General features: G+C 54.7%; 3 protein-coding genes across 4 annotated transcripts; all 3 read left to right on the top strand.

Annotated features, from left to right (window-relative positions):
- Window positions 1-26437: 26437 nt before the first annotated feature.
- Window positions 26438-28344, top strand: JUND (JunD proto-oncogene, AP-1 transcription factor subunit). The gene has a single exon (XM_030935855.1). It carries the CDS (start codon window positions 26605-26607, stop codon window positions 27652-27654), a length of 1050 nt encoding a protein of 349 aa, XP_030791715.1. The 5' UTR covers window positions 26438-26604; the 3' UTR covers window positions 27655-28344.
- Window positions 28345-38690: 10346 nt separating this feature from the next.
- Window positions 38691-52382, top strand: IQCN (IQ motif containing N). Its single transcript, XM_030935854.1, is given in 5 exon segments — window positions 38691-38703; window positions 42084-42190; window positions 42192-45034; window positions 45036-45213; window positions 51456-52382. Coding segments are annotated over 5 exon segments (4068 nt in total).
- Window positions 52383-54234: 1852 nt separating this feature from the next.
- LOC104680614 (leucine-rich repeat extensin-like protein 5) lies at window positions 54235-60231 on the top strand. 2 transcript variants are annotated; one of them, XM_010386636.2, is made up of 4 exons: window positions 54235-54364; window positions 57723-58133; window positions 59717-59877; window positions 60013-60231. In XM_010386636.2, the coding sequence occupies exons 1-4, from the start codon at window positions 54271-54273 to the stop codon at window positions 60058-60060; spliced, it is 714 nt and encodes a 237-aa protein (XP_010384938.2). In that variant the 5' UTR covers window positions 54235-54270; the 3' UTR covers window positions 60061-60231. The 2 variants fall into 2 exon arrangements, with proteins under 2 accessions (XP_010384938.2, XP_010384939.2); XM_010386637.2 differs by having other exon boundaries at window positions 60055-60138.
- The last annotated feature ends 8979 nt before the right edge of the window (window positions 60232-69210 follow it).

Here is a 69210-nt window from a genome sequence, read left to right as displayed (position 1 = left end):
TGGGTGTCGGACCAGCTCTGTGTTTCATTCTTCCTGGCTGGTTTCACGAAGCCTCATCCTCAGCCCCCTCAAGAAACAGAAACCAAAAGCACCAGTCTAGTTCCTAAATCCAAGGCTTCCAGGTCTTTCTGTCCCTCCGATGGTCTGTTGGGCCCAGGGTCCGTGCCCTCCTCACCCAGCTAGGGCTGCCTTTACCGTAGATGGTCCCCACCCACCCCCAGACCTTCTCGCCTGGAGTTTGCTTTCTGTCAGGGAGGCCCATGCCTGACACTGTGCTGTGACTCAGCCCGGGGCTGAGCTCTGCAGGGCCAGCTCACAGTCCCACGCCAGAGTGCGACAGGCCCGGGTCGGCTGCTGACGCCACCTCATCCCGGAGCCAAGCACCCGCTTCAGGGACAAAAGTGCAGAGGCTGGCCTTGGGCAGTGGCCCCTGAGAGGCAGCTGTGGGAAGTCATCCCTCTCTCTTCCTCCATACCCCTCCTCTCGCTCCCCATCTTCCTCCCCATCCTCCCCCATCCCCCCCATCCCCCTCTCCCATCCCCCTCCTCCCTCTCCCCCTCCTCATCCTCTCCCTCCTCCTTCTCTGGGCTTCACCTGCTGTTCCCAAAGCTACTCTGACGGCCACCCACAGATGGCCTGTGTCCCTGTGTCCCTGTCACCTCCCTCCCCACCTTCTCCTGTTGGAGCCCAGGGCCTGGCACAAGCCTGGCACTAGGGCCACTTGCCTTGTCCCAGGTGCTGGTGACACAGCCCCTGCAGTCCTTCCTTTCCGCAGAAGTGAGCCGGCCACAAGCATATGCGTGTCAAATGCATAAATGCTGTAAAAAGTAACCAGGCCAAGCACAGTGGCTCATGCCTGTAATCCGAGCACTTTGGGAGGCCAAAGTGGGAGGACAAACTGAGATCAGGAGTTCAAGACCAGCCTGGCCATCATGGTGAAACCCCATCTACTAAAAATACAAAAATTAGCTGTGTGTGATGGCACGAGACTGTAGTCCCAGCTACTTGGGAGGCTGAGGCAGGAGAATCGCTTGAACCTGGGAGGCAGAGGTTGCAGTGAGCCGCGAGATCGCACCACTGCACTCCAGCCTGGGTGACAGATCAAGACTCTGTCTCAAAAAAAAAAAAAAAGGCCGGGCGCGGTGGCTCATGCCTGTAATCCCAGCACTTTGGGAGGCCAAGGCGGGCGGATCACAAGGTGAAACCCCGTCTCTACTAAAAATATAAAAAATTAGCCGGGCGCGGTGGCAGGCGCCTGTAGTCCCAGCTACTTGGGAGGCTGAGGCAGGAGAGTGGTGTGAACCCGGGAGGCAGAGCTTGCAGTGAGCCAAGATCGCGCCACTGCACTCCAGCCAGGGGGACAGAGCGAGACTCCGTCTCAAAAAAAAAAGAAAAAAAAAAGAAAAACCACAAACAGGGCGGGCTCATGAGGAGGTGAATGAAGAGGTGGTCAGGGAAACTGAGAGAAGGACGTTGGAGATTCAGGAAGGGCTTGAGAGACCAGGGAGCCAGCCACCTTGGGAAAGACCATTGTGGACCGCAGGGGTCAAGAGGACAGTCCCGTGCAAAGGCCCTGTGCCCAGGGGACACAGGAGCAAAGAAAGGGGCAGGAAATGGGGAGGGTGCAGGCTCTGAGTGGCACGAAAAGAAGCCACAGAGTGTACTGGAACTGTCAGAGGCAGGGGTGGAGGCTGGGAGGGAAGGAAGGGGGCAGTGCTGAGGGCTCAGGGTAGGGAGGAGGAGGCTGCAGGGCCTAGGCTGACCAGCTGGCCTTGCCCAGGAAGTGCAGGACCCCGAGGTGGCACCTCCTTTCCACAGAGTAAGAGGAGGCCGGCTGGGTGCCACGACTCACACCTGTAATTCCAATACTTTGGGAGGCCAAGGCAGACAGATCACCTGAGGCCAGGAGTGTGAGACCAGCCTGGTCAACAAGGTGAAACCTTATCTCTACTAAGAATACAAAAATTAGCCAGGTGTGGTGGCGCGTGCCTGTAATCCCAGCTACTCAGGAGGCTGAGGCAGGAGAATTGCTTAAACCGAGGAGGCAGAGGTTGCAGTGAGCCAAGATCGCGCCACTGCACTCCAGCCTGGGTGACAGAGCGAGACTCCATCTCAAAAAAAAACTGATAATAATAATAATAAATTTAAAAAAATTTTTTAAATTTAAGAGTCAAATGGCCGGGCGCGGTGGCTCAAGCCTGTAATCCCAGCACTTTGGGAGGCCGAGACGGGCGGATCACAAGGTCAGGAGATCGAGACCATCCTGGCTAACACTGTGAAACCCCGTCTCTACTAAAAAATACAAAAAACTAGCCGGGCGAGGTGGCGGGCGCCTGTAGTCCCAGCTACTCGGGAGGCTGAGGCAGGAGAATGGCGTGAACCCGGGAGGCGGAGCTTGCAGTGAGCTGAGATCCGGCCACTGCACTCCAGCCCCAGCGACAGAGTGAGACTCCGTCTCAAAAAAAAAAAAAAAAAAGAGTCAAACAGTCTCGAGTGGACAAGAAGCTGCTGGCCACACAGAGAGAGCCTGGAACAGGTGGAGGAATTGCAAGCACAGAGCCTCTGAACTTCTGTGGGGAAGGGACAGAGGTGGGGTCAGGGCTCAGGTCAGAAGCCCCTACAGGAGCTGGAGTAAACACTTGCAGGGATCTGTTTCTGACGCTCAGCATCAGCCACCCCTTTTTTTTTTTTTTTTTTTTTTTTTGAGACAGAGTCTCACTCTGTCGCCCAGGCTGGAGTGCAGCAGCACCATCTCCACTTCCTGCAACTTCTATCTCTCATGTTCAAGCGATTATCCTGCCTCAGCCTCCTGAATAGCTGGGATTACAGGCGTCCGCCACCATGCCCGGCTAACTTTTGCATTTTTTAGTAGAGACGGGATTTCGCCATGTTGGCTAGGCTGGTCTCGAACTCCTGACCTCAGGCGATCAGCCCGCCTCGGCCTCCTAAAGTGCTGGGATTACAGGTGTAAGCCACCTCGCCCGGCCAAGCATCAGCCACTTCTCAAGGAGACTGCGAGTGAGGGCGAGGATCCCCCGAGCTCCACTCAGCCTTTCCACTCAGCCCCATGGGTTTCCAAAGCCACTCCCACCCAGCACCTCCCAGGGTCCTCACAGATGGAGAAATGAAGGCTCAGGACAGGCCCACGATCCAAGCAACAGCCGATCATTGTTTTTTATTTTTTATTTTTTTTACAGTAGGGGGTCTCACCATGTTGTCCAGGCTGGTCTCGAACTCCTAGGCTCAAACGATCCTCCTACCTTAGCCTCCCAAAATGCTGGGATTACAAGCCTGAGCCACTATGCTCAGCCAACCATTGTTTATCTCTCATGAGTGTGTGCCAGGTAGCTCCGGAACTCACCCATAGGGTGGGGTCGTCATTCACTGCTCAGGCACAGAGAGGGTGAGGAACCTGCCCCAGGTCACACAGCAATGGTGACCTCCTCTCTCCACTGCCTCCTTAAACTTGAAGGATCCATTGACCTTCTCCTAGCTCAGGCACAGTCAGGACCCCCCAAAATTGGTTGGGAATAGGGTGTGGGGGGCAATCAAGATCGGCTGCTGCTTTAAAACTCACTCCCCTGATTGGCCGGGTGCGGTGGCTAACGCCTATAATTCCAGCACTTTGGGAGGCCGAGGCAGGCGGATCAGGAGGTCAGGAGTTTGAGGTTAGCCTGGACAACATGGTGAAACCCCGTCTCTACCAAAATTAGCTGGGCATGATGGCACCCACCTACTCGGGAGGCTGAGGCAAGATAATCGCTTGAACCCAGGAGGTTGCAGTAAGCCGAGACCACGCCATTGCACTCCAGCTAGGGTGACAGAGTGAAACTCCGTCTCAACAACAACAACAACAACAAAAAAACTGCCCTGATTGTAACATCAGCTGAGAGACAGGATTTGAGACACATAAGTTAGGTGTCTGGAGGGCTTAACCCTACCGTGTCTCAGTTTCCTCCCTGGTCAGGGGGATAACAGCAGCTCTGCCTCATGGGGGTTGTTGGGCAGACTGCATAAAGGGAGGATGCCAGTAGTCATTTTAGCACCGGCCTGGTATACAGGAAGTGCTCAATAAATCGTTAAAATAATCTAGGAGTGGCATCTCGCCTAGTACCTGTGGGTTGTCCAGAACCTCATGGGGTACCCTCTATCTTTGCAGCTATGGGGTTGGCGTGAGTGGCTCATTGTCCCAGGGGGACCCAGGCAGTGGCCCCCCTGGACTGGCCTGTGCCATGGGGAATAGAAAGGCCGCTGTCCTCTGTGCCCTGGAGGCTGGCTCAGGAAGCCTGGCCCCAGGCCAGTGACCGTTCACCTCGCAGGCCTGCGATCCTGCCCTTCGAGCTGCCTCCCAGCCTGGGCCTGGCCTCTGTGGCCACCCGGCGGTGACTCACCCCTGCCCCGCCTCCACTGGAACCAGGCACCGAAATAGTCACCCAGCTCGCTCTCGGGAGTGGCCGTGGAAATATTTCAGAGCTGCATTCAGCACCTAAAAATACTCTTCACGTCCTCAAGCGTCTTCCCCTCCTTCATCTCCCCTCCACTGCACCACCAGGGCCAGACCCCCCAGGCCCCATCCCTCCAGCATCAAGTAACTCAGACATCCTGGCCCCAGAGCCTTCTCGAAGGTCAGCCTCTTCTGAAATCCCCTGAAATCTCAGTTACCAGGCTGGGGAGGCTGGGGCTCAGTGACTTTGTTTGGGGAGACCTTCACTGCCCAGTAGTTTTCCTTAAACATTAAAAAAATGGCTGGGTGCAGTGGTTCACGCCTGTAATCCCAGCACTTTGGGAGGCCGAGGCAGGCGGATCACAAGGTCAGGAGTTCAAGACCAGCCTGGTCAACATGGTGAAACCCCGTCTCTACTAAAAATACAGAAATTAGCCGGGCATGGTGGTGAGCGCCAGTAATCCTATCTACTCAGGAGGCTGAAGCAGGAGAATTGCTTTAACCTGGGAGGTGGGGCTGGCAGTGAGCTGAGATCATGCCACTGCACTCCAGCCTGGGTGACAGAGCAAGACTATGTCTTGGAAAAAAATTTAAAAATGGGCCAGGCACAGTGGTTTATGCCTGTAATCCCAGCGCTCTGGGAGACTGAGGTGGGCGGATCACCTGAAATCAGGAGTTTGAGACCAGGCTGGGCAACATGGTGAAATCCCGTCTCTAGTAAAAAAAATGGAAAAACTGGCCGGGCGTGGTGGCTCACACCAGTAATTCCAGCATTTTGGGAGGCCGAGGTGGGTGGATCATGAAGTCAAGAGATCGGGACCATCCTAGTTAACGGTGAAACCCTGTCTCTGCTAAAACTACAAAAATTGGCTGGGCGTGGTGGCACGTGCCTGTAGTCCCAGCTACTTGGGAGGCTGAGGCAGGAGAATTGTTTGAATCCGGGAGGCAGAGGTTGCAATGAGCCGAGATCACACCACTGCACTCCAGCCTGGCATCAGAGCGAGACTCTGTCTCAAAGAAGCAAAACAAAACAAAACAAAAAAACAAAAATTAGCTGGGTGTGGTGGCAGGCGCCTGTAATCCCAGCTACTCAGGAGGCTGAGGCACAAGAATTGCTTTAACCCGTGAGGCAGAGGTTGCGGTGAGCTGAGATCTCGCCACTGCACTCCAGCCTGGGCAACAAGAGAAAAATTGTCTCAAAAAAAAATAATAATAATTAATTAATTAAATTAAAAAATAGTTCTTGGCCGGGCACAGTAGCTCAGGCCTGTAATCCCAGCACTTTGGGACATCAAGACAGGCAGATGGCTTGAGCCCAGGATCCCAGTCTGGGCAACATAGCGAGACCCTACCTCTACAAAACAAATGAAATTAGCCAGGCATGGCGGTACACACCTGTAGTCCCAGCTGCTGTGGAGGCTGAAGGGGGAGGATCACTTGAGTAGGGAGGTCGAGGCTACAGGGAGCCATGATTGCACCACTGCACTCCAGCCTGGGTGACAGAGCAAGACCCCCACTCACCAAAAAAAAAAAAAAAAAAAAAGTTCTTGCTGTTTGCATTGATGAGGCAGCCAGAAGCAGGTCCTTTTGACAGAGCCCCCAGCTGGTCTGAATTCCACCTCCTCACCCTCCCACTAGCTTCAAGACCCCACTTAGGTTATAGGATCCTCTCCCTCCCAGGGTAGGAAAGAGGTGTGCCCTGTGCCCTCCGAGATACCCTCACACCCTGCTGTCATCTCAGGCTCTCAGCCTCCTTGGTCATACTCAACGCCCTCTGTGGCCCCAAGGTGTGGTCAACTTTGTCCTAACCACCAAGCACCTTGACCTTTCTGGTGGCCTAAGGAAGGTGGGGGAAAGAGAGCACACAGAACTATACCTCGGTTCCTCCTGCTAGGGTGGGATCTAGCGTTCTCGATCACCTGAGGCTTCCAACTAGAGAATGACAGGTGTCAAGGCCCTGGGGAAGGCCCGTGCTGGGTGTGTTGGAAAGGCAGTCAGCTGGCTGGCGAGCAAAGTGAGGGCGAGGGGGCAGGGCGCAGTGGCTCATGCCTGTAATCCCAGCACTGTGAGAGGCTGAGGCAGGCAAATCACCTGAGGTCAGGAGTTGGAGATCAGCCTGGCCACAACATGGTGAAACCCCGTCTCTACTGAAAATACAAAAAATTAGCTGGGCGTGGCCGTGCATGCCTGTAGTCCAAGCCACTTGGGAGGCTGAGGCAGTAGAATTGCTTGAACCCGGGAGGCAGAGGTTGCAGTCAGCTGAGATCACGTCACTGCACACCAGCCTGAGTGACAGGGTGAAACTCCATCTCAAAAAAAAAACAAAAAGTGAGGGCGAGGGTACCGGGCAAGGGCTGGCACACTGTAGATGTGAAGGCCTCCCTGGCCCTCTGTTCTCCCTTAGAGAGGATGAGTCAACCTAGAGACACCTTCAGAGAGCCAACCTCCCTGAACCACTTAAGAAGCAATTTTGGGGCCGGGCGCGGTGGCTCAAGCCTGTAATCCCAGCACTTTGGGAGGCCGAGACGGGCGGATCACGAGGTCAGGAGATCGAGACCATCCTGGCTAACACGGTGAAACCCCGTCTCTACTAAAAATACAAAAACTAGCCGGGCGAGGTGGCGGGCGCCTGTAGTCCCAGCTACTCGGGAGGCTGAGGCAGGAGAATGGCGGAAACCCGGGAGGCGGAGCTTGCAGTGAGCTGAGATCTGGCCACTGCACTCCAGTCCGGGCGACAGAGCGAGACTCCGCCTCAAAAAAAAAAAAAAAAAAAAAAAAAAAGAAGCAATTTTGTTTTTTTTGTAATAATTAAATTCCCTACTTTATTCAGATGTCCTTGGTTTTTATCTAATGTACTTAAAAAAAATTGAGGTGATCGGGTGTGGTGGCTCAAGCCTATAATCCCAGCATTTTGGGAGGCCGAGGTGGGCAGATCACCTGAGGTCAGGAGTTTGAGACCAGCCTGACCAACATGGAGAAGAAACCCTGTCTCTACTGAAAATACAAAATTAGCTGGGCGCGGTGGCGCATGCCTGTAATCTCAGCTACTCAGGAGTCTGAGGAAGAAGAATTGCTTGAACCCAGGAGGCGGAGGTTGCAGTGAGCTGAGATTGTACCATTGCACTCCAGCCTGGGCAACAAGAGTGAAACTCTGTCTCAAAAAAAAAAAAAAAAAAAAATTGAGGTGCCTGGCATGGTGGTGGCTCACGCCTGTAATCCCAGCACTTTGGGAGGCCAAGGCAGGACAATCGCTTGAATCCAGGAGTTCGAGAGCAGCCTGGGCAACATAGTGAAACTTCAACTCTACAAAAAATAAACAAAATTGGCCTGGCATGGTGGCATGGCCCCTGTAAGTCCCAGTTGCTCACGAGGCTGAGGTGGGAGGATTGGTTGAGCCCTAGAGATCCAGGCTGCAGTGAACAAAGATCAAATCACTGCACCCCAGCCTGAGCAACAGAGGAAGACCTTGTCTCTAAAAAGTAAATGGAAGGCTAGACGCGGTGGCTCATGCCTGTAATCCCAGCATTTTGGGAGGCTGAGGTGGGCATACAGCTTGAGGCCAGGAGTTCAAGACCAGCCTGGCCAACATGGTGAAACCACGTCTCTACTAAAAATACAAAAGTTAGCTGTATGTGGTGGTGCACGCCTGTAATCCCAGCTACTCAGGAGGCTGAGCCAGGAGAATTGCTTGATCCCAGGAGGCGGAGGCTGCAGTGAGCCAAGATCATACCACTGCACTCCAGCCTGGGTGACAGAGTGAGACCCTGTCTCAAAAAATTAAAATAAATGGAGGCAGAAGTCACATAACATAAAATGAAACACTTTAAAGTGGGTAATTCAGGGGCATTTAATACACCCTCACTGTTGTGCAACCATTGCCTCTGTCTAATTCTAGAACATGTTCATCCCTTCCAAAGGAGACCTCGTCCTCATCAGCAGTCACTCCCCATTCCCTTCCCCAGCCCCTGGCAACCAGGAAGCTGTTTCCTGTCTCTGTGGATCTGCCTGTCCTGGACATTTCATATCAATGGAATCTCACACTGTGTGACCTTTCATGCCTGGCTTCTCTCACTCAGCATCATGTTTTCGAGTTTCGTGCACATGTGGTAGCACAGATCAGTGCTTCAGGCCTTTTTTTTTTTTTTTTTTTTTGGAGATGGAGTCTTACGTGTTACCCTGTCGCCCACATTAGAGTGCAATGGCGCGATCTAGGCTCACTGCAACCTCCGCCTCCCGGGTCAAGCGATTCTCCTCCCTCAGCCTCCCGAGTAGCTGGGACTACAGGTGTGTGCCACCACACCCTGCTAATTTTTGTATTTTTAGTAGAGACGGGGTTTCACTATGTTGGTCAGGTTGGTCTTGAACTCCTGACCTCATGATCTGCCCGCCTCAGCCTCCCAAAGTGCTGGGATTACAGGCCTGAGCCACTGTACCTGGCCTGCTTCATGCCTTTTTGTGGCTGCATCATATTCCATTGTGTGGGTGAACCATATTTTGTTGATCCTTCATCAGCTGATGGACATTTGCGCTGTTTCCAAGGAAGGGAGTTTACTGAGTGTTTACTCTGTAGTGGGCACAGGTCTAAGGGCTTCCTCTCAACCCCTGCCCCAGTTATGAGGTCATCCTCTTAGCACCATGCTCATTTACCCATTTTGTAGTTGGAGAAATGAAGGTACAGACAGGTCCCTGAAAAAACCACAGGTCAGGTCTTTGGCCTTTATACTCTGGGGATGGAAATAGAGGCAGATACTAAGAAAGGCAAGAATTAAATACGGTAATCCCAGAGCACTTTGGGAGGCCAAGATGGGCAGATCACCTGAGGTCAGGAGTTCAAGACCAGCCTGGCCAACGTGGTGAAACCTTGTTTCTACTAAAAATACAAAAATTAGCAGGGTATGGTGCCATGTGCCTGTAATCCCAGCTACTGGGGAGGCTGAGGCAGGAGAATCGCTTGAACCCAGGAGATGGAGGCGGCAGTGAGCTGTGACTGTGTCACTGCACTCCATCCTGGGCAACAGAGTGAGACTCCATCAGAAAGGGAAGGGAAGGGGAGGGGAGGGGAAGGGAGGGGAAGGGAGGGAAAGGGAGGGGAGGGGAGCCAAGAATTAAATATGGTCAATTCCAGGTGAGTGAGTCTCCCAGGCAATGGGAACAGCACGTGCAAAGGCCCCGAGGTGGGAATACATAGATGTACTCAAGGGAAAGCTGGCATGGAACAAGTGAGCGGGGAGAGGAAGAGGGGGATAGATGGCAGCTGCTGGGGGGCCTGGGGGTATGGGGAAGGATCTAAGATTAACTCAGATAGGATAACAGAGAGAGATTGAGAGATGCAGGAAGAGAGAGGTAGCGAGACTGGGAGAACAAGGAAGAGATAGGGCCTCAGCATTTCAAGGCCTGGCCCCAAGTAGCCAAGGAGGCCTTGTCCTCACCAAGTCCCTGCACCCCAGACTGCTCTCTGATACCTTGACTGCATCGGCAGTGGCAACCACCATGTGCCCAGAAGGATGTCAGTACATGGTAAGTGCTCCAAAAATGTTGAGTGAATGGATGAACACAGGAATCGATGGATGGGTGGGTGCATGGTAGAGGGATTGGTGGGTGGATGAATAGGTGGATTGGTGGATGGATGAGTGGGCGGGTGGAAGGGTGGATGGTGGATGGATGGGTGGATGAGTGGATGGTAGATGGGTGGATGGTGGGTGGGTGGATGGGTGGATGGATAGGTGGATGGATGGGTGGATAAGTGGATGGTGGATGGATGGGTGTGTGGGTAGATAGGTGGATGGTGGATGGATGGATGGATGGGTGGATGGGTGGATGAGTGGATGGTAGATGGATTGGTCGGTGGGTAGACAGGTGGATGGATGGATGGCGGGTGGGTAGATGGAGGATGGGTGGATGGTGGATGGGTAGATGGTAGATGGATGGGTGGATGGTGAATGGGTGGATGGTGGATGCATGGGTGGGTGGGTAGATGGGTGGATGGGTGTATGTTGGATGGATGGATGGATGGGTGGATGAGTGGATGGTGGATGGATGGGTCGGTGGGTAGATGGATGGATGGATGGTGGATGGGTAGGTGGTAGATGGATGGGTGGATGGTGGATGGATGGGTGGATGGTGGATGGATGGTGGATGGATGGGTGGATGGTGGATGGATGGGTGGATGGTGAATGGGTGAATCGTGGATGCATGGGTGGGTGGGTAGATGGATGGATGGTGGATGGGCAGATGGTGGATGGGTAGATGGTGCATGGATGGATGGATGATGGACTGATGGATGGATTGGGGATGAGTGGATGGCGGATGGGTAGATAGATGGGTGGGTGGATGGATGGATGGTAGATGGGTAGATGGTGGATGGATGGGGGATGAGTGGATGGTGGATGGGTGGATGGATGGGTGAGTGGGTAGATGGGTGGATGGCTGAGTAGATAGAGGGAGAAAGACTTGACACTCAGGTTGGCTCCATGGAAGCAGCATCTCCCACCTTCCAGCAGATGACTGAGTGGTGTCTGGTGGAGGAACTTGTCCAGCCCTTCCCGAGGTCTTACCCACCCCTCTGCAGCCTCAGAAGACACCCCCAGGGTGGAGGCCGCCAAGTGGGGGCTGGACAGGGTGCTAGGAGCGTAGGCCAAGCAGGGGCGGGCCGGCTGGGTACCAGATGCAGCTACCTGCCTCTGCCGCTGAGTCAGCATCACCATGGCAACTGGCCCTGCCGGATGCTTCTCTGGGCACATCCCCGTCACTGCAGCCACCACCGTCACAGCCGCCTCCTCACAGGGGGCAGGGGCAGGGGGAGCAGCTATTTTTACCCAGTTTGTGTGCAGCACTCAGGGTCCAGGGTGCTCACCTTCCCTATACCCCCTCCCCGGTTCGTGTCAGCCCTACCATCTCCTGAAGGAGGTTTGGGGGGATGTTGTCACCTGGGGTGGGCATTGTGAGAACAGATGAGGGACATGTACAAGGGCTGAGTGGCTGGACTGCAGGAGAGAACAGAGCCGGGGGCAATGACAGGGAAGACTGGCCACAGCAGGGAGCCACAGAGGGTGTGCAGAGGCCAGAGGGGCACTCACAGAGGGCACAACAGGGATCCCTGTGACTCTGGGCAACCTCTACATCCCCAAAGCCTCCCCTGCCGCTTCTGGAGCATGAATAATGGTGGGAAAACAGAGGCAGGGAGAGCACTCACGGGCTCCACCTGGGCTGGCCAAGGATTCAAGCCACCCCCCACCCTCCCTGCTTAGGATCTGGAGGCCCCTGTAATCCCCCATCTCTCCTCACCCCATGCTATGCCTCCTCCTGGATGTTCCCTTAACACACCTCAAATTCAGCTTGGGCACAGTGGCTTACACCTGTAATCCCAACACTTTAGGAGCCCCAGGCTGGTGAATCATGAGGTCAAGAGGTGGAGACCAGCCTGGCCAATATGGTGAAACCCTGTCTACTAAAAATACAAAATTAGCTAGGCATCGTGGCGTGCACCTGTAATCCCAGCTACTCAGGAGTCTGAGGCAGAAGAATCGCTTGAACCTGGTAGGCGGAGGTTGCAGTGAGCCAAGATTGCACCGCTATATTCCAGCCAGGGTGAGTGACGGAGTGAGAGACTGCCTCTCAAAAAACAAATAAACAAATACCTCAAATTCCTACCCAAGGCCTTTGCACGTGCTACTCCAGTTTTCAGGATCACCCTTCCCTGGGGCATCCTCATGGTGGCCCGGCTGCTAGTATCATGGGTCCTCTGGCCCCCTGACCCCACACTCCCCCAGCCTGCTGTCATTTGCTTTCTCGCCACCTGACTTTATTTTTTATTTATTTTGAGATGGAGTCTTGCTCTGTCACCCAGGATGGAGTGCAGTGGCGCGATCTTGGCTCACTGCAAGCTCTGCCTCCTGGGTTCACACCATTCTCCTGCCTCAGCCTCCCGAGTAGCTGGGACTATAGGCGCCCACTACCATGCCCGGCTAATTTTTTTGTATTTTTAGTAGAGACGGGGTTTCACTGTGGTCTCGATCTCCTGACCTTGTGATCTGCCTGCCTCGGCCTCCCAAAGTGCTGGGATTACAGGCATGAGCCACGGCGCCGGGCCCTCATCACCTGACTTTATATCATTCTTTTCAGTTGTTCCCGTCCCAGGAATGAGGGGCCACTGAGTCACCTCACAGCACATGGCCCACACCTCGCTTCGCTGGGCCCCTCTGTGAAATTTCAGGGACAGGGCGGGGACTTGGGTTGACGGATGGCTCCAAAGGCAGGGATGACCTTCCTTTCAGGCCACAGGGCCTTGTCAGAAGTCAGCAGTCAGTGGGTGAGCCCGGCCTGGAGGCTAAGATCAGGACCAGGAGTTATCACACCACAGGCTCTTCCAGGAAGCCGCCTTCTCCCGGGAGCCTGCCTAGGTGCCTCCAGGCCACACCCGGGGCTCCACCTTTCTTACCTGGTTGTCTCTCTGTCTGTCTTGCTCCTAGACTTTTTTCCTCCCTCTTTCTCCCGCAGTCCCTCCCTCCAACTCATTTTTTTTTCTCTTGGTTTATTTCCAAGCCACGATATTGCTTTTCTCTTCCGCTATCTCGAATTTTTGGCCCTCCCATCAGGAGGCCCGATTTAGTACAGCCTCACCCAGAACGTTGGGGCCGTTCCCTTGGCCTCCATATACCCACTCAACAAATGGGCTTGTCCTAGAGCTTAAGGCCTACCCCTGGGAGTAAGGGGAATTCCGGTGGCGGACACCCTTCCCCATCCCCGGTTCAGGGCCCCGGCGGGGAAGGAGTTAAGCACGCGCCGTCCCTTCCCCCCAGCTCTGCATTTAATTAGCAGTCCGGTGGGGCGGCCTCGCCGGGAGGGTGGGGGAAAGGGAGGGAGGGGGTGGAGAGGAGATCGCGGCAGACGGGAGGGAGGAGAAGGGGATGGAAGAGGGGAGGGGAAGCTGAAGCAGGAGGGGAAGAGAGAGGAGGGGAGTAAGGGACGGGAGGAAAGGAGGGGGCGGGGGAACCAGCCCGGGAATCACAGCCCGCCTCGCAGGTGCCCCCGCGCCAGCCTCTTTCTTGGGGTGGAGTCCCCTCCCACACCCCCTTTTCAAGGCCGAGCCCAACGCCTACACTAAATGTCAACTCTCCCCATTATCCGGTTGAGGAAACTGAGGCCATGCAGAGGTGGTGATGTGCCAGGTCGCAGCTGGGCGCAAACGTTTATTCGCAGGTATTTGCGCAATGGAAAACAAGCCCAAACCAGCACCAGGTCGTCGGGCGACCAGGAGGAGCCGGGAGGGGGCGGCAGTGTGGGACGCGCGCTAGCGGGCTTAGCACCAGCCAGGCCACGCCCGTTCCCGTGCCTCAATTTCCCTCTCTGCACAGCTCCCAGTAAACTGCTTGCAGGGCCGGCCGCCCCCGCCCCCATCCCCGCGGCCTCCAGCGCCGCGTGGGGTGGGGGCCGGGCGGCCGAAGCCTCCGCGTCTACGCGGCACCACCTAGCCCTGACGTCGGCGCTGACGCCACCCGCCAGCTCGCAGCGGGGTCCGGCAGCCCCGGGAAATTAACTCTTCCACTGCTAAGGACAGCGCCCCTCCCCCTGCCATTCGGGGAGGGGCCACACGCCGAGGACCCCGCAGCTGGGCGAGGCCGGAGGCCTCAACCAGCCTCCAGGCCTCTGCCCGCGCCGTTCCCACCGCCTGGAATGCGCCTCCCGCCCCTACCCAACCCCGTGTTTACTGCGACTTCCCTCCCTTCGGCCTGGCCCTGACCCCTCCGGGGCAGGGCGTGTCCGTGTCTGGCTGCTAGTCCTGGCCCGGGGTGGGGTCCTCTCTCCCCAGCAACTCGCTGTTTCCAACTCAGTGTCTTTCCCCCCATTTTTCATTTGAGAACCATCGAAGACCAGGGAACTTATGGACGTCACCTGGCCAGGAACTGAGAGGCGCCGGCCCGGCTCCTGGGGCTCCCCGCCCCCACCCCTGTACGGAGGGGGGTGCCCAGTCTCCCGGCGGCGGAGAGGACCCCGCAGGCCCCGCCCTGCCCCAGGGGAAGTGAGAATAGGGCGCCCACCCCCGCATTCTCGCCACTTCCTCCCCGGGAGAGCTAGAGGCGAGGAGCAGGGGGGTGGCGGGAGGAAGGGGATGCGGGGGCAGCGGGAGGCGGGAAGGCGTGCGAGTTGAGGGAGTCGGCCTCGGGTGCAGCAGGCGGGGGGTCTCTCCACTATTACCCCTTATGTAGCACTTAAGGGCCCCATGTGCACGGCCTTTGGTACCACTCTGACAACTTTGGGGTCCCCCAAAGTTGCTCCTTCCTTGGGGTCCCTTCTGAATCAACGCAGACCCTGCCGGTGTCTTCCCATCCCCGCAGCGTGGGGCAGCCGTCTCCTCTCCACCCCCTCTGCCGCCTGCCTTGCCCACAATTCCATCTACTCCCCAGCTAGGGGCCCAGATCCCTTCCGCTGGCTGGGGTCCAGGTCTAGCGCCCCTCTGCACCAGTCCGGACCCCTAAACTCGCTCCGGGAGTCCCCAGTCTTGGTGCAGAAATGCAGCCCACGGCGTGCAGGGCCAACTGGCTTCGAATCTGCCTTCCACATACTGAAGCCTTTCTTGGCTGACAGCCTCAGTTTGTCCATCCGAAAAAAGGGGACAAAGCATATCTACATGGCTCAGGCCTGTAATCCCAGCACTCTGGGAGGCCGAGACGGACGGATTACTTGAGGTCAGGAGTTCCAGACCAGCCTGGCCAACATGGTGAAATCCCATCTCTACAAAAATACAAAAATTAGCCAGGCGTGGTGGCCCATGCCTGTAATCCCAGCTACTCAGGAGGCTGAGGCAGGAGAATCACTTGAATCCGGGAGGTGGAGGCTGCAGTGAGCCGAGATGGCACCATTGCACTCCAACCTGGGCAACAGAGCAAGACTCCGTCTTAAAAAAAAAAAAAAAAAAAAAGAATACCTGGAAAATGGGTTTCTCATCTTGGCAGCATGAATACTTCTGCTCATTCGTTAATTCATCCATTCATTATTTCACGAACTCATCCATTATGCTACTTATTGCATTCATTCCTTTTTTTTTTATTATTATACTTTTAAGTTCTAGGGTACATGTGCATAACGTGCAGGTTTGTTACATATGTATTGCATTCATTCCTTTACTCATTCACTCATTCATTGATTCAAACACCACAGACAGCCTGGGAGGGCGGCAGGCCACAGGGGCCCACATCTCAGTGTGGACAGACGTCAGGGGCCCACAGGACCGTGGGTGGGGACAGCCCCAAGGCTGCAAATAAACGTTTGTCCCGAGCTGCATCCTGGCATGTCACCAAACCAAACCGAAGCCTCCCCAGAGAGGCCCCCGTGGGGTCCCCTGCCCAAGAGGCAGCTGCCTGCCACCTCCCCTACCCCTCCCCATTCAGGCACTACCCTACCCTCAGTCTGTCAGCGGGGAAATGGCTCAGTACCTAGAAAAGCCACGAGTGTGTGGTCGGATGCAGGCGAAACCCACACATCATGGTGGGGGGCGGGGGGCACCTAAAATAATGGGTTCCATGTTAACAAATCAACACACATTCCTCAAGCGCCTACTGTGTGCTGGGACCCACGGGACTGGAGCATCCCCCAAGTGGGTGCCTGTGGCCCCTCATGCCCTTCTGCTTGGGGCTTCCCTGCCTTTGATAAGACTCAGACATTCGAGGTCCAGCCCCAGCCCTGAATGTTCCTGAGGCGGGAATGCCTGACTTTGCTCTCATTTCATAGTTTTTTGGTTTCCTTCTATTTATAGCAAGAGAAACTGGTTTTCCATTCTTGGTGGTGACATGAAGGTTCCCCTTTGAAATATATTTACTGAAGTAAAAACAGAAAAGGGGGCCAACTTAAAGGAAAATCGTGAGACCAACCTGCAGCATGCTTCTGTATAATGACCTTGCTTCCAGTCCCCCAGAACATCACCTCCGGGCGGTGAGGACCCACCTGCCCAGCACACAGCGGGCACCCAGTAGAGCACAGTCACCAGGCGCAGTGGCTCACATCTATAACCCCAGAACTTTCAGAGGTCGAGGCAGGCGGATCACTTGAGGTCAGGAGTTTGAGACCAGCCTGGCCAACATGGAGAAACCCCGTCTCTACTAAAACTACAAAAATTAGTCGGTGTGGTGGCAGGTGCCTGTAATCCCAGCTACTCTGGTGGCTGAGGCACAAGAATCGCTTGAACCTGGGAGGCAGAGGTTGCAGTGAGCTGAGAACGCACCACTGCACACCAGCCTGGGAGACAGGGTAACACTGTCTCCAAAAAAAAAAAAAAGCATTGTTGAATCGATAAATGATGGTATGTGAGTTTGGTCCAAAACAACCAAGAAAGAGACAAAAAACCAAACCAACTTTTTTTTCTTTTTTGGAGACAGGGTCTCACTCTATTGCCCAGGCTGGAGTGCAGTGGCGCGATCTGAGCTTACTGCAACCTCCACCTCCCAGGTTCAAGTGATTCTCTCGCCTTGGCCTCCCGAGTAGTAGGATTACAGGCACGCACCACCACACCCAGCTAATTTTTGTATCTTTAGTAGAGATGGGGTTTCACCATGTTGGCCAGGCTGGTCTTGATCTCCTCACCTTGTGATCCACCCGCTTTGGCCTCCCAACCATCTAATTTTTATATCTTTTTGTAGAGATGGGTTCTTGCTGTGTTGCCCAGGCTGCTCTTGAACTTCTGGGCTCATGAGATCCATCTGTCTCTGCCTCCCAAAGGGCTGGGATTACAAACATGAGCCACCCTGCTCAGACTACAAACCAATTTATCTTTTTTTTTTTTTTTGAGACAGAATCTCGCTCTGTCGCCCAGGCTGGAGTGCAGTGGCGCGATCTCGGCTCACTGCAAGCTCTGCCTCCTGGGTTCACACCATTCTCTTGCCTCAGCCTCCCGAGTAGCTGGGACTACAGATGCCCGCCACCACGCCTGGCTAATTTTTTTTTTTTTTGTATTTTTAGTAGAGACGGGTTTTCATCATGTTAGCCAGGATGGTCTCGATCTCCTGACCTCGTGATCCGCCTGCCCCGGCCTCCCAAAGTGGTGGGATTACAGGCCGGCCTCTTTTTTTTTTTTTTTTTTTTTTTGAGACCCAGTCTCGCTCTGTCGCCCAGTGGCAGGATCTCGGCTCACTGCAAGCTCTGCCTCCTGGGTTCACACCATTCTCTTGCCTCAGCCTCCCGAGTAGCTGGGACTACAGATGCCCGCCACCACGCCTGGCTAATTTTTTTTTTTTGTATTTTTAGTAGAGACGGGTTTTCATCATGTTAGCCAGGATGGTCTCGATCTCCTGACCTCGTGATCCGCCTGCCCCGGCCTCCCAAAGTGGTGGGATTACAGGCCGGCCTATTTTTTTTTTTTTTTTTTTTTTGAGACCCAGTCTCGCTCTGTCGCCCAGTGGCAGGATCTCGGCTCACTGCAAGCTCCGCCTCCCGGGTTCACGCCATTCTCCTCCCTCAGCCTCCTAAGTAGCTGGGACTACAGGCGCCCGCCACCGCGCCCGGCTAATTTTTTGTATTTTTAGTAGAGACGGGGTTTCACTGTGGTCTCGATCTCCTGACTTTGTGATCCGCCCGCCTGGGCCTCCCAAAGTGCTGGGATTACAGGCGAGAGCCACCGCGTCCAGCCTCTTTTTTTTTTTTTTTTTTTTTTTTTTTTTTAAGAGACAGGGGTATTGTTACGTTGACCAGGTTGGTCTTGAATGCTTGGCCTCAAGCAATCCTCCTGCCTCAGCCTCCCAAAGTGCTAAGATTACAGGGATGAACCACTTTGCCTGGCCCAAACCAATTTCTGAAGTTGGGCTAAAGAAAGCAAATTCACCACCCTCTGATCCCCAAACTCTCTGGTTCTCCAATATCTACCTGTGAAATGGCCTAACCCAGGCCTAGGCATACAGGAAGTGCACATTAAATGCATGCTGGATAAGTGCAGGGGTCCTGCCTGTCCTAGGGTGGGGTAGGAGGGTAAGTGGTATGGGAAGTTCTTTCCTCCTTGTGCCATAAGAGGCTTTGGAGACTGATTCTAGATGGTCAGTCAATCAACAAACACTTGTCTGAACCATTCTTCTAGGCCTGCCCAGTTAGTAAAAATGGTCATAAAGCTGGCAGAGCCATGTTCAATCTGGTTCCATCAATGCTGAAGGGAGGCTGACTGTGCCTCAGTTTCCTCATCTGTAAAATGGTTTTGTGAGGCAGGATGGATCCGGTGCCAGTCCAGAGGGCAGGGCCTAGGTCCCCTCCAAGAGGCTGGGCAGACACCTGCGCTGGACTGGGGACAGACTGTGGTTCCTGCTCCTGGAGAGGGCGGAAGCCTGGCAGGAGGGGAACAGAGAGGCCTCAGCCTTCTCGGGTAACTTGATCCTCAGGAATGTATGGGCCAGACAGCGCCCCCAGCCCGAGTCTGGCGCCCTGCCCCCGCCCGCCCTCCGGGGGTCCCCATCGGGGCACTTTCCCTGCAAGCCCCGCCCCTACCAGCCTAAGGGTCCTAAGCACCGGCTTAGAGTCCTCACAAGCCCCACCTCCCCGCTGCGGGGTCTTGAGTGCCTGGCTCCACCTCATCCCTGCGGCTGCCTGCTTAACTCGTTTTTCTTTGGGGCTTTCCGATTTATCAAGGTGATTTTTTTTTTTTGGGTGTTCAAATAAAGACTAAAAATTAAACTGCAGCCTCAACTTACCCGGGCCCAAGTGATCCTCCCACCTCACCCTCCCAAGTAGCTGGGACCACAGGCATGTACCACCGTGCCCAGCTAACTGTTTTATTTTTGTAGAGAAGAGGTCTTTCTAGATTGCTCAGGCAGGTCTCAAACTCCTGGGCTCAAGCAACCCTCCCGCCTCGGCCTCCCAATGTGCTGGGATTACTGGCGTGAGCCACTGTGCCTGGCCTGCAGGTTGCTATAAACAAGAAATCTCTTTGCGCTGTGGAAGGACTACAGCCGCAGCGATTCAAACCCCGGTGGCAGCGGAGCGTCAAGTTCCGTTTCTGTTTGGAGCGCAGGGTTCTCTCTGGCCTGGCCTGTACGACTCTGGGCACGTCGCGTGCCCCCTCCAGACACTGTCCTGAGAAGTGGGATAACGTCCCTCGCCACTCGTGGAGTGCTGCTGGGATAAAGGTGAAAATGCAGAGTCCCGGACCAAGCCCTATTGTTGCCCCAATCTCATCTGCAACTTTCACTGCCTTGGGGACAAATCCCTCCGGGGCAGAGGTGGACGCCTCGGCACTCCCCTTCTCTTCCTTTGGCACTCACTGGCTTCCCGATCCAGTCTCACCTGCCTCCCCACCTTCTAGAAATGTGTCCAACTGGTTCCTGCCCTGGGGCCTTTGAACCGGCTCTTCCTACTACGGGAACACTCTGATCCCCCAGTATTTGGCAATTAGGTCCAGCTTGTCTGTCATTTGGTGTTACATCCTGGGCCACCCCTCCCAGATTACCCAACTCTAAAATATCAGCCCCCTCCATTACCATCTATGGTGGGGACACCATTGATTCTCCTGAAAACTGCACTGGTCTGGCTCTCCCTTGGTGTGGGGGCCTACAAAGGTGCAGATGTTGGTCTCATTCATGTGTGCCCTTTCCCCTGGCTTACGGTAGGTGCTCAATCAGTGTATGTGGAGTGAATGAATGAAAGTTCTCTCTAGTTACTTGCGTGGGACTAGCTGATGGAGTTAGAGACACTCTATGCCCATATGTCCAAAGTGGCTTCAGATCTGCCCCTGAGGAACTCCCATTCTGGGAGGACAGAGCTGGACCAACAGGTGCTCTAGGTTCAGGGCTGGGACCAACGGAAGGACAGGAATGGGGTGTCTGGGAGAGCTCTCTGGCTGGGAGAAGGAAGGAGAGGGTGGGAAAGGGAATTGAGGCGGAGCAACAGAAAATGTAAAGAAAAAGAAAAAGAAAAAGGGAGGCTGGGCGCAGTGGCTCAAGCCTGTAATCCCAGCACTTCGGGAGGCTGAGGCAGGCCGATCATGAGGTCAGGCATTCAAGACCAGCCTGACCAACATCGTGAAACCCTGTCTCTACCAAAAAATACAGAAAAAGTAGACGGGCGTGTTGGCGTCTGCCTGTAATCCCAGCTACTTAGGGAGGCTGAGGCAGGAAAATTGCTTGAACCCAGGAGGGGGAGGTTGCAGTGAGCCAAGATCAAACCACTGCACTCCAGCCTGGGCGACAGAGTGAGACTCCATCTCAAAAAAAAAAAAAAAAAAAAAAAAAAAGGAGCCCTTGGGGGTGGCAAAGGCAGCTTCCCACACTTAGGGGCCAGAAGAGGCCTTCCCCATCCTGCCCTAAAGACCTCTCCATCCCCTTCTATGGAGGAGACAGAACAAGACACAGATGGGGGACAGACAGGTCTTAGCCAGATGGAAAGGATCGATGGCAGTCCTAGGGGACATGGTCAGGAAGGGTTTCTTGGAGCAGGGGGCAGTGGTGGTGGGTTTTGAATGATGAATAAGGAGTTCGCCAAGAGTGTAAGGGTATTCCAAGATGAGAGAACTCAAAACCAAAGAACTGAAGTTACGTTTGGCCAAATAATACAATCATAGAAAGCATTTATTGACCCCTTACTGTTTTTTTCTTTCTTTCTTTCTTTTTTTTTTTTTTGAGATGGAGTCTCACTCTGTTGCCTAGGCTGGAGTGCAGTGGCACAATCTCGGCTCATCGCAACCTCCTACTCCTGGGTTCAAGTGATTCTCCTGCCTCAGCCTCCCGAGTAGCTGGGACTACAGGCCCGCGCCACCATGCCTAGCTAATTTTTGTATTTTTAGTAGAGACAGGGTTTCACTATGTTGGCCAGGCTGGTCTCGAACTCCTGACCTCGTGATCCACCCGCCTCAGCCTCCCAAAGTGCTGAGATTACAGGCATGAGCCACTGCACCCGGCCTGACCCCCTTACTATTTCTTCAAATCCAATAAAAATCGCAATACTCCACAAAGTAGGTAGGCTCATTTGCTCAATTTTCATGAAGGAAAAACAGGCTCCGAGAGGTAACAGGCCTCTGCATCTCACCTGCCTTCGGTAAGTGCTCCACTCAGCTCAGGCTGTCTCAGCCTACAATTAACCAGACCATCCCCCCAGCTGCCAAGGCTGAGGCCCAAGGTCAGGGCAGGACCTCTGTAGGCTGCCCACTCACCCTCCTGCCTCAGGGAGAGGCATGACCCCATCTCCTCCACTCTGGCCCCACTGCACGGGGCCCAGAGAGGGGTTCCCAGGGCAGGGCTGGCTACAGGTCTGGGGGCTGGATCTTGTCCCATTAGGAATCTCTTTGTCCAGGGTAGAACGTGGGCTAGAGAGCACAGAGACCCATGGATCTGAGTATGTATCTATGTGTGTGTACCTGTGTCTGTCCATACAACACAAATATGGACACACACACAGGTGCACACACAGACATACACTCCAATAGGCAGACAGACACCTTCCTAACCTATCTAGAGATAGAACAAACCCACAGCCCCAGTTCCCTGCCCTGGCAATTCGGATCCCAGGCCTGCCAGGCCAGGTCTTTATTATTATTATTATTATTATTATTATTTAGGCAGAGTTTCGCTCTTGTTGCCCAGGCTGGAGTGCAATGGCGCAGTCTCGGCTCATCACAACCTCCAACTCCTGGGTTCAAGCGATTCTCCTGCCTCAGCCTCCCAAGTAGCTGGGATTACAGGCATGCGCCACCATGTCTGGCTAATTTTGTATTTTTATTTTTTATTTTTTTATTTTTTTGAGACGGAGTCTTGCTCTGTCACCCAGGCTGGAGTGCTGTGGCCGGATCTCAGCTCACTGCAAGCTCCGCCTCCCGGGTTCACGCCATTCTCCTGCCTCAGCCTCCCGGGTAGCTGGGACTACAGGTGCCGCCACCTCGCCCGGCTAGTTTTTTTTTGTAGTTTTTAGTAGAGACGGGGTTTCACCGTGTTAGCCAGGATGGTCTCGATCTCTTGACCTCGTGATCCGCTCGTCTCGGCCTCCCAAAGTGCTGGGATTACAGGCTTGAGCCACCGCGCCCGGCCTTAATTTTGTATTTTTAGTAAAGATGGGGGTTTTCCATGTTAGTCAGGCTGGTCTTGAACTCCTTACCTCAGGTGATCCGCCCACCTTGGCCTCCCCAAGTGCTGGGATTACAGGCGTGAGCCACCGAGCCCGGCCTATTATTATTATTATTATTGAGATGGATTCTCACTCTGTTGCCCAGGCTGGAGTGCAGTAGCATAATCTTGGCTTACTGCAGCCTCCATCTCCCGGGTTCAAGCAATTCCCCTGCCTCAGCCTCCCCAGCAGTAGGGACTACAGGTGTGCGCCGCCATGCCCAGCTAATTTTTGTATTTTTAGTAGAGATGGGGTTTCACCATGTTGGATAGGATGGTCTTGATCTCCTGACCTCATGATCCACCACCTTGGCCTCTCAAAGTGCTGGGATTACAGGAGTGAGCCACCACATCCGGCCAGGTTTTTATTATTATTATTATTATTTTGAGACAGAGTCTTGCTCTGTTGCCCAGGCTGGAGTGCAGTGGGATGATTTCAGCTCACTGCAACCTCCATCTCCTGGGTTCAAGTGATTCTTCTGACTTTCTCCAGAGCAGCTGGGATCACAGGTGTGCTCCCCACGCCTGGCTAATTTTTGTATTTTTAGTAGAGACAGGGTTTTGCCATATTGGCCAGGCTAGTCTTGAACTCCTGACCTCAGATGATTTGCCCGCCTCGGTCTCCCAAAGTGCTGATTACAGGTGTGAGCCACCTGGCCCAGCCTATTTTTTTTTCTTTCTTTTTTTTTTTTTTTGAGACGGAGTCTTGCTCTGTCGCCCAGGCTGGAGTGCAGTGGCCGGATCTCAGCTCACTGCAAGCTCCACCTCCCGGGTTCATGCCATTCTCCTGCCTCAGCCTCCCAAGTAACTGGGACTACAGGCGCCCGCCACCTCACCCAGCTAGTTTTTTTTTTTTTTTTTTTTGTATTTTTATTTTTTTATTTTTTTAATTTTTTTTGTTGAGACGGAGTCTCGCTCTGTCGCCCAGGCTGGAGTGCAGTGGCCGGATCTCAGCTCACTGCAAGCTCCGCCTCCCGGGTTTACGCCATTCTCCTGCCTCAGCCTCCCGAGTAGCTGGGACTACAGGAGCCCGCCACCGCGCCCGGCTAGTTTTTTTTTTTGTATTTTTAGTAGAGACGGGGTTTCACCGTGTTAGCCAGGATGGTCTCGATCTCCAGACCTTGTGATCCGCCCGTCTCGGCCTCCCAAAGTGCTGGGATTACAGGCTCGAGCCACCGCGCCCTGCGTATTTTTTTCTTTTTCTTTTTCTTTTTTTTTTTTTGAGATGGAGTCTCACTCTGTTGCCCAGGCTGGAGTGCAATGGCGCAATCTCGGCTCACTGCAACCTCTGCCTCCCAGGTTCAAGCGATTCTCCTGCCTTAGCCTCCCGAGTAGCTGGGATTACAGGCACCTACCACCACGTGCAGCTAATTTTTTTTTTCTTTCTTTTTTTTGAGATGGAGTCTCGCTCTGTTGCCCAGGCTGGAGTGCAGTGGCACGATCTCAGATCACTGCAAGCTCCGCCTCCCGGGTTCTCGCCATTCTCCTGCCTCAGCCTCCCGAGTAGCTGGGACTACAGGTGTCCACCACCACACCCGGCTAATTTTTTTTTTTTTGTCTTTTTTTTTTTTTTTTCCTTTTTGTGGAGAACAGGGTCTCGCTGTATTACCCAGGCAGGTCTCGAACTCCTGGCCTCAAGCTATCCTCCCGCCTCTGCCTCCCTTGAGAGCTGGGATTATAGGCGTGAGCCACCGTGCCCGGCTAATTTTTTTTTTGTATTTTTCAGTAGAGACAGGGTTTCACCGTGTTAACCAGGATGGTCTCGATCTCCTGACCTCGTGATCCGCCTGCCTCGGCCTCCCAAAGTGCTGGGATTACAGGCGTGAGCCACCGTGCCTGGCCTAATTCATTTTCAGTAGAGACGGGGTTTCACCATATTGGTCAGGCTGGTCTCAAACTCCTGATCTCAAATGCCTGCTTCAGCCTTCTAAAGTGCTGGGATTACAGGCAAGAGCCACAGCGCGACCAACAGGCCACCTCTCTTGGCGATGAGGACAGCCTCCCCTATGGCCCTCATGCCCCAGGACCCAGTTGGAGGCAGAGCCAGATGAGTAATGAGGGTAGAAAAGGAGTAACGCATGCCCACTGGCCAGGCAGACAAACTGAGGCTAGAGACCACCCACACAAGCAACCTTTTGTTGCATTCGCCTTTATTTTTTATTTTTATTTTTTGAGACTGGAGTCTCACTCTGTCTCCCAGGCTGGAGTGCAGTGGCACAATCTCAGCTCACTGCAACCTCTCCCTCCTGGGTTCAAGTGATTCTCATGTCTCAGCCTCCTGAGTAGCTGGGATTACAGGTGCACACCACCACACCCGGTTAATTTTTGTATTTTTGGTACAGACGGGGTTTCACCATTTCGGCCAGGCTGGTCTTGAACTCCTGACCTCAAGTGAGCTGCCTGCCTCGGCCTCCCAATGTGCTGGGATTACACGCATGAGCCACCACACCCAGCCCGGCATTCACCTTTAATACCGAGTATCCATTCTATATTAGGCTATGTCAGCAGGCTCAGCATAAGCAATGTCCCTGACCTTAAGGGTCTATGGTCCACTCCATCATTCTGGTAGATTCAGAGTCTACAATAAAAGAATAAAGTCTAGGGGTGGGGCACTTCCTGAAGTCTTTGCACTGGGGGAAGGGAGTACCACGCAGAGGGCATAGCAGGTACAAAGGCCCAGAGGTAGGATTAGTCCTGCAACTGGGAGGCCAAGGATCAGAGAGAGTGAGAGGAAGGTCAGGGAAAGGAGGGTGTGAGCTCCATCCAGACAGAGGTGGGGAGCTGGAGGGGTGCATGCAGAGGCTGTAGGTCAGATCCAGAAGTCCTAAGGATCCCTTGTGAGTATTGGTGGGGTGGGTCCATCTCTCCTCCCTCACACCCCCTTCCCAGCCAGTCTTAATAGTGGCCCATTAAGCCCTAACAGCCATGATAGTGGTAACAAGCAAGTAATAATTATAGCCGGCATTCCTGCCTCATCAGCCCAGTCCCTGGAGTTGGGCACCCTCGCCCAGGACATCACAGCCCTGGCAGACCTGGGATTAAAACGTAGGCGGCAGAAAGAAGGGGCTACGCAGGGGCCTGGACTCCCAGGTTCTAGGGTTCTAAGGGTGGATGACAGCTCAGGCCTAGTCACAACCCTGGCCCTGCTGTGACTCCTAGCTAACTCTCGGGGGATGGTCACTCCACCTCTCTGAGCCCAGTTTCCCATCTGTAAAGGCAGTAAGTCGGACTCCTGACTCTACAACAGCACTCAGTGAAAATGATCAGGATCGAAGCGCTTCCAGCAACTTCTGGCGACCCTCCTCTCCCCTCCCCGTCTCTCCCTGAGCAATCACACGCGGGGTGGAGGGAGGGAGGGAAGAAGGGAGGGTGGGGAACGCAGACCTGCCCCACACCCCCGGCGAGCCCCCGGACACAGCCCCACTAGGCCTCCAGCCCCGAGTCCGCACAAAGCCTCTCCAGAAGGCGCGCTAGGGGAGGCGCTGGCGACACAGCAGAGCAGGAGGCGCCAAGGAGTTACTTATCCATGCGGGACCCCATCCCCCTCCAGTCCCCGAAGGCCGGCACCGCCCCCGCCCCCGCCCGGCCGGGGCCCCACGCGCGGACACGGGGCGGGGCTTCGGGGCGGGCAGGCGCCTGGTGGCCCGGGCCCATCACGCCACCCGGGACGTGCCTTGGCGGAGGCGGCGCCGGGGAGATCGGTCGTACACAGCGGTCCCGAGGCGGGGTGACCCGGCCCGGGCGCGCAGCCCGCCCCCATGACGTCAACCCACAAGGCAGCGCGCTGTTGTGCCGTTTACCGCGCGTCGCCGCGGCAACGGCAGCCGGGCGGGCGTCGGTGGCTTGGCCCCGCCCCTCCATGCAAATGAGCGACGTCACCCGCACCCAATGGCGAACGGGGGCGGTGAGCTCATCGCGCCGAGCCGAGGCTATAAGAGGGCGCACGAGCGGCGCGGCGCAGGAGCCGCCGCCAGTGGAGGGCCGGGCGCAGCGGCCGCGGCCGGGGCGGGCGCAGGGCCGAGCGGACGGGGGGGGCGCGGGCCCCCCGGGAGGCCGCGGCCACTCCCCCCCGGGCCGGCGCGGCGGGGGAGGCGGAGGATGGAAACACCCTTCTACGGCGATGAGGCGCTGAGCGGCCTGGGCGGCGGCGCCAGTGGCAGCGGCGGCAGCTTCGCGTCCCCGGGCCGCCTGTTCTCCGGGGCGCCCCCGACGGCCGCGGCCGGCAGCATGATGAAGAAGGACGCGCTGACGCTGAGCCTGAGTGAGCAGGTGGCGGCGGCGCTGAAGCCTGCGGCCGCACCGCCTCCAACCCCCCTGCGCGCCGACGGCGCCCCCAGCGCGGCACCCCCCGACGGTCTGCTCGCCTCTCCCGACCTGGGGCTGCTGAAGCTGGCCTCCCCCGAGCTCGAGCGCCTCATCATACAGTCCAACGGGCTGGTCACCACCACGCCGACGAGCACACAGTTCATCTACCCGAAGGTGGCGGCCAGCGAGGAGCAGGAGTTCGCCGAGGGCTTCGTCAAGGCCCTGGAGGATTTACACAAGCAGAACCAGCTTGGTGCGGGCGCGGCCGCCGCCGCCGCCGCCGCCGCCGCCGCCGCCGGGGGGCCCTCGGGCACGGCCACGGGCTCCGCGCCCCCCGGCGAGCTGGCCCCGGCGGCGGCCGCCCCCGAGGCGCCCGTCTACGCGAACCTGAGTAGCTACGCGGGCGGCGCCGGGGGCGCGGGGGGCGCCGGGACGGTCGCCTTCGCCGCCGAACCCGTGCCCTTCCCGCCGCCGCCACCCCCGGGCGCGTTGGGGCCGCCGCGCCTGGCTGCGCTCAAGGACGAACCACAGACGGTGCCCGACGTGCCGAGCTTCGGCGAGAGCCCGCCGCTGTCCCCCATCGACATGGACACGCAGGAGCGCATCAAGGCGGAGCGCAAGCGGCTGCGCAACCGCATCGCCGCCTCCAAGTGCCGCAAGCGCAAGCTGGAGCGCATCTCGCGCCTGGAGGAGAAAGTGAAGACCCTTAAGAGCCAGAACACGGAGCTGGCGTCCACGGCGAGCCTGCTGCGCGAGCAGGTGGCGCAGCTCAAGCAGAAAGTCCTCAGCCACGTCAACAGCGGCTGCCAGCTGCTGCCCCAGCACCAGGTGCCCGCGTACTGAGTCCGCGCGCGGGGCGCATGCGCGGCCACCCTCCCCGAGGGGCGGGCTCGCGGGGGGGTGTCGTGGGCGCCCCGGACTTGGAGAGGGTGCCGCCCTGGGGACCCCCCCTTCCCCCGAGTGTACCCAGGACCTCAGAGAGGGCGCGGCCCCCGGGGATCCTCCCCGAGGGTGCCGAGGACTCGGAAGGGGCGCCCCGGACTCGACAAGCTGGACCCCCTGCTCCCGGGGGGGCGAGCGCATGACCCCCCGCCCTCGCGCTGCCTCTGTCCCCCGCGCGGCCGCCCTGTGTTGCACAAACCCGCGCGTCTCGGCTGCCACCTTGTACACCGCGCAGCGGAAGGGGGCTCCGAGGGGGCGCAGCCTCAAACCCTGCCTTTCCTTTCCTTTTACTTTTTTTTTTTCCTTTGGAAGAGAGAAGAACAGAGTGTTCGATTCTGCCCTATTTATGTTTCTACTCGGGAACAAACGTTGGTTGTGTGTGTGTGTGTTTTCTTGTGTTGGTTTTTTAAAGAAATGGGAAGAAGAAAAAAAATTCTCCGCCCCTTTCCTCGATCTCGCTTCCCCCTTCGGTTCTTTCGACCGGTCCCCCCTCCCTTTTCTGTTTTGTTTTGTTTTGCTACGAGTCCACATTCCTGTTTGTAATCCTTGGTTCGCCCGGTTTTCTGTTTTCAGTAAAGTCTCGTTACGCCAGCTCGGCTCTCCGCCTCCTTCTTCCCCCGCCGGGGCCTGGCGGGCTGGGCGGGGCCTGGCCCGCTTCCCCCCCACACCTCCGCCTTACTCTCCTCTCTCTGCCCCCAGCTCCTCCCCTTGTTGGGAGCGAGCAGAGAGCGGACGTCCGAGACGGGCCCGCACATCTGGCGCGCAGCGAGCGCCCTCTAGACGCGCCTGGGCGCGGGGCCGGCTGATGTCCAGGTTGGGGAAGGGTCTTGGGGTCTTTGACCTGCGTTTGGAACTAGCTAATGCCCCCTTTCCTTTTGGGAAGGAGAGATTTCGAGGTGGAAAGGGCACAGCCCCAGCCCAAGGCAGGAAGGAAGAGGCAGATACTTACTGAACTTTTTAATCTTTTGGGCCTTGGTTTGCCTGTCTGTAAAATGGGGAGAACAGTAAAAAAACTTGCCCCATAAAGTTGTGAAGATTAAGAGAGTTTATGTTTACAGAGCAGCGCTTGGCTTACAGTGTAAGCTTTTATTCTCGTTTGGTGGATCAGGGGATGCTGAGGCCCAGGACAAGCTGATGGATGCAGTACCAGGAGGAAGGTGGCACAGGTGGGATCTGACTGACCCAAGAGGTCTGCCTCCAGGACTGGGATTTTCCAAGTATCTCCCTGAAGTTCGCTCCTCCTCCTCCTCCCAACATCCTGCTCCCCACTTTGAGGAAACCTAAGGTTCAGAGAGGTTGAGCAACTGGCTTGACACCAGACAGCCTTTTAAGGAGACTGTGCAGAGACACTCCAGCCTTGGACTCCTCACTTCCAGAGCCTTGATCCAGGCTTCCTGCTTCTCCTGCCTGCTCTGCCCTTTGTTGTTAAGACCCTACCCCTTGGGCTTCCGACTCATTGGGGGCCCTGAGGGATGTGCATATTAGTGGCCGAGGTCACACAGCAAGTAGGGCTGGTGGCCATGTGTACCTAGCCAGCCCTGTTAGGGAGGGCCACTGAATTGTACCCATTTTACAGATGAAGAAACTTGCAGAGAATGGCCACTGTCCCTTGGTCATGAAGAAAGGCCTTGCCACCAAGTTATGTTGGGGTTGGTTTGCTTGAGACAGAGTCTCGCTGTCACCCATACTGGAGTGCAGTGGCGCCATCTAGGCTCATTGCAAGCTCCGCCTCCCGGATTTATGCCATTCTCCTGCCTCAGCCTCCCGAGTAGCTGGGACTACAGGTGCCCGCCACCATGCCTGGCTAATTTTTTGTATTTTTAGTAGAGACGTGGTTTCACCGTGTTAGCCAGGATGGTCTCGATCTCCTGACCTCGTGATCCGCTGCCTCCGCCTCCCTAAGTGCTGGAATTTCAGGCGTGAGCTACCGTGCCAGGCCAACACCCCTGTTAAATGGCAGAGCAGAGATTCAAACCCAGACGTCTTGCCTGCCTGCCTGCCCGCAAGTGGTCTTAAGGCAAGAGGCCTCTGAGGAGCCCTGCAGAGAGGTACTTTCTTTTTCTTTTCTTTCTCTTTTCTTTTTTTTTTTTTGTTGAGACTGAGTCTTCCTCTGTTTCGCCCAGGCTGGAAATAGCCTGATCTTGGCTTACCGCAACCTCTGCCTCCCAGGTTCAAGCGATTCTTTTACCTCAGCCTCTTGATTAGCTGGGATGACAGGCGCCCGCCACCACGCCCAGCTAAATTTTTTTTTTGTATTTTTAGTAGAGACAGGGTTTCACCATGTTACCCAGGCTGGTCTCGAACTCCTGACCTCAGATGATCCACCCACCTCAGCTTCCCAAAGTGCTGGGATTACAGGCGTGAGCCACTGTGCCCTACAAAATTTTTTTTGTTTTTCTTCTTTACGAGATGAGGTCTTGCTCTGTTGCCCCAGCCAGAGTGCAGTGGCAAGACCACAGCTCACTGCAGCCTTGATCTCCCAGGCTCAACTGATCCTCCTGCCTCACCCCAGCCTCCCAAGTAGGTGGGACCACAGGTACATGCCACCATGCCCTGCTAATTTTTAAATAATTTTTTTTGTAGAGATGGGATCTATGTTGCCCAGGCTGGTTTTGAACTCCTGTGCTCAAGTGATCCTCCAACCTCGGTCTCCCAAAATGCTGGGACTATAGGTGTGAGCCACTGCTCTTTTTTTCTTTTTTTTTTTTTTTTTGAGACAGGGTCTCACTCTGTCACTCAGGCTGGAGTGCAGTGGTGCAATCTTGGCTCACTGTGGCCTCCGCCTCCTGAGTTCAAGCGACTCTTCTGCCTCAGCCACCAAAGTAGCTGGGATTACAGGCATTTGCCATCACGCCTGGCTAGTTTTTGAATTATTAGTAGAGACAGGGTTTTGCCATATGGGTCAGGCTGGTCTTGAACTCCTGGGCTCAAGCGATCTGCCCACCTTGGCCTCCCAAAGTGCTAGGATTATAGGTGTGAGCCACCGCGCCCAGCCTCCCCAGCATTTATTGACACCTAGTTGATGCGTACTCCCTGGAGGCCAACACTCCAGTCTGATAGGGGAGTCAGGCAGGCATGAGCTGTGATGTGAAGGGCTTTTTCTGAATCACAGATCTGACTCCCTACTTGAAAACTTTCTGGGAAAAGTCTTGACTGCACCAGTCCCTGGGCTGGCCAGTGTCTCCTTTCAGGAACTTCTCCACCCAAATTCCCAATATCCTGCCCTGCTGACCTCAGGGTCTTTGCGTGGCTGCAGCTGTAGTTCTGTGCCAGCTACTCTTCCCCCAGTCATCCAGCTGAGTGCCACCTCCCAGCCTCAGCTGCACAGTCCTCGGAAACCTGTCCCTAGTAGCCCTCAGGCTGGGCCAGCACCTTTCTGGGCTCCCATAGCCTCCAGTTGCACTGAGAACTCTGTTTGTGTTTAGCTCGTTGACAGCACAGAAGGGAACTGTTCTGATGAAACATCCAAAGGATGAGCCTGGCGCAGTGGCTCACGCCTGTAATCCCAGCACTTTGGGAGGCCGCAGTCCATGGATCACTTGAGGTCAGGAGTTTGAGACCAGCCTGGCCAACATGGTGAAATCCTGTCACTACTAAAACTATAAAAATCAGCTGGGCGTGGTAGCATGCACCTGTAGTCCCAGCTACTCAGGAGGCTGAGGCACAAGAATCGCTTGAACCTGGAGAGGTGGAAGTTGCAGTGAGCCAAGATCGCACCACTGCACTTCAGCCTGGGCAACAGAGCGAGACTCCATCTCAAAAAACAAAAAACAGACAAAGGATTTAAACCCCATCCAACTGCCATCTGACATGTCCCTGATTTTGTCCAAAGTCACACCCCACAGTATAGAGAAGATTTTGGAGAGGGTGGTCTCTGCAGGGGGAGGCCAGGCACCCCTGCTGGTTCTTGTCCTGGCAACCCCCAGCGGCTCCCCAGGGAAGCCAGGCGGAGGCTTCTGGGCCAGGCTGGCTTTGGCTGGAGCCAGCTGCACCGAGTCCAAGGTGCGTGTCAGCCTCAGCCCAGCCAGCGGTGACTCATGCTGGGCCCCAGCCCAGCCCCAGGAGGTGACCCAGGACAGCGGCCTGACTTCCCCTTACAGGGCTGTAGCTCAGGGTCAGTGCCCACCTTTGCCAGGCCTGGTGGTGATCCCAAGAGACATCAAGTCCAGTCCCACCCCAAGGAGCCCGCAGTCTCAGAGCCAGACCCAAGACGTCGGTCAGAACCCTGACGGGCCCGTTGCACCTCCTTTTTGGTTCGTTCCCATCTAACCATTTTATACCCCCAAATTCTTTTTTTTTTTTTTTTGAGACGGAGTCTTGCTCTGTCGCCAGGGCTGGAGTGCAGTGGCCGGATCTCAGCTCACTGCAAGCTCCGCCTCCCGGGTTCACGCCATTCTCCTGCCTCAGCCTCCCCAGTAGCTGGGACTACAGGCGCCAGCCACCTCGCCCGGCTAGCTTTTTGTATTTTTCAGTAGAGACGGGGTTTCACCGTGTTAGCCAGGATGGTCTCGATCTCCTGACCTCGTGATCCGCCCGTCTCAGCCTCCCAAAGTGCTGGGATTACAGGCTTGAGCCATCGCGACTGGCCCCCAAATTCTTTGAGTTGTTTGTATCCCCAGGCCTGGGGCAAATTCTAGCATATAGTAGGCGCTCAGAAAATGCCCATGGGATGAAAGACCGAAGCTGCCTCTGGGTACATGGCGGGGGAGATTTGGGGTTTCCTCTGTGCTGAGAACCCTTTCTACTCAGGATGAGCAGGTATGGGTAGCAACTACCATGACCTTTGGCGCTGCCCTGCGTCCTGTTCCCAACCTCTGGCTGTGCCTTCTAGAATCCCCTCCCCCCAAGAGGTGGCAGGGATTGGCCAGAACTTGGCTTTGAGTCACAAAGCTGCTGCAGCACCAGGGCTCCAAGACTGGCCTTTCAGACTGCTGGGTTCAGCTTCAGGGGCAGGTGAGTAGGGCTGGTGGCTTTGGGAGCGGGTGAGTGGGGCTGGTGGAGGGCTTGTGTGCGAGGGTTCGTGGGGGACCCTGTCATTCTCCTCTGGCCCCCAGTGCCTTTGGAGCCCTTCTGGGCCTTCTGGGTGACTCCAAACGATGGATCAGCTCCTGGGCCCCTCAGATCAGGGGCTCTAGGGACCTCCAAAGCCTTGATGGTGGATTTGTTCACCTGTGATGGGGGACATCCTGGAGAGCCTGTTATGTCTCTTTATTATTTTTTTTAAATAGAGACATGTTGCCCAGGCTGTCTTCAAACTCTTGGGCTCCAGCGATCCTCCCACCTTGGCCCCACACAGTGCTTGGATCACAGGCAGGAGCCACTGTGCCCAGTCAAGCCTGTTGTATCTCTTTGGGAACCTGAGGATGGTGATCTTACCTCTTGTGACAGATAGGGAAATTGAGGCTCAGAGGGGTTTACTCAAAATTAGAGAGCCAGTCACTTGGCTTCTGTGTCCAGGGGGCCCCTGTTCCTTCTTCTCATCCCCCACAATCTCGTTTCTCACCCCTTCTGGTTGAGTTCCTCTGAAGAGCTGTACCGTTTGGTTGATGAAACCTCAGCCCCTGGAATGGGCCCATTCAGCTCCCAAAGCTGCTGTCTCCAAGTTCTTTTTTTTTTTTTTTTTTGAGATGGAGTCTCGCTCTGTCACCCAGGCTGGAGTGCAGTAGCACGATCTCGGCTCACTGTAACTCTGTCCTCCCAGGTTCAAGTGATTCTCCTGCGTCAGTCAGGAGTTCGAGACCAGCCTGACCAATATGATCAAACCCCATCTCTACTAAAAATACAAAAATTAGGCCGGGCGCGGTGGCTCACGCCTGTAATCCCAGCACTTTGGGAGGCCGAGGCGGGCAGATGGCTGAGGCGGGCAGATCACCTGTGGTCAGGAGTTCGAGACCAGCCTGACCAACATGGAGAAACCCTGTCTCTACTAAAAATACAAAATTAGCCAGGCGTGGTGGTGCATGCCTGTAATCCCAGCTACTCAGGAGGCTGAGGCAAAAGAATCGCTTCAACCCAGAGGCGGAGGTTGCAGAGAGCCAAGATGGTGCCATTACACACTCCAGCCTGGACAACAAAAGCGAAACTCCGTCTCAAAAATGATAATATTAATAATAATTAGGCCAGGTGTGGTGGCTCATGCCTGTAATACTAGCACTTTGGGAGGCCGAGGCGGGCGGATCACTTGAGGTCAGGGGTTCGAGACCTGTCTGGTCAACATGGCAAAACCCCGTCTCTATTAAAAATACAAAAGTTAGGCCGGGTGCGGTGGCTCAAGCCTGTAATCCCAGCACTTTGGGAGGCCGAGACGGGCGGATCACGAGGTCAGGAGATCGAGACCATCCTGGCTAACACGGTGAAACCCCGTCTCTACTAAAAAAATACAAAAATCTAGCCGGGCGAGGTGGCGGGCGCCTGTAGTCCCAGCTACTCCGGAGGCTGAGGCAGGAGAATGGCGTAAACCCAGGAGGCGGAGCTTGCAGTGAGCTGAGATCTGGCCACTGCACTCCAGCCCGGGCGACAGGGCGAGACTCCGTCTCAAAAAAAAAAAAAAAAAAAAAAAATACAAAAGTTAGCCAAGTGTGGTGGCGGGTGCCTATAATCCCAGCTACTCAGGAGGCTGAGACAGGAGAATCACTTTGAACCGGGGAGGTGGAGGTTGCAGTGAGCCAAGATGGTGACACTGCACCTCAGCTTGGGCAACAGAGCAAGATTCCGTCTCAAAAAAATAAAAATAATAATAAATAAATATATGTGTGTCAATTATCCATGCGTTGCCTCTTGTCTCCGAATGGACCCTTTCAATATGTGATAAAGGAATTTCTTTCGTTATGTCTCCTTTAAAGCAAGCACAATGCTCGGCTGCGTGCGGTGGCTCATGCCTGTAATCCCAGCACTTTGGGAGGCTGAGGTGGGCGGATAACGAGGTCAGGAGATCGAGACCGTCCTGGCTAACATGGTGAAACCCCGTCTCTACTGAAAAAACAAAAAATGAGCGGGGCATGGTGGTGGTTGCCTGTAGTCCCAGCTACTCAGGAGGCTGAGGCAGGAGAATGGCATGAACCCGGGAAGCGGAGCTTGCGGTGAGCCGAGATGGTGCCAGTGCACTCCAGCCTGGGCAACAGAGCAAGACTTCGTCTCAAAAAAAAAAAAAAAAAAAGAGCACAATGCCAAGAATTCTCAATAGAGGACACTGGTGAGGCATTAGGGATAGAGGTGTGAAGACACCGGGTGAAGCCCACCAGAGCCCTGGGTCCAGAACGTGGTCCTGCAACTTCACAGTCTTGACCTGGTGAAAACCTTTCTACAGCCCTCTCAACACACACAAAAAACAGAGGCCCCAAGGCCAGGCGCGGTGGCTCATGCCTGTAATCCCAGCACTTTGGGAGGCCAAAGTGGGTGGATCACCTGAGGTCAGGAATTTGAGACCAGCCTGACCAATATGATGAAACCCCATCTGTACTAAAAATACAAAAATTAGCTGGGCGTGGTGGTGGGTGCCTGTAATCCCAGCTACCCAGGAGGTTGAAGCAGGAGAATCGTTTGAACCCGGGCGGAGGAGGTTGCAGTGAACGGAGATTGCACCACAGCACTCCAGCCTGGGCAACAAGAATGAAACTCAAAAAAAAAAAAAAAAGGCCGGGTGCGGTGGCTCATGAGCACCTGTAATCCCAGCACTTTGGGAGGCCGAGGCAGGCAAATCGCCTGAGATCAGGAGTTTGAGACCAGCCTGGCCAACATGGTGAAACCCTGTCCCTCCAAAAAAAAAAAAAAAAAAAAAAAAATTAGCTGGGTGTGGTAGTTCATGCCTGTAAACCCAGCTACTTGGGAGGCTAAGGCAGGAGAATCGCTTGAACCTGGGAGGCAGAGGTTGCAGTGAGCCAACATCGTGCATGCCACCGCACTCCAGCCTGGGTGACAGGGTGAGACTCTGTCTAAAAAATAATAAATAATAATAATAAAAGAACAGAGCCCCCACGGTGGCCCATACACATTGAAGGTTTCCAGTGCACATCCACGGCACCAACTGTTGATAACCTGTTCTCACATCTGCACCCTGAAGGGTGGGCCTTTTGCTTGTTCTGCAACTCCAGACCAGCTCTGGCTTGGTTGATCCAGCAATTATCTCTGTTACATGTTAGGCGGGACCATCCTTTCTCCAAGGAAGTCTAAATTCTCTCCAAATTTGCCCCTTTTTTGGGGATTCTCCCTCAGCCCTAAAGTACCACATAGAGTTTCCTTTTTTTTTTTTTTTTTTTTTTTTTGAGACTGAGTTTTGCTCAGTCGCGCAGGCTGGAGTGCAGTGGTGTGATCTCAGCTCACTGTACCCTCTGCCTACCAGGTTCAACAGATTCTCCTGCCTCAGCCTGCTAAGTAGCTGGGATTACAGGCACTTGACGTCATGCCCGGCTAATTTTTTTATTTTTAATTTTTTAAAAAATTTATTTTTTTTGAGATGGAGTCTCGCTCTGTCCCGCAGGCTGGAGTGCAGTGGCGCGATCTTGGCTCACTGCAAGCTCCGCCTCCTGGGTTCATGCCATTCTCCTGTCTCAGCCTCCCGAGTAGATGGAACTACAAGCCCCCACCACCACGCCCGGGTATTTTTTTTGTATTTTTAGTAGAGACGGGGTTTCACCATGTTAGCCAGGATGGTCTCGATCTCCTGACCTCGTGATCCACCCGTCTCGGCCTCCCAAAGTGCTGGGATTACAGGCGTGAGTCACTGTGCCTGGCCCAATTTTTGTATTTTTGGTAGAGATGGAGTTTTACCATGTTGGCCAGGCTGGTCTTGAACTGCTGACCTCCTGTGATCCACCCGCCTTGGCCTCCCAAAGTGCTGGGATTACAGGCATGAATTACCGCGCCTGTTTTTTTTTTTTTTTTTTTTTTTTTTTTTTTTTTTTTTTTTTGAGACAGAGTCTCACTCTGTCGCCCAGGCTGGAGTGCAGTTGCACCATCTTGGCTCACTGCAATCTTCATCTCTCAGGTTCAAGTGATTCTCCTACTTCAGCCTCTCAAGTAGCTGGGATTATAGGTGCATGCCACCGTGCCCGGGTAATTTTTGTATTTTTATTTTTATTTTTTTATTTTTTATTTTTTTTGAGACGGAGTCTCGCTCTGCCACCCAGGCTGGAGTGCAGTGGCCAGATCTCAGCTCACTGCAAGCTCCGCCTCCCAGGTTCACGCCATTCTCCTGCCTCAGCCTCCGGAGTAGCTGGGACTACAGGTGCCCGCCAACTCGCCCGGCTAGTTTTTTGTATTTTTTTAGTAGAGACGGGGTTTCACCGTGTTAGCCAGGATGGTCTCGATCTCCTAACCTCGTGATCCGCCCGTCTCGGCCTCCCAAAGTGCTGGGATTACAGGCTTGAGCCACCGCGCCCGGCCTAACTTTTGTATTTTTAATAGAGACGGGGTTTTGCCATGTTGACCAGACAGGTCTCGAACCCCTGACCTCAAGTGATCCACCCACCTCGGCCTCCCAAAGTGCTGGGATTACAGGTGTGAGCCACTGTGCCTGGCCGCCCCGGCTACCTTTTGTCTTATACTTACTCTTTAATCACAATCTTTTTTTTTTTTGAGGCAGGGTCTCAGCCAGGTACTGTGGCTCACACTTGTCATCCCAGCTACTTTGGAGGCTGAGGCACAAGAATCGCTTGAACCCAGGAAGCAGAGGTTGCAGTGAGCCGAGACTGTGACACTGCACTCCAACCTGGGCAAAAGAGTGGGACTCTTTTTCAAAAAAAAAGAGATAGAGTCTTATCCTGTCACTCAGGCTCGAGTGCGGTGGTGCCATCGTAGCTTATTGCAGTCTCAATCTCCTGGCCTCAAATGATCCTCCTGTCTCAGCCTCCCGAGTAGCTGGGACTACAGGTGCATGTCACAATGCCTAGCTAATTTTTATATTTTTAGTAGAGATGGGTTTTACCATGTTGCCCAGGCTAGTCTAGAACTCCTGGCCTCAAGTGATCCACCAACCTCAGCCTTCCAAATTGCTGGGGTTACAGAAGTGAGCCACTGTGCCCGGCCTTTTTTTTTTTTTTGAGACAGGGTTTTGCTCTTGTTGCCCCAGATGGAATTCAATGGCACAATCTCGGCTCACTGAAATCTCTGCCTCCAGGGTTCAAGATATTCTCCTGCCTCAGCCTCCTGAGTAGCTGGAATTGCAGGCGTCAACCACTACGCCTGGCTAATTTCTTGTATTTTTAGTAGAGATGGGGTTTCACCATGTTGGCCAGGCTGGTCTTAAACTCCTGACCGCAGGTGATCCACCCTCCTTGGCCTCCCAAAGTGCTGGAATTACAGGCATGAGCCGCACCCGGCCAATGTTTTTATTGTTGTTGTTGTTTTTGTTTGTTTTTTTTTAAGAGACAGTTCTTGCTTAGTTTCCCAGGCTAGTCTCAAACTCCTGTCCTCAAGTGATCCTCCCATCTTGGCCTCCCAAAGTGCTGGGATTGCAGGCAAGAACCACTGTGCTCAGCCTGAACACCATTTCTGATGCCTGGATATCATGCCCTAGTATGATTAATTTAAGCCTTTCTCCATTGATAATTTTGGTTTCTTCCAGTTTTTCCTCTGCTAAACAATACAGTGTTAAACATGCTTGAGCATACTTCTGTATGTGTTTGTAGCAGAACCTCTGCTAATCACTGTTTTGGTTATTTCCAGTTGTTTTGTTTGATTTCTAGCTACAAAATAACACTGGAATAAATTTCCTCATCCTTGCAGGGATTTTTTCTTTTTTCTTTTCTTCTTCTTCTTTTTTTTTTTTTTTAGAATTTAGTGTTTTTGCTTTTAACATTTCTTTTTGTGTTCGTCTTGAGGACAGAGCCAGCCCAGGGCAGTGTTGCTGCATATTGTATGGATGAAAGGCTGAAGGCTGCCTCCTCTTGCAGGCTGGCTTCTGAGATTGCACCTTCTTCTCCTGCTACTCCTCCAAATCTATGACCCTTCAAGGTAAGAAGATGGTTCATGGGCAAGGGGTCTGGCTAGTCCAACCTGAAGAGAGGGGCTTCTGCCAAACAAGTATGCTGTGCTCCAGGCTATGCATCAGGGTGACTTGACAGTGTCCCAGCTCTCTCTGCATCCTAGTTACCTCTGAAAGCCACAGTCACCACTTTTTCTTCCTCTTTCCATCCTTCCATATGCCATTTACCTAGCCATCCCCTAATCCACCTACCCACCCATCCACCCATCAGTCTACCTCCTACTGGGTTCTCTCTTCACCAATCTCTCAAGCTCTCTTTAATTTCCTTCCCTCCCTCCCTCCCTCCCTCCCTCCCTCCTTCCTTTTATTTGAGACGGAGTTTCACTCTTGTTGCCCAGGCTGGAGTGTGATGGCGTGATCTTGGCTCACTGCAACCTCTGCCTCCCAAGTTCAAGTGATCCTCCTGCCTCAGCCTCCTGAGTAGCTGGGATTACAGGCATGCGCCGTCACGCCTGGCTACTTTTTTGTATTTTTTTTAGAGATGGGGTTTCGCCATGTTGGTCAGGCTGGTCTTGAACTCCTGACCTCAGGTAATCCACCTGCCTTGGCCTTCCAAAGTGTTGGGATTACAGGCATGAGCCACTGCGCCTGGCTTTCTTTAATTTCACATTCATTTATCTACTCATCTTACATCTATCTACCCACCCACTCATTCATTCATTCATTCATTCATCCTTCCATACATTTGTCTCTCCCCCTACCCATCCACCATCCATCATTCATCCAGTCATCTATGTATCCATTCATCCTCCCACCCACCCATCATTCCATCTTTCCATCTACCCATCTACCTACCCATCTACCCATCCATCCATGCAAGCATCCATCCATCCACTCATCCATCCACCCAGTCATCTGTTCATCCATCCACATAGTCCTCCCTCCCTCTATCCATTTATCAATCAATCCATCCATCTACCCATCCATCCACCTATCTATTCACCAGTCCATTTACATATCTATCCACCCATCTGCCCATCCATCTATCCATTCATCCAGCACCCCCGCATCCATCCATTCATCTATGTGTCCGTCCATCCCTCCATCCAACTATCATTCCATCTAGCTATCCATCTATCCATCCAGCCACCTATTCCTCCCTTATCTATTCCTCCCTCTCTCCATCCATCTACTTACCTATTCTTCCCTCCCTCCCTCTATCCGTTTATCCATCCACCCATCTATTCATCAATTGATTCGCTTATCCCTCCATCCATTCATCTGCTCATTCACTTATCTGCTCATCCATCCATCCATCCACCCACCCACCCACCCACCATGTGTCCATTTTTCTGTTAATCTGCCTTTTTTTTTTTTTTTTTTGGGACGGAGTCTTGCTGTGTCATCCAGGCTAGAGTGCAGTGGCGTGATCTCGGCCTCAGCCTCCCAAGTAGCTGGGACTACAGGCACCTCCCACCACACCTGGCTAATTTTTTGTATTTTTAGAAGAGCTAGGGCTAGGTGTGGTGGCTCACGCCTGTAATCCTAGCACTTTGGGAGGCCAAAGCGGATGGATCACAAGGTCAGGAGATCAAGACCATCCTGGCTAACACGGGGAAACCCCGTCTCTACTAAAAATACAAAAAATTAGCCAGGTGTGGTGGTGGGCGCCTGTAGTCCTAGCTGCTTGGGAGGCTGAGGCAGGAGAATGGCATGAACCCGGGGAGGCGGAGTTTGCAGTGAGCCAAGAAGGTACCACTGTACTCCAGCCTGGGCGACAGAGCAAGACACTAGGTCTCAAAAAAAAAAAAAAAAAAAAAAAGAACAGATGGGGTTTTACCATGTTAGCCAGGATGGTCTCGATCTCCTGACCTCGTGATCCACCCACCTCGGCCTCCCAAAGTGCTGGGATTACAGGCATAAGCCAGCGCGCCCAGTCTTTTTTTTTTTTTTTTTTTTGAGACAGAGTCTTGATCTTGTTGCCCAGGCTGGAGTGTAATGCCATGATCTTGGCTCACTGCAACCTCCTCCTCCCGGCTTCAAGCGATTCTCCTGCCTTAGTCTTCCGAGTAGCTGGGACTACAGGCGCCTGCCACCATACCTGGCTCCTTTTGTTTTCTTTCTTTTTCTTTTTTTTGGAGACAGAGTCTTGCTCTGTCACCCAGGCTGGAGCGAGGTGGCGTGATCTCGGCTCACTGCAACCTCCACCTACCAGGTTCAAACAATTCTCCTCCCTCAGCCTCCTAACTGGGATTACAGGCACGCGCCACCATGCTGAGCTGATTTTTGTATTTTCAGTAGAGACGGGGTTTCACCATGTTGGCCAGGCTGGTCTCGAACTCCTGAGCTTGTGATCCACTCGCCTGGACCTCCCAAAGTGTTGGGATTACAGGCGTGAGCCACTGTGCCCGGCCTACTTTTCTGTATTTTTAGTAGAGAGAGGGTTTCACCATGTTGGCCCAGCTGACCCCAAGCAATCTGCCCACCTTGGCCTCCCAAAGTGCTGGAATGACAGACATGAGCCACCCCCCCGGCCAATTTGCCTTTAAGACTTTATTCATCAACTTAATTTACCTATTCATCCAAACCTTCATCTGTCTCTCCAACCCATCTACCATTCACTCATCGACTGATTCATCCTTTCAGTATCTAGTCCTGTATCTGTCTGTCCATCCAACTTCCAATCCTCTCACCATTTATCAGTCAAGATGCCCGCACACCCAATACCTACCCATTCACAGCTTAGAACCAAGCCCTATGACTAAGATAGGACACAAAAATGACTCTGTCTTCTGGGATTCACAGTCAATGGGGAGAGGCAAATAATCTCCCCCACCACACTTCTCTATCCTTTTCACACACGCACACACACACACACACACACATACACAGAGGCAAACAGGAAATTTCCAAAATATTGTGATCAGTGCTAAACCCAGGGTACATCCAAGATAAAGTTTGAAAAGCAGGCCGGGCGCAGTGGCTCACACCTGTAATCCCAGCACTTTGGGAGGCCGAGGCAGGTGGATCACCTGAGGTCAGGAGTTTGAGACCAGCCTGGCCAACATGGTGAAACTCCGTCTCTACTAAAAATACAGAAAAGTAGCCAGGCATGGTGGCACATACCTGTAATTCCAGCTACTCGGGAGGCTGAGGCAGGAGAATCACTTGAAACCAGGAGGCGGAGGTTGCGGTGAGCCAAGATCACACCATTGCACTCCAGCCTGGGCAACAAGAGCGAAACTGTGTCTCAAAAACAAACAAAAAACTAAAAGAAAGAAAAAAGAAAAGCAGTTAAGTGGTCCAGCATTCAGGTGTCATGCACTGTGTGCCAGGATGAAGTGGCCGCAGGATGACCTCTTGTCTGCAGGACCTGCTACACCCTGACCACCCCCTGCCGCCCCCACAGGCAGAGCTGACCTGTCCAGTAATCAAGGCAATGCAGCCAGCCACCCAGCTACAGTTCACGAACCACTTGTCACCCAATGGGCAGTGCATCCTCCAGCCCCCGCCCACCCCTAGTCTTCCGGACAAAATGGAGAAAACGCCTCCACAGCCCCAGCACGAGGGCCTCAAGTCCAAGGAGCATCTTCCGCAAGAGCCTGCTGAAGCCAAGACAGCGTCCCGCCACATCCCACGCCTCCGGGCTGTGGTGGAGAGCCAGGCCTTCAAGAACATCCTGGTAGATGAGATGGACATGATGCACGCCCGCGCAGCCACACTCATCCAAGCCAACTGGAGGGGCTATCGGCTCCGGCAGAAGCTGATTTCCCAGATGACAGCAGCCAAGGCCATCCAGGAGGCATGGCGGCGCTTCAACAAGAGACACATCCTGCACTCCAACAAGTTGTTGGTGAAGAAAGTGAGGGCGGAGGACGGGAACATCCCTTACCACGCCCCGCAGCAAGTGCGCTTCCAGCATCCGGAAGAGAACCACCTTCTGTCCCCGCCCGTCATGGTGAACAAGGAGACCCAGTTCCCTTCCTATGACAATCTGGTCCTTTGCAGACCTCAGTCATCCCCCCTCCTGCAGCCCCCAGCAGCTCAGGGTACCCCAGAGGCCTGCGTGCAGGCTCCTCACGCTGCTGGAGTCCGGGGGGTGGCCTTCCTGCCACACCAGACGGTCACCATCAGATTTCCCTGCCCAGTGAGTCTGGATGCAAAATGCCAGTCATGCTTGCTGACCAGAACCATCAGAAGCACCTGCCTCGTCCACATAGAGGGTGACTCAGTGAAAACCAAACGTGTAACTGTCCGGACCAACAAAGCTGGGGTTCCGGAGACACCATTGTCTAGAAGGTATGACAAGGCAGTTATGGGACCATCCAGAGCCCAAACCCAGGGCCCTGTGGAAGCAGAGACCCCTAAAGCCCCCTTCCAGATATGCCCAGGGCCTGTGATCACCAAGACCCTACTCCAGACATATCCAGTGGTCTCCATGACCCTGCCGCAGACATACCCAGTGTCCATGACGACCACCACCCCACACAAGACTAGCCCTGTTCCCAAAATAACAATAACCAAGACCCCAGCCCAGATGTATCCGGGGGCCACAGTGATGACCAAAACTGCACCTCACACATGCCCCATGCCCACGATGACCAAGATCCAGGTGCACTCCACAGCTTCCAGAACTAGCACCCCAAGGCAGACATGCCATGCAACCATCACGGCAAGGCACCAACCTCAGGTTTCCCTTCTGGCCTCCATCATGAAGAGCCCACCCCAGGTATGCCCAGGGCCTGCGATGGCAAAGACCCCACCCCAGACGCACCCGGTCGCCACCCCAGCCAAAAACTCACTGCAAACGTGTCTGGCAGCCACCATGTCCAAGACTTCATCCCAGATGAGCCCAGTTGGATTGACCAAGCCCTCACCCCAGACTCGCCTGGCAGCCATGATAACCAAGACCCCAGCCCAGTTACGCTCAGTGGCCACCATCCTCAAGACCCTGTGTCTGGCCTCTCCAACAGTGGCAAATGTCAAGGCTCCACCCCAAGCGGCGGTACCAGGCTCCATCCATGAGAACCCACCCAAGGCCAAGGGCACCATGAATATGAAGCAGGCTGCAGAGGCGGTGAAAACCTCATCCCCCTCCTATTTGGCTGAGGGGAAGATCAGGTGCCTGGCCCAATCACGTCTGGGAACTGGGGTCCCCAGGGCTCCAGCTAAGCTTCCTTTGGAAGCTGAGAAAATCAAGACTGGCCCCCAGAAACAGGTGAAAACAGACATGGTATTTAAGACCAGTGTGGCAGTGGAAGTGGCTGGGGCTCCATCCTGGACAAAAGTTGCTGAGGAAGGGGACAAGCCATCTCACCTGTATGTGCCTGTAGACATGGCTGTCACCCTGCCCCAGGGACAGCCAGCTGCCCCACTGACCAACACCTCATCCCAGAGACATCTACCTTGCCTGTCCCAGAGACCACCGGCCACCCCACTGACCAAGGCCTTATCTCAGGGACATCTGCCCGTCGAGCTGACCAAGACCCCGTCCCTGGCCCATCTGGTCACCTGTCTGAGCAAGATGCATTCCCAGGCACATCTGGCCACAGGTGCCATGAAGGTCCAGTCCCAAGCGCCTCTGGCCACCTGTCTGACCAAGACGCAGTCCCGGGGGCAGCCGATCATAACCAAGCGCCTCATCCCAGCGCACCAGGCTGCTGATCTCAGCAGCAACACCCATTCCCAGGTGCTCCTAACAGGGTCCAAGGTGTCCAACCAGGCCTGCCAGCACCTCGGTGGCCTGAGTGCCCCACCCTGGGCCAAGCCAGAGGACAGACGGACTCAGCCCCACGGACACGTGCCGGGGAAGACCACTCAGGGGGGACCCTGCCCGGCAGCCTGTGAGGTCCAGGGTACGCTGGTGCCACTGATGGCACCCACCGGACATTCCACATGCAATGTTGAGTCCTGGGGAGACAACGGAGCCACGCGTGCCCAGCCATCAATGCCCAGCCAGGCGGTGCCCTGCCAGGAGGACACGGTAGGCTCCCTGCTGGCCTCCCTGTGTGCTGAAGTAGCTGGTGTGCTGGCATCCCAGGAGGATCTCCGCACTCTGTTGGCCAAAGCCCTCTCCCAGGGAGAAGTCCGGGCAGCTCTGAACCAGGCCCTGTCCAAGGAGGTCCTGGGTGCCACTGTCGCCAGAGCCCTGCCCCAGAGCATGCTGAGCATGGCGCTGGTGAAGGCGCTGTCCTGGAGTGAGCTGCGCCTGACCCTGTCCCGAGCCCTGTCCCAGGGCGAGCTGCGGGCGGAACTCACCAAGGTCATGCAGGGTAAATTGGCCAAGGTGTTTATTAGCAAGGCTTTGACGGAGGAGGAGCAGGCAGCTCTGAGCCAGGCCTTGTGTCAGGGCGAGTTGGGCGAGCCAGTCTTGGTGTCGGGTGGCCCTGAGGACTGGAACTACCCTCCCCAAGGCCACCTCAAAATCAACAGGAAGCGGGGTGACTAAGACACTGGCCCCGGCGGAGGTGGCCTGCAGGAGGTGTCCGTCGGCCGCGTGGGGGCCCTCCCTGGGCCCTGTGAGACCACAGACCAGCAAGGTCAGGGATTCCCAGGTTGGGATCTGGGGATGCTTCACCATGGGCCAACCTGCCGGGCCCTTGGAGGAGATGGGGTACGGGGCCATCTTGTGGGGGTCACCCTGCTTATCTGTGGTCACTGTGGGAGCCTCTGTGATGGGTAGTGTCATCACCAGCATTCACCAGAGCTCCCTGACCACTGGCCTGTATCCCATGCTGTCCTGGCATCACCAGCATTCACCAGGGCTCCCTGACCACTGGCCTGTACCCCACACTGTCCTGGCATCACCAGCATTCACCAGGGCTCCCTGACCACCAGCCTGTACCCCATGCTGTCCTGGCATCACCAGCATTCACCAGGGCTCCCTGACCACCGGCCTGTATCCCATGCTGTCCTGGCATCACCAGCATTCACCAGGGCTCCCTGACCACTGGCCTGTACCCCATGCTGTCCTGGCATCACCAGCATTCACCAGGGCTCCCTGACCACTGGCCTGTATCCCATGCTGTCCTGGGAGATGGAGCCCAGCAGGGACTTCTCCTCAAACCTGGATTTGAGCCCCAAGTTCCAAAAGGAAAATGCACACCTGACCCTAGAGCCTGGCACATTGGCATCAGATTTTAATCCCGAGGGGAGTGGGGAGGGTCCCAGTTTGCTCAAGCCATCCTACGTGCAGCCAATCCCGAGTCTGTGGCAGCCTCTCATTGCCAGTGGTGTGGGCCCAAGCACGAACCAGCCCTCCATGACCTGTGGCACGGCCCCGAGCTGCCACAAGCCACATGTGGTCAGCAGAGTGGCCTCTCACCCATCGACTGGGGAGGGCAGGGTGGCCTCGGGTAGGCTTCCGTGCAGCGTGGGTGGTGGGAGGGCTGCCCATGTTCACCAGCCTTACCCCACCTGTGGGGGCCTGACTTGGTGTCAGTCCTCAGGGGTTAGCAGGGCACATCCTGGTCTCTACCAACCCTCAGTGGCCAGAGGCCAGCAGCAGGCATCCAGGGCTTCCAAGGAAAGCCGGGGGAGGAGGGCTCAGCCCCCAAATCGCAAACAGGCATCCCCGGGTACTAGGGAGGTGATAGACAAGGGGGCCCTAAGTCCCTTGCAGGTCACCATGGTGACCAAAACTCAGGTATCCAAGACTCGTGGTCTGTTTCAAGCTTCCCTCGGCAGTGCATTGGCTCAAGTTCGTCCCAAGACATCTGTCTGTGGACAGGGAAGGAATCAAACACAGGATTCTGTGTCTGCCCTGCTCTGCCCCCAGAAGCTGGCAACCGACCACCAGGTGTCCATCCTCGGTGAGCTGGTAGGTGGTTTGCCACAGGATCGAGACAGTGACCTGGCCAGGAGCTTCTCCCAGGGCTCTGTGACTTAGAATCAGGAGAGCAATTCCAAAAGCTCCCTGCAAAGCTCTAGCTCCCTCAGCCTTTCCACCATGTCTGTGGCCAGCCTGCCTGCTGTCAACAAGACAGATGAGTCATGGGAAGGCAATTTAGAAGGGGACCTTGCGGTGAAGTCCCTTTTTCCTCCGGAGTCCATGAGGACACTCCAGAGGTTTAAGGATACACAAGAGACTGAAACTGGTTATACATCTATGACCCTACACTTCCCCTACCGGCCCACTCCAGCCTCGGAGAAAGTACCCATTTTCCAACACAGCTCAGTGCCTAACTGCTTGACCTTGCATGTTCACCGGGGCTCAGAGTCTGAGATCCACAAGTTCTCCTTAGATAAGAACTCTGTGAATCTGATTGAGATGTCCCAGGCAACCATCAAGACAGAGCTGAGGAGGACTCTGTCTTTAGGTACTGTGGTCTCCACTGCATATAAGCCACCATTTGTGGCCAAGAGCTTGGCCCCAAGTGTGTCCCAGGCTACACTGGCCAGTAGGGTAGCCCCAAATCTAGGCCAGGCATCAGGGTTCAGTAGGCTGGCCCCAAGCCTATCCCAGCATATAGCATCCAGTAAGGTGTCCCCAAGGCTAACCTGCCCATCTATGGGTAATTGGGTGACACCAAGACTACCACACTCCTCTATGCCTAATAGAGTGACACCAAGATCAGCACAGCCATCTATGGTGACTAGATGGTCCCTAAGCCGAGGACGCCCATCAAGGACCTTTGGAGTGGCCTCAGACCAAGGTCACCAATCAGTGGCTAACTGGGGGTCCCAAAACTTAGCCCAGTCATCTATGGACAGTGGGGAGTCCTCAAGCCTAGTTCAGCCATCTCAAGCCCTTGGGGTAACCTCAAACCTAACCCAACCATTTCAAGCCTTTGGGGTATCCCCAAGTCCAGCCTACCCATCTCAGGCCATTGGGGAGTGCCCAACTCTGGCTCAGTGATCTCAGCCCACTGAGGTGTCCCCAAGCCCAGACTACCCATATCAGCCCACTGAGGTGTCCCCAAACCCAGGCTGCCTATCTATGGCCACTGAGATGTCCCCAAGCCCAGGCTACCCATCTCAGCCCACTGAGATGTCCCCAAACCCAGGCTACCCATATCAACCCACTGAGATGTCCCCAAGCCCAGGCTATTTATCTGTGGCCACTGAGATGTCCCCAAGCCCAGGCTACCTATCTATGGCCACTGAGGTGTCCCCAAGCCCAGGCTACCCATGTGTGGCCACTGTGGAGTCCCCTAGCCTGGCCCAGCCATTTCAGCCTACTGAGGTGTCCCCAAGCTCAACCTACCCATCTATGGTCACTGGGGAGTCCCCAAGCCTGGCCCAGCCATATCAGCCCACTGAGATGTCCCCAAGCCCAGCCTACCCATCTCAGCCCAATGGGGAGTCTCCAAGCCTGGCCCAGCCATCTCCAACCATCAGAGTGTCCCCAAGCCCAGCCATGTCATCTCAGACTGTTGGAGTGCCCCCAAGCCTAGCCATGCCATCTTACACCATTGGAGTGTCCCCAAACCTACCCATGCCATCTCAGACCATTGGAGTGTCCCCAAGCCTAGCCATGCCATCTTATACCATTGGAGTGTCCCCAAGCCTAGCCATGCCATCTCAGATCATTGGAGTGTCCCCAAGCCTAGCTCATCCATCTATGGCCATTCAGGAGTCTCTAAGCCTGGCCCAGACTCCTCAGGCCACTGGGGAATCACCAAGGTTGACCTGGCCATCTTAGGTCACTGGGGTGTCCCCAAGTGTAGCCCACCAATCTGTGGCCAGTAGGGTTTCCCCAAGCCTAGCCCAGCCATCTCAAGCCAGTGGGATGTCCCCTAGACGAGATTACCCATCAGTGACCTCCAGGGCATCCCCAAACCAAACTCACACATCTATAACCAGCAGGATATCCCCAAGCCAAGCTCATGCATCTGTGACCTGTAGGGTGTCCCCAAGCCAAGTTCATCGATCTACACCCAGTGAGGTATCCCCAAGCTTTGCCCAGCTGTCTCAAGCCACTGCAATGCCCTTAAGACTAGCCCATCAAACTATGGCCTGTGGTGTATCCCCAAGCCTAGCCCAGCCGTCTCAAGCCACAGGGATGTCTTCGAGTCTAGCCCACCGACCTATGACCTGTGTGGGGTCCTTAAGCCCAGCCCAGCCATCTCAAGCCATTGGTGTGTCCCCAAGCCTAGCCCACCCATCAGGACCCCGTGGGTTGTCTCCAAGCCTAGCTCATCCATATGTGGCCAGTGGGGTGGCCCCCCGCCTAGTCCACCCATCTCAGACCACTGCAGTATCCCCAAGGCAAGCCCAACCATCTGTGGTCTCCAGCCCAGGCAAGACATATTCATCCTGTACCCTAGCCCCCAGCCTAGCCGAGCCAGTCATAGCCCCTGGCCTATTCCCACCATCTGTGGCCCACAGGGAAGCCCTAAGCCTGGCTCAGTCACCCCCGGACTCTAGGTTGGCCCCAAGCTGATCCCAGCCATCTGTGGTCAGTGGTATGTGTCATGGCCTCAATGAGCCATGCCGAGGCTCTAGCCTGGATTCAAACCTGCAGCGTTCAAGGGTGAACTCAGTAGCCCCGTGCCTGTGTCACCCATCAGCGTTTGTTTCAGTTAGCCCGGGTGGACCACATCCCCCTGTGGCTGGAAGTATGGACCAGGGTCCGAACCAGCCATCCCTGGGTACTGGGGTGAACCTGTGTGAAGAGACTTTGATGGTTAGTGAGATGGTATCCAGCCTCCCAGACTTCAAGTTCAATGACTTGTCCCTTGGGTTCCATCATCCACCCAGCATTGGTGGGAGGCATGTGTGTCAACCCTCTGTGGTTAGCGTTTCAACACCAAATCTCTCCCATGCTGATGAGGAGGTCTGTCGTATAGGCCAGCAAATCGCGCCTCTGTTCAGGGGTGTGGCTACAAGACATCCCCAGGGGCCCTTTGTTGATGCTATGTTCCTTAGTGGGTCTCAGGGGACCACGTCTCCTGGCCTAGCTGGGAGTCTCCCCTGGAGAACCATAGCAAGTGGCATGGGCCAAAGTCAATGTCAGGTGGCTTCCCTTGCATCCCAGGTCTTAGAGGTAGGTGTCCCTTTGACACATCTCTCTGGAACCATAGGGATGGCCCCTAGCCCCTCTCTGGCTTCAGTGCCCAACAGAGTGGCTGTGACTCCGTTTCATCTTTCCCTGAAAAGCGTGGGCCCCAGCAGCTCCCAGATCAGTGTGGTTATTCCAAAAAACGTAGACCGCTGGCACCCTTCTGAGGCACCCATGGTCCCACCCAGTTACCATCAGAGAGATGTGATTCCTCAGGACTCCCTGAGGAGCCCGGCTGGTCTTGGTGCGGCAGGGAGTTTCGTAGCCAGTAGGATGAGCACGGGCGCAGTCCCAGGCACTCTGCCTGGTGGCATGACCTCCGGCCTTCCCCCAGGGTCCACCGTCCGAGGCATGGGTCAGAGCCTTCCCGCAGGCTCTGTGTCCAGTTGGGTGGCTCCCAGCCTGATGGCAGACAGCAAGAAGCCGAGTCTATCTGTAAGACCCTCCGCTAGCTTAGCTGCTCCAAACTTGCTCCTAGGTTCAGTAATGAGTGGGGTGAACCCAGGTGTCTCTCCTGGATCTGTGCCAATGATGGGGGCCTCTAGTGTGGCTCAGAGCTGCTCCAAGGGGTCCGTGGTGATTGGCATCACTGCCCCTCCTTACCACAAAGCCCTGGCTGGAGAGAGGTCTATAGCCCCCTTGCAGATTCCCCACACCACCAGCCTGGCTCCAGGTCACTCCTCGGCCCCGGCAGCTAGTGACACAGTCAGGAGTCTACACCGAGTGCCCACGGTTCTGTCAAGAGCCTTACAATGGAGCCAAGATGCTGGGATAATGCTATCTGGGGCCACAGGGGACCAAGCCGAGCTGGGAGAATTGGATGGGCCTTTGTCCCAAGTGTCAGGATCAAGCAGATCCAATGACCTGATCAGCAAAGCTGGGGTCACTGGCGCAACCCCGTGGATGTACCCCAGTCCTCTGGGAGCTGATGGGGGCCGCAATCATAGGTCCCCGTCTGAGAAAGGGACTCTTCCCCAAGGCCATACACCATTGTTCAGGGAGGTGGCCCCCAGCCATGCTAGTGGCATGGTCCCTGTCCCTTTCCAGGCCCCGGGTTTAGCCACTAAGACCCTCTCCGTTTATCAACAGGAGTCTGTTGCTCATGTCATACCCCCAAATCACTCTTGGGGTACAGTGGCTTCTAATGTATTCTCAGGGTCACCCCAGTTGGCCCGTGGCAGTACTGAGGCTTTCAGATTGCTTTCAAGGTCTGTGGACAGGATGGGGAATCTTAGTCTTCCTCAGAAGTCAGGGACCTCCAGCATGGTCTCACATGTGGCACCATATCTGTCCTCGGCTAGAAGGGCATCGTCCAGTCCCTTCCGGACAGAAGCTGTCCCCAATCCACTCCAGAAAACAGTGTCTGGAAACCTGGCTCAGAGCAGCCGCTGGGACTCCATGGACCCTAAAAACTCCTACAGATCCATGCACGGTAGTATTGTTCCTGAACTGCTAGAAAGTTCTATGGCCAGGGTTAGGCCCTTCCAGTATGTGCAAAGACAACCATCCCAGGCCTCAGCCCAAGGTGGTACAAACTTCACTGGTATGCCCTCTGCAGAGGTAAGGCCCATCATCTGCACTGGGGAGATAGCGCACTCCTCGGCCCTTCCTCCCCTGGCCCTGGGAGTTCGGAGGGTGTCTCTAGGCTACCAGTCTTCCCGGAGTGGTTCCCTGCTGCCCCTTGTTAACCAGGAGTCACCGTGGGGATCGCAGGACTCCTATAGCCCCCAGAATCCTGCCATTAGTCACAAGGCATCCCTGAACTCCACTATACTCCAGGGCCCCGTGGACGCTGGTGTGGCTAGTAGCCAATCGTGGAAACGCGTGTGGGAGCCAGCCAGGGGTGCTGCGTCCTGGGAGACCCGGCGCAACAAGGCAGTGGTGCATCCCAGGCGGTCCGGGGAGCCGATGGTGTCCATGCAGGCTGCAGAGGAGATTCGCATCCTCGCAGTGACCACTATCCAGGCGGGCGTCCGTGGCTACCTGGTGCGTCGCAGGATTCGGGTGTGGCACCGGCGGGCCACGGTCATCCAAGCTACCTGGCGCGGCTACTGCATGCGGCGGAACCTGGCACACCTCTGCAGAGCCACCACAATCATCCAGGCCGCCTGGCGCGGCTACAGCACCCGCCGGGACCAAGCCCGGCACCGGCAAATGCTCCACCCCATCACGTGGGTGGAGCTGGGCGGCCGGGCCGGGGTCATGTCTGACGGAAGCTGGGTCCAGGATGGCAGAGCCAGGACAGTATCCAACCATCGCTGCTTCCAGTCCTGCCAGGCAAAAGCTTGCAGCGTCTGCCACTCCCTGAGCTCCAGGATCGGGAGCCCGCCCAGCGTGGTGATGCTAGTGGGCTCCAGCCCTCGCACCTGTCATACCTGCGGACGCACCCAGCCCACCCGCGTGGTGCAGGGCATGGGCCGGGGTGCTGGGGGTCCCGGGGCAGTGTCTCAGGCCTCCGCCTACCAGCGGGCTGCCCCGAGTCCCAGGCAGCCATGTCGCCGGGACAAAGCGGTCATAGCCATTCAGTCCGCCTGGAGAGGTTTTAAGATCCGCCAGCAGATGAGGCAGCAGCAAATGGCAGCGAAGATGGTTCAAGCCACCTGGCGAGGCCACCATACCCGGAGCTGTCTGAAGAGCACAGAGGCGCTCTTGGGACCAGCAGACCCCTGGTCCAGCTCACAGCACACGCATTGGCCCGGCATCTAGGACCCTGGCTCCCTGCAGTGGGGACTTTATGGGAGGCACTCGTGGCTCTCTGAGTCTGATGAATAAAGTCCTCCACAGCCTACATCTTGGGTGATGTGTTCTGGGTTAATGGAAGTGGCTTGGGTATAGTGGGGGAATCTGGAGCATCCCAGAGGGAAGAGAACTCTGAAGTTTCCAACCATGCAATATGCATCTGGGGTCTGTGGCCAGGATGAGGACCTCAAATCTTTCCTGGAGGTCAGGGGCCACCAACGTGGTCTCAGCTGTGCCCCTGCCATATCCACCTACAGGTAGTGGGGTGGTGTCCAGCCTGTCCCAGATGGAAACTGTCCCCAGTACACTCTAGAAATGTGTCTGGGACCTGGCCCAGAGCACCCACCTCGAGTCCCTCACCCCTAAAAAATCCTACGGGATTGCTGGGTGCCGTGGCTCATGCTTGTAATCCCAGCACGTTGGGAAACCAAGACGAGTGGATCACCTGAGGTCAGGAGTTAGCGATCAGCCTGGCCAACATGGTAAAACCCCATCTCTACTAAAAAAAATACAACAAAAAAAGGCCAGGCACGGTGGCTCATGCCTGTAATCCCATCACTTTGGGAGGCCGAGGCAGGCGGATCACCTGAGGTCAGAAGTTGGAGACCAGTCTGACCAACATGGAGAAACCCCATCTCTACTAAAAATACAAAATTAGCCAGTCGTGATGGCACCTGCCTGTAATCCCAGCTACTCAGGAGGCTGAGGCAGGAGAATCACTTGGACCCAGGAGGCAGAGGTTGTGGTAAGCCAAGATTGTGCCATTGAACTCCAGCCTGGACAACAAGAGCTAAACTCAGTCTCAAAAAAAAAAAAAAAAAAAAAAAAAAATTAGCCAGGCACGGGGGTGCACGCCTGTAATCGCAGCTACTTGGGAGGCTGAGGCAGGAGGTCCCTTGAATCCGGGAGTTCAAGGATGCAGTGAGCTGTGATTGTGCCACTGCACTACAGCCTGGGCAATGAAGTGAGACCCTGTCTCTAAAAAAAAAAAAGGGGGGGGCACAGTGGACCATGGCTCATGCCTGTAATCCCAGCAGTTTGGGAGGGAGGCTGAGGTGGGTGGATCACACTTGAGGTCAAGAGTTCGAGACCAACCTGGCCAACGAAAATGATGAAACCCCGTCTCTACTAAAAAATACAAAAACTAGCAGGGTGTGGTGGTGTGCACCTGTAATTCCAACTACTCAGGAGGCTGAGGCAGGAGAATTACTTGAACCCGGGAGGCAGAGGTTGCAGTGAGTTGAGATTGCATCACTGCACTCCAGTCTGGGTGACAGAGCAAGACTCTGTCTCAAAAAAAAAAAAAAAAAAAAAAAAGAAAAGAAAGAAAAAGAAATCTGTAATAGAAATTCTAGAAGGTTAGAAGGCTTCAGTCATGTCCCCAAAAGGCCCCAGTCTGGGTGAGACAGAGGAAAGAGGAGGACAAGGGCATCCCCAGCCCTGCGGTTTCAGGGACAGGAGGGAGGTGGGGGCAATAGGGGCTCCCAGAGGGGGCAACCTGGCAGGAGGAGGGCAGAGGGAGTGACAGCAGGGGTTCGGGCTGCTGTGGAGCCAGAAGCAGGGGGAAAGGGGATGTCGGGCAGGGGTCTTTAGTGGATGACTGGCTTTGAGAGCTTCTGGGTCGTCATGTTTAGAAGGGGTGGAGTCCAGGTGAAGAGGGTGAGAACCACACCCTAGGGGAACAGGAGCTCCCCAGGGAGGTCCCACACCCTGAAGCCCCACCTACGCCTCGCCCCTGCACAGCCCCGCACTCTGCCAGCAGGGAGCGCACGCCCAGGTGCAAGGAGCTGGCACCTGGGCACACGCCTGGCCACACACCTGTGCAGAGCCGGTGGCAGGCCCTCCCGGCACAGGAATGGCGCGCCCCCAGCTGCCGCCACTTCTGCTTTTGGTGCTGGTGCTGCCACTAAAAGCTAATAAGAATGACCCTAACAGTACTCCCTACACAGGTAAGAGCTGGTAAAAGGGAGTCTCAGCTTCCAGAAAGCAGAAGGGTGGGGGTGGGGGACGCACAGCCCAGTCACACACCTGGCTTCTGGACCCCTCCCTCAGGCCACGCTGGTCCGCCAGCGCTCCGGGGAAGGCTGGCCTTTCCCCTAGAAACAGAGCAGCTGTGAGGACAGATGAGGCACCGCTGCTCCCCAGCCCTGGGGCTGTGGGTTCTGCAACTCCAGTGAGCCCTGAACCGGCTGGAGGCTACAGACAGCCTCACACCTACTTTGAGGCTCCTTTTCAAATCTATTCCTTTTAGCCTATCCGCAAAGGGAGAATGGCGAAGACCTCAGGGCCATGGGTGTTCCAGGGAACAGGGACTCACTTCCTGGTCGTCAAACATCTGTGGTTCCCATGAGAAGTTCTTCTGTGTGTCTGCCTTAATTCCCTCTTGCTCTCCTATAAGACAGTGCCTAGGGTGGAGGGGAGGAGCCTTGAACTTCTTGCATTCCCTTCTTCTGCCCTTTACCTGCCACTGTGTCGTCGCTCTCTCTGACTGGTGTCCTACCCCCCAGACCTGTAATAGCAGAGCAGAGGCCACCATGGCTGAAATGCTCATTGCAGGGAAGGGTTTCATTCAGAAGGCACCACTTGTATTCCCATTTCACAGCTCAGGAAACTGAGACTCAGTCCAGCTTGTCCCAGACTCAGATTAGAACTGGTTGACTTGGCTCATGTGAGCCTCCCAGTCTAGGAGTCTCTGGGAAAAGCAAACACCCAACACAGTGCCTAGAAACAGCTTTATTTTTACCTTCTGGTCAACTCTTCAGCAGCTCACCAGTGCCTACTCAGTGCCAGGCACTCAGCAGGGCTTGTGTCCTCCAACTCTTCCTTTTTCAAGTCCACAGCTTTTCCTCAGTTCACTAAGTACTCAGCTCCCCAGAATTCTGACTTGGCTTGGGGTCCACTATGGCCTCTGAATCTTCTTCATTTCAGCAGAAACAGAGGACAAAGTTCCTTGAAGGGCCTTCTGCCCACCTCCCCAGTCACCTCAGGCCAGACCCTCTGCTATTCTGGGCCTCAGTTTCTCATCTGTCAAATGGGAATGAAGTCCAGCCCGAGTTCCATGCCTCTTCTAGGCTCAGCTGTCATCCCCACAGGGACTGGGGGGCTACATAGAGATCCGGGGAAGGCAGCATGTGGACCCAGCCCCCTCTCAGGGCCAGTGTTCAGTGTTATTTCCGCGTTTCTGCTGCCTGGGGTGAGTCAAGGAGGAAGCACGAAGTTTGGCCCAGAGCAGAGTGGATGGGTGGGGCAGAGAGTTGATGAATGAACTTGTAAGCACCTAAGAGGCCTAGACACCTGGAACTGGGTGCGAAGTCATTGTGGGAGGTGGCTCATGAACTATTTACCCGCCCTCAGCCTGGTCCCTGGACTCCATGCCTGGGATGGGATGGGAGCCAGGAAGTGGTTGGACTACCGTGCGGGAGGGTGGGTTCCAGAGACGTGTTCCCAGGGCCTGTGTCTTTGTGTCTTCCATCAAAGTTGAGGTTAGCCTAGGGGTACCTGGGGAAAATTAGGGCTGATCCTCTCTGAGCTCATAGGTGGATCTTTATAGTTGAGTGTCACTGTACACTCACTATGTTTCTATTCTATTGTGTTTTGTTTTTTTTTGAGACGGAGTCTTGCTCTGTCACCCAGGCTAGAGTGCAGTGGTGCCATCTCCGCTCACTGCAAGTTCCGCCTCCCGAGTTCACTCCATTCTCCTGCCTCAGCCTCCCGAGTAGCTGGGACTACAGGCGCCCGCCACCACGCCCGGCTAATTTTTTGTATTTTTAGTAGAGACGGGGTTTCACCTTGTTAGCCAGGATGGTCTCAATCCCCTGACTTCATGATCTGCCTGCCTTGGCCTCCCAAAGTGCTGGGATTACAGACTTGAGCCACTGCGCCTGGCTTTGTTTTTTGTTTTTTTTTTTTTTTTTTTTAGAGACGGGGTCTTGCTCTGTTGCCCAGGCTGGAGTTCAGTGGCATGATCATGGCTTACTGCAGCCTTGAACTCCCGAAGTCAAGCGATCCTCCTACCTCAACCTCCTGAGTAGCTGGGACTAGGCATGTACTACCATGCCTGGCTAATTTTTGTTTTATTTTTTTGTAGAGACAGGGTCTCGTTATGTCTCCCAGGCGGGAGTGCAGTGGTGCAGTCATGGTGCACTACAGCCTTGAATTCCTGGGGTCAGGAGATCCTCCCGCCTCAGCCTCCCCAGTAGCTGGGAGCACCTAGCTTGTGTACACCCACTACGAACCTCACTGATGAACTGTCAGAGGCGCGAACTCCACATGATTTCCATTTTACAGAAAAGAAAACTGAGTCCCAGAAAATTTAAAGGAGCTGCCCAGCGCTGCCTGGAATGCAGTCACTCCCCATATCCAAAGGGCTTCTAGAGCTCTGAGCCAAGAGGAACGCTGATCTGCACTTGAAACCGGGCTGTAGGACTTCAGACAAGGAGCATGAATTTGAGGGGGAGCCTCAGTTTCCCACTGATTGCTCACATGGTGTCCTAAATCTTTCGGGTCTCCCTATGACCTGGGCAAATAAATTAATTAAAAATAAAAATAGGCCGGGCGCGGTGGCTCAAGCCTGTAATCCCAGCACTTTGAGAGGCCGAGACGGGCGGATCACAAGGTCAGGAGATCGAGACCATCCAGGCTAACACGGTGAAACCCCGTCTCTACTAAAAAATACCAAAAACTAGCCGGGCGAGGTGGCGGGCGCCTGTAGTCCCAGCTACTCGGGAGGCTGAGGCAGGAGAATGGCGTAAACCCGGGAGGCGGAGCTTGCAGTGAGCTGAGATCTGGCCACTGCACTCCAGCCTGGGCGACAGAGCGAGACTCCGTCTCAAAAAAAAATAAATAAATAAAAATAAAAATAAAAAGATGGGGCACGATGGCTTATGCCTGTAATCCCAGCACTTTGGGAGGCCAAGGCGGGTGAATCACCTGAGTTCAGGAGTTCGAGACCAATATGGCCAGCACAGTGAAACTAAAAATGCAAAAGTTAGCCAGGCGTGGTGATGCACGCCTGTAATTCCAGCTACTTGGGAGGCTGAGGCAGGAGCATTGCCTGTACCCAGGAGGTGGAAGCTGCAGTGAGCCGAGATCGCGCCACTGCTCTCCAGTCTGGGTGACAGAGCAAGACTCCATCTCAAAAAAGAAAAAAAAAAAGAGAGAGTGAGAGAGAGAGAGAGACTCACTATGCTGCCCAGGCTGGTCTTTAATTCCTGGGTTCAAGTGATGCTCCCACCTTGACGTCTCAAAGTGACGGAATTACAGGCGTGAGCCACCGAGCCCAGCTTCCAATGATGTTTTTCTTTTCAGGTATTACGACCTCAGAGTACAACAGTATGGAGACATCATCTCTCAGCTCTCTGATTTATTCTCCCTTCACCCACAACACCCTCAGTTCAGGGGAACCCCCCAAAACCTACTCCAGCCCCCTGAGTTTGGAGACAGGCTCCATGACCCACCTCAGCCCCTCAAGTTCAGGGGCAACCCCTACCATGCAGCCTAGCCCCAGCTCCACAGAGTCAAGGATGATTCCCTCGTCCCCACAACCAGAGACAACCACGCACCCTAGTTCTGGTTCCCCCAATGGAGAGCTCACCCCCTCTTCCCATTCCACCTTCCCCAGTTCCGAATCCCTGACCCCGCACTGGAGCCCCACTTCCCACAGCCCCGGAACGGAGCCCTTGACCTCCACTGACCAGACCTTGGAGCCCCCTGGCCCAGGTAAGTATTAAGAGATTTGGGTGTTTGTAGGGAGGTGGCGGGAGTGACAGACTGCAGTTTCAGAACTGACCACTAGGGAGAGGTACAGCTCTGAGAATGCTCTAGGAAGGGCTTGCTGTCTCTGCTCCATTGTCTAAAGCCCTTCATGCTATGGGCATTTATTAAGTGCCTAGTGTATGTCGGGGCTGGGCACGCAGCGATGGGCAAAGAGAGAAACTAATACTTGCTGTGGTGGGGAGACAGGTTATACATTATGTTTTTGGGCCTGGACAAAATAGCAGGACTTTGTCTCTACAAAAAAATCTAACAATGGCTGGGCGCGGTGGTTTACGCCCGTAATCCCAACACTTTGAGAGGCCAAGGGGGGGTATATCACGAGGTCAAGAGTTCAAGACCAGCCTGGCTTGGTGAAACCCCATCTCTACTAAAACTACAAAAATTAGCCAGGCGCAGTGGCAGACGCCTGTAATCTCAGCTACTTGGGAGGTTGAGGCAGGAGAATCGTTTGAATTCAGGCGGCAGAGGTTGCAGTGAGCTGAAATCGCACCACTGCACTCTAGCCTGGGCTGCAGAGTGAGACTCCGTCTCAATAAACAAACAAACAAACAAACAAACAAATGGCTTGGCGTGGTGGCTCACATCTGTAATCCCAGCACTTTGGGAGACCAAGGCGGGCGGATCACCTGAGGTCAGGATTTCAAGACCAGCCTGGCCAACATGGTGAAACCCCATTTCTACTAAAAATACAAAAATTAGCCATGCATGGTGGCGGGTGCCTGTAATCCAGGCTACTTGGGAGGCTGAGGCAGGAAAATTGTTTGAACCCAGGAGATGGAGGTTGGAGTGAGCCGACATTGCACCACTGCACTCCATCCTGGGAGACAGAGCAAGACTCCCTCTTGGAGGGAAAAAACAAACAAACAAACAAACTCCGTCTCAAAAATAAATAAATAAATACATAAATAAATAAAATTTAAAAATTAGGCTGTCAGTGGCTCACACATGTGATCCCAGCACTTTGGGAGGCCGAGGCGGATGGATCACCTGAGTCAATGAGTTTGAGACCAGCCTGGGCAACATGGCAAAACCTCATCTCTACTAAATATACAAAAATTAGCTGGGTGTGGTGGCACACACTTGTAGTCTCAGCTCCTGGGAGGCTGAGGTAGGAGGATCACTAGATCCTGGGAGATGAAGGGTGCAGTACGCTGAGATAACACCACTGCACTCCAGCCTGTGTGACAGAGCAAGAGCCTGTCTCAATTAAAAAAAAAAAAAAAAAATTGGTCAGGCATGGTGGTGCATGCCTGTAATCCTTGCTACTCGGGAGGCTGAGGTGGGAGTATCGCTTGAGCCCAGGAGATCGAGGCTGCAGTGAGCTGTGATCACACTACTGCACTCCAACCTGGGTGACAGAGTGAGACCCTGTCTCTAAAATAAATGATTAAAAAGTGGCAGCCTCAACTGGAGAGGGAAGAGAGTTCAGCTTCCTGAGAACAGATTTAAAAGGCTCTGGGCCCTGGTGGGTGTCTTAGGCTTGGGGGCAATAGGGCCCAGGGCTGACTCTGAGCTCCTTCCCGCAGCTCCAGGTGACACTGGGCCCCCTGAGTTATACAGGAACCCGGCTGTGGTGGTGGTCGTGTGTTTGCTGGTGTCTCTTTTGCTCATCGGGTCTGTGGTCATGGCTGTGAGGTTCTGTCACCGGGATGAGTCCACATTTGAGAAACTGGATGAGGTGTCCATGGTAAGGTAGGGGCTTGGCTGGGGGCTCAGCCCTGGGGCCAAGGCAGGGTTGGGGGAGCCACCCTCCCAAGCAGGACCAGCCTGGGCTGCAGAGCCCGTTGGTGTCTGAATGACTCCCTGTGTGTTCCTTCCTCAGGGATCCATGAATGACAGATTGTCCTTTGCCCACCACCTCCAGGAGTGAGCCCTGAGGAGCCAACAGAGATGCGGGCGTGGATGGGGCTGGAGTGCCTGGGGAGGAGCAGAACCTGAGGAAATAAACACCCTACCATTCATCCAAGGCCTCCTGAGTTATGGATTCGTGTGACAAACATTAGCTGAGCACCTACTATGTGCTGGGCTCTGTGCTGGAGTCACAGTGGGGACCATGTCTTTACTCTCAGGGGAGCCACAGACTCAAGGCGGGGACAGATAAGAATCAGGAGATCACTTGGCTGGGCGTGGTGGTTCACACCTGTATCCCAGCACTTCGGGAGGCTGAGGCGGGCAGATCTCCTGACCTCAGGAGTTTGAGACCAGCCGGGCTAACATGGCGAAACTCTGTCTCTACTAAAAATACAAAAATTAGCTGAGCATGGTGGGGGGTGCCTGTAATCTCAGCTACTCAGGAGGCTGAGGCAGAGAATCTCTTCAACCCAGGAGGCAGAGGTTGCAGTGAGCCGAGATCACCCCACTGTACTCCAGCCTGGGCAACAGAGCAAGACTCCATCTAAAAAAATAAAAAGAAAAAGAATCAGGAGATCACATGAGATCTTTGCAGGTGGCACGGAAGGCCATGGAGTCACAGACTGAGACTGTGGCCAAACCACAAGGGCTGCAGTGGCCAAACCACAAGAGTTGTGGTGTCCAGGTTTGCTGAGAAGGTAGGGAGGCCTCTTTGAGGATGTAACTTTTTTTTTTCTTTGAGATAGGATCTTGCTCTGTTGCCCAGGCTGGAGTGCAATGGTGCACTCTCGGCTCACTGCAGCCTCAACCTCCCAGGCTCAAGTGATCCTCCTGCCTCAACCTCCTGAGTAGCTGGGACTACAGGGGGATAGTATGCCTGGCTAATTAAAAAAAAAAAAAAAAAATTGGGGGCCGGGCATGGTGGCTTATGCCTGTAATCCTAGTACTTTGGAAGGCCAAGGTAGGTGGATCATTTGAGGTCAGGAGTTCAAGACCAGCCTGGCCAACATGGTGAAACCCCATCTTTACTAAAAATACAAAAATTGGCTGGTGTGGTGGTGGGCGCCTGTAATCCCAGCTACTAGGGAGGATGAGGCAGGAGAATTGCTTGAGCCTGGGAGGCAGAGGTTGCGGTGAGCCGAGATTGCACCACTGCACTCCAGTCGAGGCGACAGAGTGAGACTCTGTCTCAAAACAAACAAACAAAACTTGGGGGCTGGGCATGGCGGCTTACCACTGTAATCTCAGTACTTTGAGAAGTTGAGGTGGGCGAATTGCTTGACCTTGGTAGTTTGAGACCAGATGGGGCAACGTGGCAGAACCTCATCTCTTTTTCTTTTTTTCTTTTTTTTTTTTTTTGAGATGGAGTCTCGCTGTCTCGCCCAGGCTGGAGTACAGTGCCGCGATCTCAGCTCACTGCAAGCTCCGCTGCCTCCCGGATTCACGCCATTCTCCTGCCTCAGCCTCCAGAGTAGCTGGGACTACAGGCACCCGCCACCACGCCCGGCTAATTTTTTTGTATTTTTAGTAGAGACGGGGTTTCACCGTGTTAGCCAGGATGGTCTCGATCTCCTGACCTCGTGATCTGCCTGCCTCGGCCTCCCAAAGTGCTGGGATTACAGGTGTGAGCCACCGCGCCCGGCCTCTTTTTTTCTTTTTTGAGACAGTCTCCCTCTGTCACCTAGGCTGGAGTGCAGTAGTGCAATCTTGGCTCACTGCAGCCTCTGACTCCTGGGTTCAAGCCACTCTTTTTTTTTTTTTTTTTTTTTTTTTTTTTTATGAGACGGAGTTTCGCTCTTGTTGCCCATGCTGGAGTGTAGTGGCGCGATCTCGGCTCACTGCAACCTCTGCCTCCCGGGTTCAAACGATTCTCCTGCCTCAGCCTCCCAAGTAGCTGGGATTGCAGGTGCCTGCCACCACGCCCAGCTAATTTTTTGTATTTTTGGTTGAGACGGGGTTTTACCATGTTGGTCAGGCTGTTCTCAAACTCCAGACCTCAGGTGACCCACCCGCCTTGGCCTCCCAAAGTGCTGGGATTACAGGCATGAGCCACAGCGCCTGGCCCCAAGCCATTCCTGTGCCTCAGCCTCCTGAGTAGCTGGGACTACAGGTATGCGCCACCATGCCCAGTTAATTTTTGTATTTTTACCATATTAGCCAGGCTAATATGGTAACGTGGTCTTGAACTCCTGGCCTCAAGTGATTCACCCATCTCAGCCTCCCAAAATGTTGAGATTACAGGCATGAGCCACTGTGCCCACCCCCCGTCCAGACGTTTTTATCAGAAGGGGGACACCGAGGCTTGGTGCTGGGTGTCAGTTGTGTGCCTTGTCCTGGGAGGTGCCCCCAAGCCGTCTCCCTGACTCCAGCCTGGAGCTGCCCCTAAATGGACATTCAGAGAGGCCACGGGGTCAAGGTCACCCAGCACAGAGGGGCAAACGCTGGCTTGAGGCTGGGTCATGCTTTGATATCTTTGGAGGGGAGACGCTGTTGGGGCCTCCTGAGCAGCTGGTGATGCTGGGGAAACATTAACTCACAGCAGGTCTGGAGGCCAACAGTCCCACACATCAGCCCCTTTCCCCTGGCCACAGCCCCTCCCACCTCCCACCCCACCCATTACCCTCCTGGGGGCCCCATTTCTAGCTGCATCTGTAGCCCCAACAGTTTGTGGATGGGGGCCAACCAGAGAGGGTCTTTGGTCTGCCTTGGGTGGCACAGCGCAGTGGGCAGCTTTCCTGGAGCCCCCAAGCTCCCTAGGCTACACTCCATGGGCTCTGCTTGGAAGCACATATACTAGACCCTAAGTTGATAAAATCCCCCCATTCCCAGAGCTGCTGGTCCCCTACCACCGTCTTCCTTTGTGCACCCCGCCATCATATGCAAACACATGAACAATTAAACTTAACACTTCTCAGGCGGGGTGCAGTGGCTCACACCTGTAATCCTAGCACTTTGGGAGGCTGAGACGGGTAGATCACAAGGTCAGGAGTTCGAGACCAGCCTGACCAACATGGTGAAACCCCATCTCTACTAGAAAAAAAAAAAAAATACAAAAATTAACTGGGCATGGTGGCAGGCACCTGTCATCTCAGCTACTCAGGAGGCTGAGGCAGGAGAATCGCATGAACCTGGGAGGCAGAGCTTGCAGTCAGCCAAGATCATGCCACTGTACTCCAGCCTGGGTGACAGAGTGAGACTCTGTCTCAAAATAAATAAATAAATAAAAATAAATAAATAAACACCTCTCACCCAGCCTCCTCACTCCTACGCCTCCCTTCCCTCCTTTCCCACCTCCTTCCTCTGCCCTCCCTCACCCCTGCCCCTCTACACCCGGTCACTCCCTTGGCCACTCTCTCTTGCCCCATCAGGCCCTCTTGGACACTCTGCCCTCCACCCACTGGGAGCCTCACCCAAGGAAAGTGTGTGGGTTATGTCCTGGCCTGGTGCCCAGTTAAGGGGCTCTGCTGAGTGGGTGTTGGGGGAGCCCTGGACCTCCCTCTTGGCCAGGTCAGGTTCTCTTCTCCTTCCCTCACTCCCCGGGAGGTCATGGGACTCCGCAGTGGTGGTGAGTGCCAGACCTGCCCGGGCCTCGTGGAGCAAGCTTACGTGAGCTTGAGGGGGTCTCAGGAGAGGGACTGGGGTCTTGTAATTCCCCTGAAACCATCAGAGCCGCTCTGGGAGCTGAATGTGTCTCCCATGGGTCTGGGGCCAGGAGACTTTGTTTCACCGGTCCTGATGCCCCCACCCAGGCTGCTGAACCTGGACGGGTGTGGGGAGGGGCTTTGGGTGCCTGGCTGCTGTCCCTGGATAGGGATCGGTGCAAGGTCCGGGTGGGTTCCTCACGCTGGTGCCTGTGGTGTGGTCCATGCCGCCTTGATTTAATGTCCTTGGGATTGAAGGGAGGGTGCAGAGCGTGTGGGAGTGAGCTCCTGTCTAGGCTAGGGGATGTCCCACAGGGCCGTACCTGGGCTACCAGGGGTCTGGAGGTCTCACAACCATCTCTGCAGGGCCAGAGATGCTGGCAGCATGAGGCACAGCGGGACGGCACTCTCCTTCCTGCTGAGCAAGGTGAGTAGGGGATAGGGGTGGCCCCAGGCCATAGGGGAGGAGATCCCAGGGACCCCCTACTCAGAAACACCCACAGCTGGCCAGGCGCGGTGGCGCACGCCTGCAATCCTAGCACTTTGGGAGACCGAGGCAGGCAGATAACTTGAGGTCAAGAGTTCAAGACCAACCTGACCAACATGGAGAAACCCCCATCTCTACTAGACATACAAAAAGATTAGCTGGGCCTGGTGGCTCACGCCTGTAGTCCAGGTACTGGGAGGCTGAGGCCGGAGAATCGCTTGAACCTGGGAGGCGGAGGTTGCAGTGAACCAAGGTCGTGCCACTGCACTCCAGCCTGGGAGACAGAGCAAGACTCCGTCCCACCACCCCCACCCCACCAAAAAAGGAAACACGTAGAGCTGCTTGGGGGCCAACTCACAGGGGCCCACTGAAGCCCAGAGAGGCCACCAGGGAATTGGGGACCTGATCCAAGTGTCCAGCCCAGCGCTGTGGCCACTGCTTTTGGGAGCAGGAGACCCCTTGTGCCTAGACACAAGGTTTTGACTCACCCAAGAAAAGGGGACCTGGCTACCCCCAGGCCAGGGCAGTGGGTTATGAGGCCACAACTTCGGATCACAGCCGATGCCCCTATTCTGGGAAACTGAGCCAAGAGGAAAACCCTGCAGGGGCTGGATTCAAATTCCGGGTCTGTCACCTGAGTGGCTGGTAACCTCTCTAGGACTCAGTGGTTTCTGTTGTTGTTGTTGTTTTGCTTTTTTAGACAGGGTCTCACTCTGTCGCCCAGACCGGAGTGCAGTGATGTGATCTCTGCTCTCTGCAACCTCCGCCTCCCGGGTTTAAGTGATTCTCCTCCCTCAGCTTCCTGAGTAGCTGGAGTTACAGGCACAAGTCTCCACGCCCAGCTGATTTTTGTAGTTTTAGTAGAGCCAGGTTTCTCCATGTTGGCCAGGCTAGTCTTGAACCCCTGATCTTAAGTGATTCACCCGCCTCGGCCTCCCAAACTGTTGGGATTACAGGCATGAGCCACCACACCTGGCCAGAACCCAGCGCTTTTTTGTGTTAAAAAACTGGGCTAACATTGTGTGGAATGAGGGTGCTCAGGGTGAGCCTCAGGTAGGGCAGGCAAGGCTGCATATGCCTTAAAGTTTATTTATCCACACTCCAGCCATCTGCAGAAGAGGAGAGGAAAAGGGTAGTCTGGGCGCAGTGGCTCACACCTGTAATCTCAGTGTTTTGGGAGGCTGAGGCAGGCAGATCACTTGAGCCCAGGAGTTCAAGACCATCCTAGGTAACATAGTAAGCCCGTATCTCTACAAAAAAAAAAAAAAGAAAGAAAAGAAAAAGAAAAAAAATTAGCCAGGCATGGTGGTGTATGCCTGAGGTCCCAGTTACTTGGGAGGCTGAGGTAGGAGGACTGTTTGAACATGGGAGGTCAAGGCTGCAGTGAACTGTGATCATGCCACTGCACTCCAGCCTGGGAGACTACATGAGATCCTGTCTCAAAAAAAAAAAAAAAAAAAAAAAAAAAAAAAAAGGCCAGACGGAGTGGCTCATGCCTGTAATCCCAGCACTTTGGGAGGCCGAGGCAGGCGGATTGGCAGATTTCTTGAGGTCAGGAGTTTGAGACCAGCCTGGCCAACATCGCAAAACCCCATCTCTACTAAAAGTACAAAACTTAGCCAGGTGTGGTAGCAGGTGCCTGCAATCCCAGCTACTCAGGAGGCTGAGGCAGGAGAATTGCTTGAACCTGGGAGGCAGAGGAAGTGACAGGCCCCAAAATGGCAGGGCTCATGCGACAGATGTTAAGCCAAGAAAAAAGAGAAAATGTGGGGGTGGGTGAGGGCTCATGAGACTGCCCAGGCTGGGCAGGAAGGTCTTCTCTGGGGAGTTGACATTTTAGCTGAAGAATGGATAAAACCAAGCAACCAGCCATTTCAAGAACCGGGGGAAGGATGTTCCTGGCAGAGGGTACAGCACATGCAAAGGCCCTGAGGCAGGTTTAAGGAACTGTGAAGGAGGCTGCTGGGTGAGGCACGGTGAGCCAAGGGAAATGGAGGGAGGTGAGAGTTGGCAGTGGGCAGGGGCCAGGACACACTGGGTCCTGGGGGTTGAGCGAAGGGGGTGTGGATTTTGTTCTAGGGGTGCTAGGAGCTACAGGAGGGTTGGGAACAGGCAAGGGACAGATTTAGGGTGTTTCTTAGAGGAGGGACTTGGGGTCAAGGCCAGGGCCAGCATACTGCGGAGTCCCACTGACGGTGAACAAATCAAAAGGGAGCTCTAGGCCATGTGCCGTGGCTCACGCTTGTAATCCCAGCACTTTGGAAGGCTGAGGCGAGTGGATCATCTGAGATCAGGAGTTCAAGACCAGCCTGGCCAATGTGGTGAAACCCCATCTCTACTAAAAATACAAAAATTAGCCTGGCATGGTGGCGGGTGCCTGTAATCCCAGCTACTTGGGAGGCTGAGGCAGGAGGATCACTTGAATCCGGGAGGCGGAGGTTGCAGTGAGCCAAGATCATACCACTGCACTCCAGCCTGATGACAGAGTAAGACTCTGTCTCAAAAAAAAAGAAAAGAAAAGAAATTAGCTGGGCATGGTGGTGAGTGCCTGTAATCCCACCTACTCGGGAGGCTGAGGCAGTAGAATCGTTTGAACCTGGGAGGTGAAGGTTGCAGTGAGCTGAAATTGCGCCACTGCACTCCAGCCTGGGCAACAGAGCGAGACTCCGTCTCAAAAAATAATGAAAATAATAAAATAAAGAAAGGACCTTCCGATGGCCTCTCCCACACTCAGCTCACAGCATCAGTCATTTCGCCTGCACATGGCACCCGCTGTGTGCCAGGCCCCATGCTGAGTGTGTAGGACACAGAACTGAAGTGACGGGTCCCGAAATGACAGGGCTCATGAGGCAAGAAAAGAAGAAAATGTGGGGGTGGGTGAGCGCTCATGAGACTGCTCGAGCTGGGCAGGAGGGCCTTCTCTGGGGAGTTGACATTTTAGCTGAAGTATGAATCAAAACAAGCAGTTAGCCATTTCAACAGCTGGGGGAAGGGCGTTCCCGTCAGATGGCACAGCACGTGCAAAGGCCCTGAGGCAGGTTTAGGAAACAGCAAAGAAGCCAGGCACAGTGGCTCACACATGGAATCCCAGCACTTTGGGAGGCTGAGGTGGATGGATCACCTGAGGACAGCAGTTAGAGACCAGCCTCACCAACATGGAGAAACTCTCTCTACTAAAAATACCTAAAAATACAAAAAATAAGCTGGGTGTTGTGACAGGCACCTGTAATCCTAGCTATTTGGGAGGCTGAGGCAGGAGAATTGCTTGAACCCAGGAGGTGGAGGTTGCGGTGAGCCGAGATTGTGCCATTGCACTCCAGCCTGGGCAACAGAGCTAGACTGTCTCAAACAAACAAACAAACAAACAAACAACAACAGGCTGGGCGCGGTGGCTCACGCCTGTAATCCCAGCACTTTGGGAGGCCGAGGCAGGTGGATCATGAGGTCAAGAGATCGAGACCATCCTGGCCAACATGGTGAAACCCTGTCTCTACTACAAATACAAAAAATTAGCAGTGCATGGTGGCGCATGCCTGCAGTCCCAGCTACTCTGGAGGCTGAGGCAGGAAGGTCACCTGAACCCGGGAGGCAGAGGTTGCATTGAGCCAATATCGCGCCACTGCACTCCAGCCTGGGCAACAGAGCGAGACTCCATCTCAACAGAAAAAGAAAAAGAAAAAGAAAAAGAAAGGCTGGTCACCGTGGCTCATGCCTGTAATCCCAGCAGTGTGGGAGGCTGAGGCAGGTGGATCACCTGAGGTCGTGAGTTTGAGACCAGCCTGACCAACATGGAGAAACCCCGTCTCTACTAACAATACAAGCTTACCTGGCTGTGGTAGTGCATGACTGTAATCCCAGCTATTCGGGACACTGAGGCAGGAGGATCGCTTGAATCCAGGAGGTGAAGGTTGTGGTGAGCCAAGATTGCATCATTGTGCTCCAGCCTGGGTGACAAGAGCGAAACTCTGTCTCAAAAAACAAAACAAAACAAACAAACAAAAAACCAAAACAACAACGACAAAAAACAACAACAAAAGGGAGCTCTCGGCTGGGTGTGGCGGCGCCCGCCTAGAATCTCAGAAGTTTGGGAGGCTGAGGTGGGAGGACTGCTTGAGCCCAGGGGGCCGAGGCTGCAGTGAGCTGTGACTGCACCACTGCACTCCAGCCTGGGTGACAGAGTGAGACTTTGTCTCAAAAATAAAAAATGAAAAATCAGGAGTGGCAGGTTGATGTGTGCTGCAGCCAAGACCAGAGGACAAACCCCTATTCCCCATCCCTAGTTCCTGGGAGACCCATCCTTACCCCCACCCCACTCCAGATGGGGGAGGGATAGCCAGCTGGGTCCCAGGAATCAGGGCTCTCGGGAGCAGCCCCTCATCTGACCGACAGCCAGATGCTGGCAACTGCCCCCAGACCTGTTAGGTCTGTTTCACCTTCAAATGAGCCAGGTCCCCCATAATTCCAGATCCAAACATTCAGCCGCCTCCACTGGCTCCCTCTGGGACTGGTGATGCTCCAGCGAAATTGGAACCCACCCACAGCCTGGTGCTTTCCCCTCAATTTTCCCCATGCAAGTAATGGCAGCCTCATTCCCCAGGTAACTGTGTGACTCCTGGCTTTCTAAAAAACAAGTAATCATGCTTAATGATCACCAGTCACGGCTAGGTGTGGTGGCTCACGCCTGTAATCCTAGCACTTTGGGAGGCCTAGGTGGGTGGATCACCCAATGTCAAGAGTTTGAGACCAGCCTGGCTAACATGGCAAAATCCCATCTCTACTAAAAATACAAGAATTAATTGGGCATGGTGGTGGGCGCCTGTAATCCCAGCTACTTGGGAGACTGAGGCAGGAGAATTGCTTGAAAATGAGAGGCAGAGGTTGCAGTGAGATTGCGCCATTACTCTCCAGCCTGGACAACAGCGAAACTCTGTCTCCAAAAAAAAAAAAAAAAAAATCACCAGGCACCCTTGAATCTTCTGTTTCTCACACCCTGTGGCTATGAGCTGTCCTTCAGCTCCCAAAACATATCTCAGATCCACTC

The sequence above is a fragment of the Rhinopithecus roxellana genome, chromosome 8, assembly GCF_007565055.1.
Source record: "Rhinopithecus roxellana isolate Shanxi Qingling chromosome 8, ASM756505v1, whole genome shotgun sequence".
Lineage (NCBI taxonomy): Eukaryota > Metazoa > Chordata > Mammalia > Primates > Cercopithecidae > Rhinopithecus > Rhinopithecus roxellana.
This window is presented reverse-complemented; position numbering and strand designations above follow the sequence as displayed.

Excerpts from the sequence above, each read along its gene's own strand:
- JUND (XM_030935855.1), top strand. The coding sequence starts at position 26,605 with ATGGAAACACCCTTCTACGGCGATGAGGCGCTGAGCGGCCTGGGCGGC.
- LOC104680614 (XM_010386636.2), top strand. The coding sequence starts at position 54,271 with ATGGCGCGCCCCCAGCTGCCGCCACTTCTGCTTTTGGTGCTGGTGCTG. Across the intron at positions 58,134-59,716 it reads CTTGGAGCCCCCTGGCCCAG|CTCCAGGTGACACTGGGCCC; the intron begins GTAAGTATTAAG and ends TCCTTCCCGCAG. Across the intron at positions 59,878-60,012 it reads AACTGGATGAGGTGTCCATG|GGATCCATGAATGACAGATT; the intron begins GTAAGGTAGGGG and ends TTCCTTCCTCAG.